Raw genomic sequence first — 72,089 nt, forward strand, 5'->3', positions numbered from 1 at the left:
TCCGATTATATGCTGCCTCTAAGACACTCATCTGAGATCCAAACACATAAACAGGTTGAAAATGAAAGGATGGAAAAAGATACTCCATGCAAATAGCAACCAAAAACGAGTAGAAGTATCTATTCTCATAACAGAAAAATAGACTGTAAATCAAAAAAGTTTATAAGAGATGAAAAGAACACTATATATTAATAAAAGGTTCAATATGGCAAGAATTTTTAACAATTATAAACATTTACACACCCAAAGACAAACCATCAAAATATAAGAAACAAAAACTGACAGAATTGATGAGAGAAATAGTTCTATAATAATCATTGGAGATATCAATACCCCACTTGGAATAATGGATGGAACAACCAAAGAGCAGTTAGGAAAGCAAAGACATAAAGAACATAATAACTCAACTTAATCTAATAGACAAATATAAAACACTCTACCCAAAAACAACAGCATAAACATTCTTCTCAAGTACACATGGGAAATTTTTCAGGATAGAAGATATGTTAGGCCATGAATTAAGTCTCAAAAGATTTTAAAACACAGATAGCACACAACATATCTTCTCTCACCACAATGGAATGAAATTAGAAATCAGTAACATAAAGAAAACTGGAAAATCCACAAAATTGTGAAACTTAAACAACACACTTTTATTATTTTTTTTAAGATTTTATTTACTTGAGAGAGAGCAAGCACAAGCAGGGGGGAGCAGCAGAGGCAGAGGGAGAAGCAGGCTGCCCTCTGAGCAGGGAGCCTGATGCGGAACTCGATCCCAGGACCCTGGGATCATGACCTGAGCCAAAGGCAGACGCTTAACCAACTGAGCCACCCAGCCGTTTGGATCAAAGAATAAATCACAAAGGAAATTAGAAAATACCTAGAGATGAATGAAAACAAAAACACAATATGCCAAAATTCATGGGATGCAGCAAAAGCAGTGCTAAGGGGGAAATTTATAGCCATAAATGTTTACATTAAAAAATAAGATCTCCAATCAACAACCTAACTTTACAACTTAAGGAACTAGAAAAAGATCAACCTAAACCCAAAACTAGGAAAAGGAAGGCAATAAAGATTAGAACAGAGATAAATGAAATAAAGAGATAAAAAGAAAAATAAAACAAAAAGTTGGTTCTTTGAAAAGATCAACAATCTCGACAAACCTTTCACCAGATGAAATAAAAAAAAGACATAAGATTTAAATTACTAAGAGCAGAAATCAAAATGGGGACATTACTACCAATCCCACAGAAATAAAAAGGATTATGAGTATACTATGCACAAGTATATGCCAAAAAATAGGAAAACCTAGTTGAAGTGGACAAATTTCTAAGAACACAAAACCTACCAACACTAAATCATGAAGAAATAAAAAATCTGAATAGACTTATAACTAATAAGATGGAATCAATTGGTACTCAAAAAAATCTCCTGCTGTGGGTGCCTGGGTGGCTCAGTCGGTTGAGCATCTTACTCTTGATTTCAGTCCCAGTCATGATCTTGGGGTGGTGAAATCAAGCCCTGTGTCAGGCTCCCCCACTCAGCCTTCTCTCCCTCACCCTCTCCTTCTGCCCCTTCTCTCACTCTTTCTCTATCTAAAATAAATAAATCTTAAAAAAAAGAAAAAGAGGGGCGCCTGGGTGGCTCAGTCATTAAGCATCTGCCTTCAGCTTGGGTCATGATCCCAGGGTCCTGGCATCGAGCCCCGCGTCGGGCTCCCTGCTCAGCGGGAAGCCTGCTTCTCCCTCTCCCACTCCCCCTGCTTGTGTTCCCTCTCTTGCTGTGTCTCTCTGTCAAATAAATAAAATCTTTACAAAAAAAAAAAGAAAAAGAAAAAGAAAAAAAGAATCTCCTGCCAAAGAAAAGTCCTGGACCTAATGACTTCACTGGTGAGTTCTATGAAACATTTAATGAACTAATTCTTAGAAATTTTTCCAAAAACTTGAAGAGAAGGGAAGACTTCCTAATTCATTCTGTAAGGCCAAAGACACTATGAGAGGAAACTACAGACCAATATCCCTTATGAACATCAATGCAAAAAAAAGCTCCACAAAATACTAACAAACTGAATTTAGCAGCATACTAAAAAGAGTGTAAGCCATAACCAAGTGGGATTATTCCTTGGTTCAGAATGGTTCAACATAGGAAAATCAATCAATACAATACACCCCATTAACAGAATGGAGGGAAAAAAAAACACATGATCATTACAATTGATGCAGACAAGGCATCTGACAAAATTCAACACTCTTTCATGATAAAAACACTCAAACTAGAAACAGAAGGAAACCGTCTCAGCATAATAAAAGTTGCATATGAAAAATCCACAGCTAACATCATACTCAATGGTACAAAACTGAAAGCAATTTCCTCTAAGATCATGAACAAGGGAAGGATGCCCACTTCTGCCACTTCTATTCAACACAGTACTATAAGTTCTATCCAGAGCAATTAGACAAGGAAGAGAAATAAAAAGCATCCAAACTGGAAAGGAGGAAGTAAAACTATCTTTGTTTGCAGGTATGATCTTACATGTAGAAAACCCTAAAGATTTCACACACACAAAACCTTTTACAGCTAATAAATGAATTCAAGAAATTAACAGGATACAAAGTCAACACACAAAATCAGTCGCATTTCTATTCAAGAAAAATGAACATTCTGAAAAAGAAATTACAAAAGCAATTCCATTTATAATAGTATCAAAAAGAATAAAATATTTTAAAATTTAACTTAACCAAGGAGGTGAGAGACTTGTACAATGAAAACCACAAAACATAATTAAAGATATAAATGAATGTAAATATATCCCATGTACACTGATTATAAGACTCAATAAGATGTCCATACTTCTCAAAGCAATCTACAGATTCAATTCAATCCCTATCAAAATCCTGGTGACATTTTTTGCAGAGATTAAAAAAAAAAAAATCCTAAAATTCATACGGAATCTCCAAGGAACTGAATAACCAAAACAATCTTGAAAAAGAACAAAACTGGAGGATTCGTTTCCTGATTTAAAAACTTACTACAAACTATAGTCATCAAGAGAGTAAAGACAAGTAAAGACAGTAAAGACAGATACATAAACCAATGGGATGGCATAAAGATCCCAGAGATAAAACCTCATATATGTGGTCAAATGATCTTTGACAAGGCTGCCAAGACCATTCAATAGTGAAAGGACAGTCTCAAGGACAGTCTCTTCAACAAATGGTGCTAAGAAAGCCAGATAACCAAATGCAAAAGAATGAAGTTGAATCTTCATTTAACACAATATAATAATAACTAAAAATGGATCAAAGACCTAATTATAAGACCTAAAACTGGGGTGCCTAGGCAGCTCAGTCAGTTAAGCATCTGCCTTCAGCTCAGGTCATGATCCCAGGGTCCTGGGATCAAGCCCCACATCAAGCTCCCTGCTCAGTGGGGAGTCTACTTCTCCCTCTCCCTCTGCCTCTCCCCCAAGCTTGTACGCTCTTTCACTCACTCTCTCTCTCAAATAAAGAAATAAAATCTTAAAAACAAAACAAAACAAAACAAAAAAAGACCTGAAACTATAAAATTCCTGGAAGAAAACACAGGGAAAAATTTCACAATATTAGGTTAGGTAATGATATGAACATATTTAAAACCACTGAACTATAGAGTAAAAAATGAAGATGGTAAATCTTTAAATAAATAAATGGTGCTGAGAAAATTGGATATTTGCATGAAAAAGAATGAAACTGGACCCCTATCTTAACCATACACTACTCACAAAAATTAATTTGAAATGGATTAAAGAATTAAATATAAGATCTGAACACAGGAAAAAATCTCCCTGACATAGGTCTTGGCAATGATTTTTCAGATATGACACCTAAACCAAAAGCTAACAAAATCAAAAATAAACAGGGAGGACTACATCAAACTAAACCACAGAAAAAAAAATCAACAAAATGAAAAGACAACCTATGGAATGGGAGAAAATATTTGCAATCATATGATAAAGGGTTAAAAGCCAAAATCTATAAAGAACTCAATAGCAAAACGACAAGTAAACCAATTAAAAATCCGATTAAAAAGTAACCTAATTAAAAATCCAATTAAAGATTTAAAAAATCCAATAAAAAGCCAGCTTCCAAAGATATTCAAATGGCCAACAGGTGCATGAAAAGATGTTCAACATCACTAATCGTTAGGGAAATGCAAATCAAAACCACAATGAGATATCACTGCACATCTATTAAAATGGCTATGATCAAAAAGAAAAGAAATACCAAGTGCCGGCGTGGATGTGGAAAATGGGGAACCTTGTGCACTGTAGATGGGAATGCGAACTCGTGCAGCCACTGCAGAAAACAGTATGGAGTTTCCTCAAAAAACTAAACACGGAATTACCACATGATCCAGGAATTCCACTTCTGAGAATTAAAACCCTAGGAAACAAAAGCCCTGTCAGAGAAGTATCTGCACCCCCATGCCCATTACAGCATTACTTACAACAGCCAACATAGAGAAACAACCTAAGTGTCTATCGATGGGTGAACAGAGAAAGAAAACATGGTATGTAGACACAAGAGAATACTACTCAGCCATAAGAAAGAAAATCATGCCATTTGCAACATGAATGGACCTTGAAGATACCATGCTAAGCAAAACAAGTCAAAGACAAATGCTGTATGTCACATATATATGTGGAATCCAAAAACAAACAAATTCACAGAGATCAGACTTGCAGCTGCCAGAGGCGGGTGTGGGAGGTGAGAGAAGGAAGGCTGTCAGAAGCGACCGCCTTTCAATTGTAAGGACGGAGGATGTGATGTACAGCATGATGACTGCAGTTAACACTGCTGGGTGCTGAGAGAGTAAATCCTGAAAGTTCTTAGCACAAGGGAAAAAAAACATTTTTACTTTTTTTTTTTTTGGTATCTACATGAGATGATGGATGTTAACTAAACTTATTGTGGTAATCATTTTGCTATATATGTTAAGTCAAATCATGATGCTGTACACCTTAACCTTACACAGTTCTGTATGTCAATTAAAGCTCGATAAAACTGAAAAGAAAAAAAACAACTCTGAAGAAAAGCAAGGCAGTGGCGCGATAAAGCCAGGATAGTGGTCACTTCGTGGAGGGACCCAGGGGGTAATAACCATACAGGAACATTCGGGAACCCTGAGATGCTGGCAACGTTCTAGCTCTTGACCTGGGCGGTGGTGATACCATCACTTTGAAATAATTCACTGAGCCATACATTTTTGTGTTTTGTATTTTATTTTTTTGTTTAAAATCAACAAAATTTTGGGCGCCTGAGTGGCTCAGTTGGTTAAGCGACTGCCTTCGGCTCAGGTCATGATCCTGGAGTCCCGGGATCGAGTCCCGCATCGGGCTCCCTGCTCGGAGGGGAGTCTGCTTCTCCCTCTGACCCTCCCCCCTCTCATGCTCTCTCTATCTCAGTCTCTCTCTCAAATAAATAAATAAAATCTTTAAAAAAATAAAAAATAAAAACAATAATAAAATCAACAAAATTTTTAAAAATTAACTGAATGGAAAAGTCAGTTAAATCCACATTCTAATTCACATGTCTCTCTCAATAATTGATAGAAGTATACAAACTCAGTATGGTTAGAACCTGAACAACACCGTCAACCAATTTGGTATTTCTAGAACTTTCCACTCAACTGTTGAATACACATTCTTTTCAAATACACATGGGACATCTACCAAGATAGACTATATGCAGGGCCTAAAACAAGTCCCAATAAATGTTAAAGGATTGAAATCATTTAGAGTATGTTCTCTGAGGGCGTCTGGGTGGCTCAGTCGGTTTACATGTTTGCCTTCGGCTCAGGGTCCTGGGATGGAGGCCAGAGTTAGGGCTCCCTGCTCAGTGGGGAGTCCACTTCTCCCTCTCCCTCTGCCCCACCCCCCCCCAACTCATGCTCTCGCCCTCCCTCCCTAATAAATTCTTTAAAAAATAATAATAATAATATGTTCTCTGACTACAAAAGAATTAAATTATAAACCAGTAATAGGTATCTGGAAAATCCCCAAATGTTTGAAAATTAAACACACATCTAAGTAATCAATGGGTGGAAGAAATCACAAGGAAATCAAGTATTTTGAACTGGGCCATTGGGAGGGGTAGGGGGTGGAGATGGGGTGGGAGGTGTAAGTGGAGGGTGGGGAAAGGCAGGGGAGGAGAGGCAGGGGAGGTGAGGACGTGGTGAAGCCAGAGGCAGGGGGAGGAAGAGGGGAGGGAAGGCAGGGTGGTGAGCTGGGACTGAGCAGGTAGTCCAGAGGTAGATGGTAGTAAACAGGAAAAAGGAAAAAAAGAAAACATTTTGTACTTTATTAAAATGAAAACGTATCAAAATTTGTGAGATGCAACTAAAGCCATGCTCAGAAGGAAATTTGTAGTATTAAATTATATTAGAAAAAAAGATCTAGGGGCACCTGGGTGGCTCAGTTGGTTAAGCGGCTGCCTTCAGCTCAGGTCATGATCCCAGGGTCCGGGATCAAGCCCGACATCAGGCTCCTTCCTCAGTGGGGAGCCTGCTTCTCCCTCTCCCTCTGGCCTGCCACTCCACCTGCTTGTGCTCTCTCTCTATCAAATAGATAAGTAAAATCTTAAAAAAAAAAAAAAAGAAAAGAAAAAAAGATCTAAAATCAATTCTTAAAGCTCCTACCTTAAAAAGCTACAAGAGTTAAGCTAAACCCAAAGTAAGTATAAGGAAAGAAGGAATAAAGGTAAGAAAAGAAACCAATTAAATTAAAAAAAAAAAAAAAAAGACAATAGTGAAAAGCAATGAAACCAAAGCAGGTTTATTATAAAATATAACACATCATAAAAGCACACATACACAAAAAAAACATAGTGCAATGATTGATCAGAGTGAACACCTTGTAAGTACCACTTGATCAAGAAATGGGACAGGGGCGCCTGGGTGGTTCAGTCAGTGAAGCATCCGACTCTTGATTTTGCCTCAGGTCATGATCTCAGGGTCGTGGCATCAAGCCCCATGTCAGGCTCTGCACTGAGCATGGAGCCTGCTTGAGAGTCTCACTCTGTCTCCCTCTGCCCCTCACCATCTGCTCAAGCTCTCTCTCTCTCTCAAAAAAAAAAAAAAAAATAGGACAACCATCCCCCAGAGTCCCCCTCCACAGTGTCCCTTCTCAATCACTAAACCTCTCCATACCTCAAAAAGCCATCACTATCCTAACTTTATGCAAATAACGTCCTACTTTTCAATATAATTTTACCACCTAAGAATGCAGCTTTGGTCTAGAGTTGGGTTTTACCTGTTTTTTTAACTTACAGGATAATACAGTATATATTACACGTGTATGCTAGCCATTCATATACTTCTTTTGTAAAATGTCTGTTCAAATCTTTTCAACTAGTTTGTCTCTGAAATGATCAATAAAATCATAAACCCCAAACCAGACTGACCAAGATAAAGCAAGGAGATACAAATTACCAGTATCAGCAGAGAAAGAATGGCCTGACTCTAAATCTTGGAACATTAAAAGAATATGGAAATCTTATGAACAACTTTATACTAATTTGACAACCCAGTTTATGCAGTGATTAAACCAAGCAGGTGTGTAGGAATATTCCAAAATAAAACATTTGACATTTCTTACCTTCAAAAATCTTCAAAACTTAGACCCTGTTATCCCACGTCACTGGAAAGAGAGGACTACATACCAATTTAGCTCAAAAACAACTTTAAGTGTTTACAACGCATGCTACATACTACGATTGCAAAATAAGGACATGGTCTTTTCTTGTAGTCATACAACCTTCATTTGGTTTAGTGACTCCTGGGAAAACAAATATGAATAAGAGACAATACCAGATTTATTAAAGATCATAATGCTATCATTTATTGAGAAGGAAACAAAAAGCAAAACAAGAAAAATTAAGAACAGTTTTATGATGTCTTGGGGGAAAAAAACAGCTTAATTACCAGCAAAATTCTTTCTCTTTGAAATGCATCAGTAAAAAGAAAACATTTGTTGTATTAAATAGAATCTCAAGGTAGGAAAAGTAGCACACAAGAATATATTTTTGGATATACAAAATTCAGTTATGCAATCACCAGCACTCAAAACTAGTTGAATATCTCTGTACAACTACAAAAACTGATTCATGTTTTAACAAAGTATTTTTTAAAAGCTCATCATATTAGAACAGGCACAATGTTCTGAAGGCATGTAAATTCTCCATGGGCTTTTGAACATCTTTATCCCCAACTTCACAATCAGAATTTACAAAAGCAGCAAAAGAACAGAGTTGAGAGGATTTTAAATTTTTCCTTTCCTTGTTCAAAGCGGCTACATCAAGTAAACAGATTGAAAAAAGCAAAATAAACACTTCTCGTAGCAGAAAGACTGCAAAATTGAATGTAAACCATGCTTCTCCTTTAGGATATTTTACAAATAACAAGGTTTGCTTGTACTTAGAATAAGGCTCATTACCGGCAGTATGGAAGTTCGACAGAGAACTGCCTAGATACCAGTCTTCATTTGGTCGTAAAGGGTAACTCACAAGGCCCAGGCAGCCCACTTATATCAGGGAATGTTTGTCTGTGATGTATGGGGTTTTTTCGTACTATTTATCACATGTAGTAAACACGTGTTTACAGTATGTTGTAAACACGTACCTCAGCATTAGCTGTTTACTACAATGCTGTGGATGGATTTTTCATTTCAAATAGCCAAGTCTGGTCCACGAGAGGACGATACAGCACCTGCCTAGTGAACTCAATCTTCTCTGCCCTCAGCTCATCCCACCCAGAGAAAAATTTTGTGCATTTCTAAGCCCATTATTAGCCTATGGGCTCCTGCTCGAGAGAATGGAATTTTATGTGGTCAATGTACATTAGCCAAGGGTTGCCTCACGGGGCTATGCTCACCAACTCGAGTGCGAGATCTCGGCCCAAGCTTCGCGAGGCCTTTCTGCTCAACAGAAACCTGAGCACCCCACAACAAAGCTTAAGTGTACCGGGGACCTGGGAGTGTCACCTACGCCTTTGGGGTAGACCTGGAAATAGCCCAAAGTGGAACTAAGCAGCCTATCTTTGAGGGAACTGGGATCAAATAAAGTGCACAACAGTTTTCTCTTTACTTGACTGAAAATGCTCAAGATCTCAGAATTTCATAAAATTCATAAACTATGAATGAGAAGGTACTTTAAAGTCACATGATTTAACCTCCCAACTTTTTAAACAAGAATTTCCAAAAAAAACAAAATAAAATTCTAAATCTAAATTTTTTTATATCTTATCAAGAGTTTCAGATATAAATCTGTATTTAACTTCAGTTGTGGGTCTGTTAGCTTTTTAAAAACTGCTATCTGCAAAAAACTACCCCTTAAAACATCCTAAAAAATCTTAAATTTTAAAATAAAAAACTAGCAGGTGGCCGGTTAGCTCAGTTGGTTAGAGCGTGGTGCTAATAAAATAAAAAACTATGCCAAAAATTGAGCAAACATGGGTTTTTTTTTTTTTCATTTATTTGCTGAAAATGAGGGTCAAGGGTGGGTTGTGAATTTTTAACTAGTTTGTAATCCTGCAGCTGACTCCAGTCAGATGTCTTAAGGAAGAGAAGGTAAGGCGGGCCTGGTGCGGGCTGCCCCACAGAAAAGGGAATGCACAGCCACGGGCTGAGCTCAGTTGCCTAATTCACTGCCCCAACCGTCACACCGCCACACTTGTCACTCTCCTGGAGCTGTCAAAAGCAGCAGCAGCTAAACCAGTACCTCCCACACCCTTTTTTCAAGGTATGCCCCACTTCTTAATCATCTTCTTCAATGCAAGTGTCCAAAAGGAATTTATTTAGATGCACTTCATGATTTTATTTCCTGCTCCCTGAGCGTACCCTGATTAGGGTAGGAGGGAGGGGGCAGTCGGGGGATACCCCCCCCGGAAGTCCCCATACAGAATGAAGGAGCACTGAGATCGTCAACCCAGTGGAAATGCCCTACGGGGGATGGTGTCCCACTTTCCCACGGAACCTCCAGCCGGGCCTGGGCAGCAGCGGCCAGGTGCATGGCCACGCACAGGATCTGGCAGCCAGAGTTGCCCGTGAGCACGGTCGGCAGAAGGGGAATCTCCCAGGTAGGGACACGGGCGGCAGGGAGTCACACGGCAGGCTCCGGGGCCCGGGAGACAGCTGTCTGGGCCTGGGGAGCGGCGCAGCGCCCAACACAGCACCCACAGAGGGAGCCTCACACGCAGCTGGAGGCACCACCTCACCTCCAGGGAGTACGCAACGCTGCGGGAGTCGCCTGAATGATTCCTTTCACTGCAAGAACGCAACGACCTCTCCCTCTCCTTCCCCCAGCAGTGGGGCGGGGGGGGGGGTGTTGCAGGAGCAAGACGGGACTGCCAGCCTGCCAGCCGCAGGGTCTGAACCCTAATTCCCCACTCTCTCGCCCACCACGGTGCTTGCAAACTAGCGCTGTTGCCTGGTAACAGCTTTCAGCGGCTTTAACATGGATTTCTTCTTTCTCCCACCGTGCAGGAGGCAAAAACAAGCAGGGAAAACCAAAGGGTGAGGTGGCAGAAGGGAAATGCAGGAGTCTGGAAGATCCCGAATGGCAGGATCATCCAAAAGCTGCCCACAGTGTCCTGGCTGGAGCGGTCTGTGCAAACTGGCCACAGGCCCCGCATTAGGGCAAAGCAGGCACTTTAACGCAAGAACCACCGCCCTCTACTGGTGAGATCTGGAGGGACACCTACCCTCCCGGAGGCGGCTCGTCTCTTCAGCAAGGCAAACAGGACCACCAGCCTGCAAAGCCACTGTGACTATTAAATGAGACCAGGCGTGGCAACAGTACTGTGCTGGACGCATAATGCTCGATACATATTTTGTAGGTAAGTTAATGGTCAGAGACATTCACCTGTCACCTTCAAAGGTCATCGGTTACTTCTGGGACGTAGTAATAACACCTTCCTTTTCATGAGATACCGTCTCCGTCCCCTGGGCTCCAGGCGAAGCACCTGACGCACAGCTCACTGATGGAGAGTGATCCAGCAGGGGCTGTTACCTCTGTTGTCTTTAAAGGGAGCCAGAGCTTAAGTAACTTGCTCAACCTGACACCGGTATGTGACCGAACCACAACTCACGCCCAAACCTGTGTGCCGTCAGAGCCCACATGCACTACCACTATGCTACACAGCCCCGGTGACATCGCAAAAGGCACCTCGACCTCATGTCCCACAATGTCAAGTCCAGACATTGCAAAGGGCCAGAGGGTTCAGCCTTCTAGTTACTCCAGGCTGGTTGGAGCTCGTAGAGACAGGCTAGCCCCACACCTGCTCTTACGAGAGGGCACGATGGACACGCCGGATCTCTTTTGGGCCCCCTTCTAGAGCGCCTCCAAGATCTGAGCTATCTCCGAGGGACGCCTCAGATGTAAAAGAACTCCACAAAAGCCAGAGGGTAGCACATAATTTCCCTTCCTGGCTGAAGGCAGGTTAGGAACCTCAGGATAAGCCAGGGTGCCCTCCATAGCCTAGAGAGGACCCGGTGAGACTGCCTCCTCACTCTGGCCCTCTCAGACCTGCTCACAGCTCCTCAGCTCAGAGGAAAAGGCTAGCCTGTCTGAGGTCTCAGCTGCAACAGGAGAAAGAACTTAGCAACTGGCCACAAGCAAGGAGACGACACGTGGACCACAGCCTTTGGTGTGGAGGTTCCAGAGCAAGAACCCGAGCGGGCCAGCTAGACCTGGGTAAGAACAGAAAGGCAACCCCAAAGAGGTTTCACTTGTGGGCTTGCTTCAGAGGCCCCGCAATGCCAAGAACTCTGGCAATCAAGATGGGGCATTTATGCTGGTCAGGCAGCAAGGAGCTACAAGGGCACACAATCGAACAACGGAGAGCCCACAGAACCAGGAGGAAGCATCCCAAAAGGGAAACTGGGCAGGAGACAGTGCAGTGACGTAAAGGGACTGGGAGCAGAAAAGGCACAGGCTTGGTTGATGAGAACAGGCAGAACAGTCAGAGGAGGCGCCTCCAGAGCCAGCCCGGGGAACACGGGGGCACGGAGGGGACTGAAGCTGGGGCGCCCAGACTCCGGGCCCAGTTCTGCCACCAACCGTGGCTTTGAGGCAATCTGCTGACCTCTCTGAGTCTGATCTCCTTGACTGCCCAGTGAGATAACCATCGCCACTTCGTCACCAGGCTCTTGTGGGACCAGACAGAATCCCGGGCACAAAGCACCATGCGTGGTGAGGCAGGGGCTGCAATGCGCGCCCCCTGCCACCCACGGTGTCCCACCCCCAGTGCTGTGGCGCAGGCTCCGGTGGAAACCCTGGCACCGCTGAAAGGTCACTAGCCAGGCGTGCCTCCTTCCCATGGGCCCCACAATGGGGCTCTGCCTTCCCACCGCTCTACCCTGGCCCCGTTCCAGGGGAGAACAGAAAACAGAATCAGTTTAAAAGCAACATTAATAAATAATGGGGAAGAAAAAAAAGAGTGGAAAGCAGCAAGACTTTTCCCTCCCGTCAGCTCTTGTGCAAAAGCAAACAGTGTCTGTTCTGTCCATGCTTCGTCCCCAGTCCAGTTCCAGGAGGCCATGAGAAAAGCTACGTGGAGGGGGAGAAAGAAAGAAAACCCCGAGAGAAAAAGAGTGCACGGAATGTCAGAAGATACATTCCATCCTCAGGTGTGGAATCAGAAGAACAAAGCCAACGTGCAGATTTAAAAACAACACATATCCCCAAAAAGTGCTCCTTTCCCAGGTCACTCTATGAGCAGGCTCTCCACGGGCTTGTGTGCAGCTGTCGGGGGGGCAGACCCCAGAGCAGAAGCACGTCCACGCTGGGTGAGGCGGGGGGGGGGGGGGGGGGCGGTTCTCCATGCTGAGGGCAAGTCCACAAAGTCCCCGTAGACCCCCAAACCCTGTCCCTTATGACCGTACCCCTGCCAGCTCTGATGGGGCTGCCTGTCACCCCCAGAAGAGCCCTGGCTCCCAAGCTGACCTGCCGCTGCTTAACAAGGTTTTTATTTAGGAAATTTCAGTGGAACACTTCATCTAAAGAGGGAACAGGTGCATGAGGAATAATCTACCCCATGAGATAACAGAACCCACCTCTCATACCATGCTACAGACATTTGGGTTTGAGACCACAACAATGCCTCCAAAAGCTACCCTCAAATGTTCAGATCACAAGCAACACACTGCTGCAAGAGAAAAGGCACGTGTCTGTAAGACAGAGGTTTAGAAGGTATTTACAAAACTGTCCACCAGCTTCCGTCCACGGCACCTTCCAAAGCCTTGCACAACTGACCATGTGCTATGCAAGACAGACAGCAAAACACTTCTTCACAGCATCCCTAGGAGGAAAACACACAAACATCAGTGGGAGATCATCACCCCAAAGGCCCCTGTAAGTGGTAAAGACCCTCCTGTAGATATCCTGGGCACCCAGAGTAGCATCCTGCGGGGCAGAGAGCACCTAGATTGTGGGGCCGAGCTCCCTGGCATCAAACATCAGCTTCAACATTAGCGGTATTACTATGGGCAAGTGATTTGTCTTACTGAGTTCTAAACTCCACATCTGTAAAAGGGGATGTCCCACTTACCCTAAAGACAAACTGCAGGAATTAATACAGTGAACAGAGTAGGTATCAAATAACAGACAGCTATTCATGATAACCAAAGGAAAAGACCAGAAGAAAGTAGAGGTTATCAGAAACCAAGAACACAGGACTGTGCACTTTAATGTCAACCGGAATCACCAGATGCACTGAAAACATCAGATCGGGTAGTCACTCGGGCCTTTCTTCCAAACAGTAGGAACTTGCTAAGGGACAGCTTGCAGGAGTTCCCAAGCACAGGGGACTCTCTGTAGTGACGGAGTACTTATTAACCTGCTGTTAGGTCTGTCCCAGAAGTCACTGCACAGCATGCAAGAGTGGGTGCTCGATCAATTACTGTCCTATTCAAGCAAGCACAGCCATCTGAGGCACCCCGTGTGGCTAGTACGAGGGCTCCCCACCCCGACTCTGTCCCTCTGCTCCCAGCTGCACTTGCGCCAAGGATCCTGGTAGTCACGGAGGGAGGGAGAAGTAAATGAATGCATTTGCATGGGTGGCCATGGTGCTTTAACAGTAAGATAATTCTAGAGCAGCACTTCTTAAGATAAGCTCTACACTGTAGTCTCAGGAGATGCTTTGCACAAGAAAGAGTTTTACAACCAAATAAGATTCCTCATGGCGGGGACGCCTGGGTGGCTCAGTTGGTTAAGCATCTGCCTTCGGCTCAGGTCATGAACCCAGGGTCCTGGGATCAAGCCCTGAATCGGGCTCCCTGCTCAGCGGGGAGCCTGCTTCTCCCTCTCCCACTCCCCCTGCTTGTGTTCCCTTTCTCACTATGTCTCTCTCTGTCAAATAAATAAATAAAATCTTTAAAAAAAAAAAAAAAAGATTCCTCATGGCAGCTAACAACACACATTATCAAAGGACCTGGAAAGCTGCATAACAAGGAACCCATCTAATTTTGCTTAACCCCTTCCCAAACTTATTTGACCATGGAACCCTTTTCTACCATGTAACCACTATTCCTGTGGAACACTGTGGGAAAGGCCTAAGTTCTATAAATGCCAATCCAGGTCAAGTCTGCAGCTCTGAAGAATGGCACCAAGCAGGCCCAGCTTCATGGGTCAGAGACGTGTGCAGTTTCACGGGGCCCCATACTTCAAGGGTTCTGCCTCTGGTTTAATGCTCTGAGGCTGCCATCTTGAAATCCTCTATCATTTTTTAACAAGGAGCCCACGTTTACGTTTTGCACTGGACCCTGAAAATTATGGAACTGGTACCGGCATGAGGATACATTCAAATTGTTGGCAAACTGATAAATAGGTCACTGGATGCTCAGGGATGATAGGTTCTGGCTTATTTCACATAAAAACCTAGTTGCCCAAGACAGCTCTACCCATACTCTTCTCAGACAAGCCACCATCCCCCCAAACTGGCTGGTCAGCAGAGTACTTCCTGTTATCCCCCTAGAACTTATTCCCAAGCCACGCAGCTTGTGATGAGCTTGCGAACTTCTCATCTGACACTCCCCAGCATCTTCAAATCACTGTCAGCAGCTCAACTGGAGTTGAGCACGTAAGATGCAAGCCTGCTCTTCTTCCTCCCCAGCTCCCATGCAATTTTTCATCTTCTCAACACAGCTAAAGAAAAGCTGCTTTTTAGTTACAGGTAATGACAGGGATGTATGGAAATTAAACCACTGCCTGAGAGCAGAGTCAGCAAAGATTACATGGCCAGTTTTGAGAGGCCCATCCCTGAAAGGGCCAATTAAAAGAGGTGTGGCAGGGGCGCCTGGGTGGCTCAGTTGTTAAGTGTCTGCCTTTGGCTCAGGTCATGATCCCAGGATCCTGGGATCGAGCCCCGCATCGGGCTCCCTGCTCCGCGGGAAGCCTGCTTCTCCCTCTCCCACTCCCCCTGCTTGTGTTCCCTCTCTCACTGTGTCTCTCTCTGTCAAATAAATAAATAAAATCTTAAAAATAAATAAATAAATAAAGGAGGTGTGGCGGCTGGAAGGGGCCTCTGGGGATGACCTGGCCCAGCCCACTCTGCTTATCCCTGAGACTCAGGCCACAGGGGTCCAGTGAGCTGCCCAAGGTCACACTGCTAATTAGGAAACCTTGGTCCTCCGAGTCCTGGCCCTGTTGACTTTCCCTTCATAAACTCTTCTGGAACATTCTCATCGATGGGACACTGCAAGAAAACAAGCATGAGCTTGGATCCCTCCACCTCCTCCTCAGGGATACTAGAGTGATATTCACCTTTAAGAAGATCTCCGCAGGGGCACCTGGGTGGCTCAGTTGGTTAAGCGACTGCCTTCGGCTCAGGTCATGATCCTGGAGTCCCGGGATCGAGTCCCGCATCGGGCTCCCTGCTCGGCAGGGAGTCTGCTTCTCCCTCTGACCCTCCCCCCTCTCATGTGCTTGCTCTCTCTCATTCTCTCTCTCTCAAATAAATAAATAAAATCTTTAAAAAAAAAAAAAAGAAGATCTCCGCAAAGCTACAAGTTCAAAGAGTGATTGGGTGCACATACGCACTACATATCACAGGAGAATGTTCATGCCACTGGAACTGGTGGTCCTGGGCCAATGCCTATCACCCTGTACTGCAGGGAGGGGAGGGGGTGGAGAGGACCCTCAGCTTACTAATCTATAAAATAGGTATAGGACACTTAACCTCTTTATCTAAAAGAACTTCAGTGAAGATAGAATATGTGTTCTCTGAAAGCACTCAAAACAAAGGCCCTTTGCAAACACACCATCATCCCCAAGTGACAGAAGTCACAGTAGTAAACACAGTCTTACCTTGCATAGGGTATGAAGGAAAGGCTATACCTGCAATGAAAACAAACAAGAGACGAAATCAGATGGAGGGAATCACTGGAAGGAATGGGCCCCGAGCCGTGAGGCACCTGCCATGATGGGCCCAGACCCTCTCCTTCCTCAGCGTGGGGGGTACACGCATACCCATGCACACTCACATACACACGTGAACACACACGCCACGCCACACGTACAGGTTGGGGGGGGGGGGGTGTCATCAGTGGCCAGAGAAGAAGGGCAAAAGGCCCATGTGGAGGTAACCATCACCTCAGCCTCACAGGGTCAGCAGATCCCACATATCGGGATGGCACAGAGCGCTATTCTAAAAACAACACTAAATAAAACCCAGATCAGCTATCCTCTAATATTTTACAAATCCTCAACAGAATGAACTTCTATCCGAATGGGATAATTTTCTGCTCTGCTCCTATTAATTTTAAAAGAAGAGAAAAGAGAACAGAAAGAAAAAAAAAACCCATTACCAACTATACTATGGATGAAAATATAAGCAAGCTATGTATTCTTTGAGAACCCAAGCCCAAAGATAACTTGATCCCAGTTGGCTCAGGCCCCTCACCCAAGGGAGGCCCATGCAGGGAGGAGGCCACAACACTAAAGGACCAGCCCTGAGAAAAACACAACATAGTCAGTGTTGGAGCGAATACTGCCATTTGCTTGAGCCCATGTGAACGCTAAACCTCTGAAAACTGGCTTCAAATTCAGTCTATAAGCAAAAAAAAAAAAAAAAAAAAGGCATGTACATTTGAGTACCAATTTCATCCCCTGAGAAAAAAAACCAAAATAGAAATATAAGCCATCAAACCAGGTCTTTTGGTACCTATTTCCAAAACATGTGTGTCATTAAAATCAGGCCATCATTCTTCTTACGTTCCCCATGTACAAAACTCACTTACTTGTGAACACAGTAAATTCCAAAAAGCATTTGAGAAGTGTATTTATTCAAAAGTCCCAAATGACTAAAGGGAGGGATGGGTGCTCAGCTTGCAGCCTCAAGCCCCATTTCTACCACATAGGAGTGCAGTTGATCCTTAGAGGCTTTAAAACTTTCAGTCCTGTCTCCTTTGCACTAGAGAAAACATTTTTTTTTTTCAGACGCAGATGAGCACATCTCTATGGAAACTGTTCAGGCAGGCCTCATCCCTTCATAAACTCTGGAAGGAATATAGCAACATCTCAGAAGCCATCAATTTCATGCCTGCCAGAACCGCTCTCACTCTGATGTTGGACCGGAAACTACAGCCCCATCCGCGGCCCCCAGTAACGACATCTCCAGCGCCCCTTTCCCTATGCGTGGCTCTTGAGCTACAACCCCCTGGTCTTGCCAACAGCCTGCAGGGCACCTGTCAATCGCGCTGCCCACAGCCACGTGGTTTTCCGTTTCATCACTCACTGTCCCTCATCTCCTGCTGACAATTCCCTCTTTGTGCTTCAGCTAAATCATCCATCCCATCACAAATGCAGCTCATCACTTCTCACCACTCGCCTTCCTTCAACATCTATCTGACTCACAAGCCTCTTTCTACCAGCCCCCATAATACTTCACTGTCCTTGCTCCTACCAGACAGAAGTGACTGAATAACATTTATGACATCTCAAAATCAACCAAGAGCACCGCAAAAAAAAAAAAAAAAAACACTGCAGCAGGCAAACAGCCTCCGCCAACCTTACCCAAGACCACTGATGCCATCTACTGGACACGGGGCTGAGTCCACAGACTTTTCGCTCTGGAGTCTGATTTCACTTGCATAATTGAGAATTCTTAACTTGAAAAGTTTCTATGTTTTTCTATCCTCCCCCCGCACCCCGTGGGATTTTATCTCCTTCCGCTGCATTAGTCAGACAGCGACGTGGGAGGAGACTAAAACATCACTTACCACGTCAGGGCCAAGGACTGCAAAATGCAGAAGATGAGCGCGAGCCCCTTGTTATGCCACTGAAAGAAAAATGGACGGTTACCGCACAGTGTGAGACAAGAGGCACAAGCCAAAAAGGTTCAAGAAAATGAAAATCCACGCTTACCCAAAAGGCAGAACACAGAGTAAGTGCAAAACACAACTAGAGAGAGAGGAAAAACATTAATTAATACAGTGACAACACGGAGAAAAATACTGTTAAGACTTCGCCATTCTTGGCAAACTTACAAGACTTATCCCCACACAGTAACCAGATTCTGTGATGATCACAGCGACCAAAGCTGTCCTCCCTCTCAAAGCGCTGGACCCACATGAGCACCCATGTTTAGCAGAAGAGTTAAAATCCCGATGAAATGAAACCAGCCAATAAGATCGGATGTAGATTAAAAAGAAATGGATCCTCTTCAACTTTCAAATTTTCCCAAATTCTCTGCCCAGAAAATAAAACCTGGTCCACCCCTCATCCATCCATCTTTTCATTCAAACGCACTAACATTGGTCGAACACACAGCTCTGTATTTGAACCCCTGCCAAAAACACTTGCGTCTGGAGCAGAGAAGGCAAGCAAGGACGAAGAGTAACACGAGACATCAGGCAGTCGGTTATTTGTTTACATGTCACCTAACACGTTCCCTGAGTCCTTTCTTAGAAAGTTGTTTCTAAAAGAGACCTGTCCGGACCATCTACATCCCAGGGCTGGCCAAGAACAATGGCACTCGAGCTGCAGGTCATGCCCGTCCTCTCTGTCCATCTATAGAGTAACTACTCAATAAACACGCCCCAAGTATTTCTTCTGTGGCCAGCACTGGGCCAGTGCATATGCAATCAACAGCAAACGTGGTCACGGCTTTAGAGAACTCACAACAGAACTCTGAACAAACAACATGGACAGAATTGAAACTAAAACTAAAAGCGCACTGATCAAGTCCCAAATGTTGCAATAAAGGTAATTTTAACCAAAGGCCAGAGAATGTGGTCTGGAAGGCAGCAGTCCAGAGGAGGAAGGGGCATTTGAACCAACAGGACAGGAGGGTGGGACAAGCTGAAGGCACTGCTGTCCAAGCAGGGAACAGAGAGATGGGGCCACGAGGAGCGCAGACCCGCATCAGAAATATGGATGGAAACAAACATGAGTCAGATAATGCGGAGGGAACAGCAAGCCCGCTCCAGGAGACCAGACACCCACTCCAGGGGGCGAAGCCTGTGTTTCTGAGTCACTCCCTCTAAGCTCTGCCTGTGTGTGGCTTCCCCAGTGTCCAGGACGACCTCATCCACATCAGTGTGGCTACTCTGAGCAGCCCACTGCGGGGGGGCAGGCGCTGGCAGAACCCGAACACCAACTGAAACACCAAGGGCGTAATGATCAGACGCAGAATTCTCCCTATGTCTCCTCTGTGGTTACGGGCATCGGAGTAAGTCGAGACGAAAGGAAAAAGAAAAGAGGTTTTTAGGTTAAAGACGAAAAAAACTCCATGCCGCAGAAATAAAAAGTCCCATTTCACAAGTGCGGCTAAAAGGGAGGCCTTACCAGCACCACGATAGTTGCAATCAAACGCGTCGGCTCAAACATTCGCTTCAGCTGCTTCATCGGCCCCATGAGAAAGACAGTGCTGAGAGGCAAACACACACAAGCCATTCATCCATATGACAGGTTTAGGTTGCTGATATTAAAAAGTAGAGCGCTTCACTCTCTTTCATAGTCTCCAGAGAATAATTCTACCAATCATATCATCTATGATTTGTTCAGTGTTTGCTAAATGCCAGATAGGACATACTTGACCTCATTCCATCCCTCAGCAACTCTGTAAGTTAGATGTTATTACACTTACTTATTTCAGAGATGAGAAAATGAAGCTCAGAAAGGCTCATTTACTTATCCACAATCACACAGCTAGGAACTTGAAGAGCCAGCATTCAAACCCCCATCTACTGGATCCAAAGCTCCGAAAGGCATCCCTCATGCACTTTCAGTGTGAACGGAACTTGAGAGGGGGCTGTGTGGGACAGTAACTCAGGCAGATCCTCACACCGAACCCGAGGGTTAGGTCTGTCATGTCTCTAGATTCCTGACAGAAATGTCCCAGGTGGCTCACCCCTAAAGCCCTGTAACAGCCAGGGTTTTAGCATTAGCTACCGGGTATTTGGTAAAAACAGAAATTTTAAAAATTAGTCTACCTCTCTTTGAAGTACCATTAAGTTTCAACCAGAACTCACAGCTGCGCTCTTAGCCAACACTGAACAAGAAGCAAGAGCCAAGACTGGCCTTAAAAATTAAATGCAGCATATATACAAAAACATAACAGATTATAGGGGCACCTGGGTGGCTCAGTGGGTTAAGCATCTGCCTTAGGCTCAGGTCATGATCTCAGGGTCCTGGGATGCAGCCCCACGTCATCGGGCTCCCTGCTTCTCCCTCTGCCTGCCACTCCCCCTGCTTGTGCTCTCTCCCTCCCTCCCACCCTCTCTCCCTCTGTCAAATAAGTAAATAAAATCTTTAAAAAAAAAAGTAACAGATTATAGGTAAAGCCATAAACTCCTAGACACACCCTGGAAATAATCATTTGCTCCCTTTAGTACTTCTGTAGGCAGTGCTATCAAGAGTCGACCCTATCAGGGTTTGCTAAATAGTTCTTCTAGACTAACCAACACACGCCTCTACTTATGCTCTATTTATAGACTCAACATTAAACCTACACTGTCTGCCCAAAACAAAACCCTCCAAAAGTTAGTATTTGAGAGGGCTTTAGAGGCGAGATGAGACATCTTTGAGAGCCAGCATTCACTATCATAAGCATTCATAAATTAAGTTTTTAGAAGGTAGCCAGAGTCGTGTACTCAATCATTTGGTTAACATTTCCAGCCAAAAACAGAGCTAGGTTTGGGGATAATTAGGGACAGGTAAGGCAGACGTATAGCCCTTGTCAAGTGGCTCAGAGACTTGTAACAAGTCAATGTAATAAAATGCTATCTGTGCTGTCACAAAAATATATTTGGGACATACAGAGTCCCATATGAAAGAAGAGGTCATTGTTCTGGGTGGGGGTAGGGAGAGGTAACGAGGAGAAGATTCATAGGAGTGGTGATTTCTGAGCCAAGTCCTCACAAATGAGCAAGAATTCACCAAAATGAGGGGGGTAGGGCACAAAGAGGGAGATTCAGATGGGGCAGCATTCTAGGCAGAGAAATTAGCCCCAGAATAGGCACAAAGACGTCTGGGGAAATGCAGGTCGGCCTGGCTGGGGAGTGGAACTGGGTAAAGCCACATCTCGAAGGGCCTCTCCTGCATGCACGCACCTGTGGCGGAAATGAGGTACCGCTAAAGAAAGTGAACCAGGACTGTAACCGAATGCTGAAAATGGCCCGGAGGGACACAAAAGGACACAGAGAAGCCAGCAGAGGAATCCTGTGGTAGTTCAGATGGGAAGTGATACGAGCCAGAGCTAAGAGCAGCTCAGGTATCACCATCTCTAGAAAGCCCTCCCTGGCTCCCCGGGTCAGATCTCAGCAGCTGCCCCTCCCTGAGCACTTCTTTCTCCATGCCCTATATTATCAGTTCACGTGTCTGTCTGTCTGGCCGACTGGTGGGCTCCACCTCAGCAGCAATGTCTGTGCGCGCTCAGAGCCCAGCCCAGGGTGTGATCAAGGCTTAGTCACTGAGCACGTGAGTCCCCTGGTCAGGGACAAGAGCCACGGAGACAAAGAGGAAGGAGCCAGGAAGGGGTCGGCACCAAGCCATGGTGAGTAATAACAGGGGCCGCCGGGGCTTGGACACCCAGGACTCTGAGGCCATTGACTGAGATACAAGAGAAGGCGGCAGGAGAGGAAAGGTCACAGAGTTCAGGTTCCAGGCGGCCATGTAGGCCGAAGTCAGGCCAGCACTCCCAGCTGGGAGCAGGACTGTTGCTGTCTGCACACAGTGTGGTTGAAGCATGAACTGCACTTGACCTGGGCTATCTGTGTACCTGCAGCATGCAAAACGGGCCGCCACGGTTCCCTCATATATAAAACCTCAACAGTAACTTTATCCCAGGAGATTTCAAAAATAAACTAAGATAGGGCGCCTGGGTGGCTCAGTTGGTTAAGCGACTGCCTTCAGCTCAGGTCATGATCCTGGAGTCCCTGGATCGAGTCCCGCATCGGGCTCCCTGCTCGGCGGGGAGCCTGCTTCTCCCTCTGACCCTCCCCCCTCTCATGTGCTCTCTCTCTCATTCTCTCTGTCTCAAATAAATTAAAATCTTTGTAAAAAAAATAAAAAATAAAAAATAAATAAACTAAGATAAGGGCGCCTGGGTGGCTCAGTTGGTTAAGCATCTGCCTTCGGCTCAGGTCATGATCTCAGGGTCCTGAGATGGAGCCCACAGGCGGGGCTCCCTGCTCAGCGGGGAGTCTGCTTCTCCCTCTCCCTCTGCCCCTCCCCCCCATGCTCTGTCTCTGTCTCTCGCTCTCTCAAAAAAATAAATAAAATCTTTAAAAAAATAAAAATTAAAAAAAATAAACTAAGATACAAAATACTGGGATGCGCAGGTGACTCAGTCAGTTAAATGTCCAACTCTTGATTTTGGTCATGATCTCAAAGTTGTGGGATCAAGCCCTATGTCAGGCTTTGCACTCACCCCGCAGTCTGCTTGTCCCTCTTCTGCTCCTCCCCACCTACCCCTCATTCACCCAATCTCTCTCTCAAATAAATTATTTATTATTTACTTAGAGAGAGAGAATACACAAGCAGGGGGAGGGGCAGAGGGAGAGAGAGAAGCAGACTCCCCTGCTGAATGGGGAGCCTGACATGGGGCTCGATCCCAGGACCCCAAGATCATGACCTGAGCCAAAGTCAGACACTTAATTGACTAAGCCACCCAGGCACCCAATAAAATCTTAAAAAAAAAAAAAGATACTAAAACATTTTTTTTTAAGATTTTATTATTTATTTGACAGAGAGAGACACAAGAAGAGAGGGAACACAAGCAGGGGGAGTGGGAGAGGGAGAAGCAGGCTTTCCACCGAGCAGGGAGCCTGATGCGGGACTCAATCCCAGGTCCCTGGGATCATGACCTGAGCCAAAGGCAGACGCTTAACAACTGAGCCATCCAGGCACCCCTTTTCAGTAATTTTTTAAAAGGAAATTTAGCATAGGGTTCTTAGCATTTACTATTAATTAACTTTATGTGATAAAGTTGGATATGATGTATTTTAACTACATTTGGTGAGAAACCAAATCCTTAAAACTATTAAAGCATCCTCCTTCACCTCCCTCAAGCACAATCCACACCCAGTTTCCCATCTAGTGATTGGCTATGGTTAAATTTAAAAAAAAAGAAACACCTGTTACCTCCCAATTGATGCGATGTTACCAAAGGTATAAAACACTGCAAAGAGGTATAGTCCCTTCCTGGGCACCCAGAGCAGAAGAGTTCCCTGGAAGATAAAGCACAGGGTGTTTGCACAGAGGACCCCTCCTACGACAGTCTACAGCCAAGAGTGCACAGAGACACCCAGTCCCCTCCCCACCCTCCTCAGCACCTCCCTCTCTCTCTCATCCAGGCATCTCATGAAGAGAAAGAGAAAAGGAGGTGGACAAAAGGGGAAAGACAGAGGGAAGGAGGGACAGGGTGGGGAAAAGACCAGGGGAGGGGAGGGACATCTTACCAGCAGTGAGCAGACAATTCCTGCAGCAAAACATGCAATGAAGCCTTTTATTCTGGTACCCCAGCTTAATGAAGATGCCTCAACAACCTGAAATTTTTAAAAAACGGATTACATACACGTATATGCATGTTTAAGCACCAGAAACAAGGGAAGCACATAATTAGATTGAGCGTGTGAGTTTGACCTGCGGAAGGCAGGAACAAAGAATCCGACTCACTCATGGCTACAAGAGCCCTCCTGAGTCCTGGAAGCCGGCTCCTTATCCAGCCACAAATCTCCTCTCTGGCAGCAGATAAGAGGTTACCGAGCCTCTAGGTGAACATCCCCAGAGCTGGAAACTCTACACCTGAAGCACAAACCATTTCACACACAGCATGGCAAGGCAGTAGACCCTAGAGTAGCCCAAGCCCTTATACAGCCCGGGCCGGACAAGGACAACCAGAAAGCCATGAGCTCCGCCAGGCAGGGACCCAGGAAACGGGGGCCGGTCGGGGGCCGGCACTCGGGGCTGGATCCACCGGGCATGGTCACCTACATCAACCAGCCCAACTTGGGCAGTAGCTACTCCTACCGGCATCTCTGAGACGCCGAAGGACTAAGGCTCTCATCTGTGTCAGGGCCCTGAGCTGAATCGATTCATGCCGAGCTTTGGGGTGCTGGCATCAGCCAAGTCACGCAAGCATGATACAAATCCTAGGTAATTCATTACGGCCCTACTCATCTGACTCTCCGCTACCATAACTAACCCCTCCCAAGAGTAAAGCTCCGAGGATGCCAACTTTTCCCAAGACAACTCTGCTAGAACAGGGGAGCCTGCAAGTAGCTCCCAAGGGTTTTCCCCCCGTGTCAAAGAGGACAGCCCGGAACTTACGCCAGAGACCTTCCTAGTCTGTCCACATCATGAAAGTGGCCACAGCTGCTCCAGGCTGGGGACAGACAGCTGCCACTGAGACCAAAGGTCCTGCCTCCTGCCCAGGCAACCCAGTGTATTCACACCAGGCTCACCTCGTGTGGCCAGCACAGTCTCCCTCCGGCAGTGGGGGAAAGCTGCCAGTAACATTTCCACTCCCTGATGAACGAAGACGGTGGCAGAAGCTGCAAGGGACACCGGACTGGCAACTCCTTCGGCCTTGACTGCTCCCAGCTCAGGGACCTGTCTTCAGCCCTGTCTCCAAACTTCCTGTCAAACCAGACGCCTGGAAAGAAGGAAGGGCGGCTCTCCCGGGTGTGGCCAGCATTGCTACAGACGGCTTAATTTCCATTCAGGAGAAAGGCAGTCTTAAGGGCAGGTTATCAAAAGGGGTTTTCCTCCTACCACATTTATTCACACTTTTTATCTTCTCTAGAGAGGGAGAGGGAGAGAATCCCAAGCAGGCTCCACACCCAGCATGGAGCCCGACGCTGGGCTTGAGCTCACGACCCTGAGACCACGACCTGAGCCGAAATCAAGAGTCAGACACTTAACCGACTGAGCCGCCCAGGCAACCCTGTTCACACATATTTAAAGTGGGCTCGTGACACTGCAATCCCCCACCACACACACAGCACTTGCGGAAACACGGGGCACCACAGGACACTGCACAGAAAGGCGCCATTGGGGATGGTAACCACGCCGTGGGAACAGGGTGTCAGGACCTGACAGACGGGCCACCTGGTTCCGTGCTCAGGCACAGCCCACCTCCCAAATGAGCCATGTGACGCTCTGTTAGCAGGCTGCACTGGCAGCCCCCACAATCAGGTCAGCCGTCTGACTAACATGGTCAACCTCCCACCAAGAAGAAAATAAAATCAGAAGCCACCACTCCTACTCATGCAAGAAACAAAGAACTTACTTTGCCAGGTAGAAAAAAAGAAGTGAGCTGCATGCGGGGAGAAAAGCGTCGTAGCAGAACTGGACTGGATTCATGGCTTGAGCACCACTTGGCACCAACAGGGATATTTTAAGAGATTCGACCTTTATTATTTTTTTGTGTGAAGAGGATAACCCATAAGGTTAAGTGTCAAGTGTGAGCTGGCCTTGGCATTTAGAGAGAACTAAATATGGTCTCCACGTTCCAGTCCTCGTAAAAATCAAACTCGTGGACGAGAGGACACAGTTCTGGTTTCTTCCTTCAGAAAGGAGGAAGTGTTGGCTCCACAAGTCCCTCAAGCTGAATTTCCACCCAGATGTCACCCTAGTTGGCAAAATGGGGGGAGGGGGCGCAGATAACCTTTCATCACCGTGTCTTCCCACTCTGTGTCATCGCACTTCTTTCACCGGCTGGACTCAGTGAAGGCTAAGCCCTTCTTTTTGCCAATTTATAAAAACAAACTCAGTTGTTATAAAACGCCTCTCTAAATCCATGGCTGCTGGGGCACCTTCTGGAAATCGGAGTAGCTAAAATAGTCCCTGGCTAGAATTTACAGGCGATCTGCACCCAAGCTGTCTGACTGGCAGTTAGGAACAAAGGTCCCTTTGACTTGGGGATGTGGAGAGAAGAAAGGTGCTCGCCAAAATGAAGTAAAGCTAAAAGCTGTTTGAGGAAACAGGGCTGGTAACCAGAAGACGGTGAGAAATGAATACTGCTTCATACCTGTGCTTTCAAACCAGGTACCACTCATTCCCTCCTCATCCCTGGAATCCTCTATGAAAAAAATAAAACCTATACTTTAAGAAATACGCCCACTAGGGGCGCCTGGGTGGCTCAGTTGGTTAAGCGGCTGCCTTCGGCTCAGGTCATGATCCTGGAGTCCCGGGATTGAGTCCCGCATCGGGCTCCCTGCTCGGCGGGGAGTCTGCTTCGCCCTCTGACCCTATCCCCTCTCATGTGTTCTTTCTCTCTCATTCTCTCGCTCTCAAATAAATAAAATCTTTAAAAAAAAAAAAAAAAAAAGAAAGAAATACGCCCACTAAAACTAAAGGTTGAAGGCGGATTTATGAAGGTGAGGTATCAATTAAAAACCTCGTCAGGAGGGTATTGGTGATGAGGCACTGCCAAGTCGTTTTTATACCCAGTTTCATATGTAGGAGAAACAGAACTAGCCGTGCTTTTATTGTTTACATTAAAAGGATAAAAATTTGAAAAGCACTCACTTACGGGACCTCTGACAATTTAATCTGAAGAGCCCATAAGGCCACGTAGTCCAACCTACCACACAAAACAGAAATTTCAGCACACAACTCTCTTTGCCAGCTTCAAAGCCATGGGAAATGTGAAACAATCAAGTCAATAGCAACATTTTAAAGGAGGCCCGAATTAGTAAAAATTAAGCCAAAAACAATCCTGAAAATGAATTCAGCCAGCTACAAGATGTTTCCCAGGAGTCTGGGACTCAGGAAATGGCACACAATGATGTATGAAAACAGGAATCTCACACTTAGAGGAAACGGACAACACTACTTCACAAGAGAGCAGCACCTACTCTTTTTTAAACAGATTTAAGACGTGGTTGAGCCTACAACACTTTAAAGCCCTTCACTGCATCCAACACAGGCATGCACCATTGTAGGTAAAAACAAACTCAGCATTTACATCTTCAATCTGCACTAATCATTCACTCTTACGCGTCTGCTTCATGGTTTTTTTCTAAATATATAATATCTGCATCATCTCGCTGTCAACACTCCCCCCCAAGAGCCTTCAGGATGATAAAGTGTCTCTCTCTTGAACCCTAGCTGCTCCTAAAAGCGTGATGACAGTCCACAGGGCATAATGCTTTTAGAACCACATGACTGTCAACTACCCGGGTATTCTCAGGCCTGGTCTGGGGTTTGACTTGGCAGTTCATAACAGAAGCCAGAAATGAAAAACAAAAAAAATGCATGAAATTACTCCTGAGCTTTGACCAACTAATAAAGGCAACCAATTAAAAGGAACCCACAGAGCTGTTTTGAAATGTCAAAAAAATAAGACCCCAATTCCTATGATACTCAATTCCAATTCCTATAGTGTTGCTTCTTCAAAGTGAGGATTAAGAGAGTAAGCTTTACAAGTTCTGAGATCTCACAGAGGGGGTACCAGTATCATACAAAATGCAGAAAAAAATCAGCAACCACCAAAGTGGGTGAAAGAAGATGCTGAGAACAAACCACGAGAGACACTGATTAAAGTTAGAAGGAAAACGTGGGTTTCGAGTTGAAAGAAGCCGTAGTCTCTTGTTCAACACCCTCACTTTACAGCTGGGGAAACTGAGGCCCGTGGAATACACACCAAAAAGTAAAATGTTATTCTGTCATCCAAAAAGGAAAACAAAAACAAGAGCGAAAAAAAGCACTCGAAACAGGAAATGATCATTCTGTGTGGCTCTAGAAGACACGGCCCGAGCGCCCAGATTCCCGCTCGACCCAGCCTCGCTAGCGAAACAGTCACACAAACACGCGCCGGCAGTCCCACAAGGTGCTGGGCGTCTGCCGCGTCTACGGACGGACTGGGGGCGCAGAGAAACAAGAGTGAGCCCTGCCCTCCGGGAGTTCACGGGTCCGCGGTGGAGACGCGTCACAACAACGACAGGTGCCCAAGGTCGGGTGGGAGTGTCACACCGACAACTAAGCCCCGCCGTACCCGGGCAGCGAGCAGGGGAAGCTGCGGGCCCGTCGCCAGGCCCAGGCGACCTACCCGGACGCGGGTTCCCTCCGCCAGGCTCTCGGGGCCCGCCCGCCCTGCCCGTCTCGGCCCCGGAGCTCGGGGAGGCCGGCGGGGCTGGAGGGACCGGCCGGGACGGCGCCCGCCCCCGCGGGCGTTCCCGGGGTTCTGCTCCGGCGCCGCCCTCTCGAGTGGGCCGCTGGGGCGGGGAGGGCTGAGGGGGCGCCGGGCAACAGAGCACGCACAGGCCGACCGCCTGGAGCGGAGGGCCCGGCGCGGCACCTGCAGGGGCGCGGGGAACGCGGGGCCCGCCGCCGGGAGGACGCACGGGCGCGGCGCGGCTTTCCAGGAAAGCCTGGAAGTCCCGCCCGGTTCCCGGGCGCGCTCACCTCGGCCAGGCCGCCCCGGTCCTCGGTGTCCTGGCCGCTCAGCACCTTCTTCAGCTTGTCCATCCCGGGCCGGGTCCACACGACGCAGCCCCGCTCAGCGCCCTCTTGCACTCGCGGAGTCGGCGGCTCTTCCGGGTGCCGGGCCCGCCGCCCCCGGCCGCCAACCACGGCGCGCCCCGCCCAGGTACCTGCCCACCTGGCGGCCGCCCGCGCAGGCGCCCGGCCGCTTTCACGGGCCGGCCGCGGGGGCGGGAGGCGGGACGCCCTGGGGGCGCGGGGGTTAAGTTCCGCCCAGACTCGCTCGGCGGCCTGGCCTCCTTCCCCCGCCCGGGTGGAAGCCGGACCCGCCCCCCTCGCGGCCCTCCTGAGTTCAGTCAACAAACGCTGCGTGCCTACCGGGCACAGGAGTGTTTTTCTTGTTAATGTTGCCACAGCGCTTGTTCTAGATGGAACTTATTCCAGGTGGTCTCAAGTGAAACGATTTTTTTAAAAAGTCTAGACCAAGCTACTGTGATCCCAACTGAAAATGCTTCTAGAGGTATGATTTGGGCAGAAACTCGAGGAAAGGGTAGAACTTGGATAAGGGAGTGGAGAAAGGCATAGTAGCTTGTTGGGCCGCCCTCGAAGCGGATTCCAGCACTAATGATTTCCGGTTGGAGAATCCGTGTCGCCCGTGCAACCCCCAGGACAGGGCCGGAGACACATAGGCTCGCATGTCGGACTGCTGCCTGGGGAATGTCTGGAAAGCAAACTTCAAGATTAGATCGGCTCGGGCGCCTGGGTGGCTCAGTTGGTTAAGCGACTGCCTTCGGCTCAGGTCATGATCCTGGAGTCCCGGGATCGAGTCCCGCATCGGGCTCCCTGCTCAGCGGGGAGTCTGCTTCTCCCTCTGACCCTCACCCCTCTCATGTGCTCTCTCTCTCTCTCTCTCTCTCATTCTCTTTCTCAAATAAATAAAATCTTAAAAAAAAAAAAAAAGATTAGATCGGCTCAGAAAAGCAAATCCACAGTGAGGTTGTGGGGAGCACACACTGGAGAATCTCCCCGCTGTCTCCCTCACCGCCCCCCACTCCAAGAACACTTATGAAAGAGTAGGAATGTGTGTCTGGGCGGAGAGAATTTAGATGTTACCTAGAACTTGGGCCTCTTGGGAATTATAAATCAACCAGACAAAAGGGATTTGCACAGGACCCTAGTCAAGTCAGTCAGATGGCTGTAATCATGTGACCTCATCTTTATAGATACTCAAACATGCTCTGCCACAATTTTCGTTTACATCTCAGATCTCCAATAACAAATGCTGTTGTTTTTCCCCTGTTGCTCTTATGCCCTTGTTCCACTCAGGTAAATTCCTACACATCCTTCAAGACTCCTCAAATACCAAGACACGGTGGAAAGTTCATCCATTGTGAAGTTAGGAAGATCTGGGAGGTGCAACTATAGAACCATCAGTTACCAGCTATGTGGCACTGAACAAGTTACCTAAGCTTTCTGGTCCTCAATTTTCTCATCTGTAAAATGGACATAAACGGGTACCTCTGAGAGATTTTGTGGGAAGTACACGTGACAGTATGCGAGGAGACCCTGGAACATGACAGGCATTCTGTGGCATCTATGGAAGCTAGTATTACTCCACCATCTCCTCTGAAGCCTCCTCTAGCCCAGTCCACACTGACGTGGCAGTTGCTCCTTCCTCTGTCCTCCCATAGCATTTTAAACCCCGCGCTATTGCCATTATTCATGTTCAAGTCTGTCCCCTATACCTTGTAAGTCCTCACAGTTCCAGTCATTTTTTTACTCTGCCAACCCAGAAAGGCACCTAGAAGATGTGCTCAGTTAATACCATTAAGTGAATGAATGAATGAGTGAATGAGAGACTTTGTGTCTGCTTTTGCGATTGTGTGGATTGTAACAGACAAATGGGCAGATGGGCAACACTTAAAATGGCCATGCTGTGCAAGTCAGCAGATGTAGATAGGTTTGTTTTTGTCCACCGGGTAAGACAATTGGTCTGCCCTCCTCCTCCACCTCCACTCCCTGCATTCATCAGAATGAAAGAGGCTGTTTGTTTGTTTTAAGATTTTATTTTTAAGTAATCTCTATACCCAGCGTGGGACTCGAACTCACAACCCAGAAATCAAAAGTCTCACGCTCCACGGACTGAGCCAGCCAGGCACCACCCCTCATCACAGTAAAAGAGGTTTTGTTCAGAAAGGCCTTATCTGTAATCTCAGCTCAAGCGTAAGAGCCACATTTCTTTCAGAACTGGGCAGGATGGCCTCTCCTCTCGGCCCATGCTTGTAGGGGAGCCTGCAAATCACACACACACACACACACACACACACACACACACAAATGTGTGAAAGAACACGTGGCTCTTCTCTTACTTGAGATGTGGCACTAGCACCAGGATGCCCCCTCTCACAAGTAACACCGTTTAGACCCCAGGGCACTGCTTCTCCGTGTGTCCTGCCTTCTGCCCTTGAAACAAAAGGCATGTGAACGTGCGGGGCTTGTGGGTTGTACCACCACCAGTGCGGACACGCTGCTTCAGAGGGCCAGTGGGATAGGAACCGTGGAGGTGATTCGGTAAAAGACAAATCCAGGGTGCCTGGGTGGCTCAGTCGTTAATCGTCTGCCTTTGGCTCAGGTCCCGGCTCCTTGCTCCATGTTGGAAGCCTTCTTCTCCCTCTCCCACTCCCCCTGCTTGTGTTCCCCCTCTCCTGCCTCTCTCTCTGTCAAATAAATAAATAAAATCTTCTTAAAAATAAAATAAAAGTAAAAGACAAATCCACCTGTCACATCCCTCCACTGAGACACCTTGACTGCAGTAGATCCTCAGGTAACAACATGCCATTTCCCGCCAGTGCCAAGTCTCCATCTTCCTGTTTCTCTAACATAAAATTCCAGAGGGACTCCCAAAAATTAGTGCAGTAAATGCAACAGTTTACGTGGAGGCTAAGGAATATTTTTCATTACGAAACAATTCATATTACTCTCTCGTGTACAGATGTAGGTCTAGGCATAACATACATGAAACATGCTACTAAGTCAAAGACATGGAACACCAGAATCACAAATAGCTTCTTCATAATCATATTTAATAAGATTTCATTACATTCTCAAAAAGTCAAGTAAAAATTTTAACTGTAAATACTTGAAATTTAATTTTTCACAGGTTAATTATCAATTATATTTCTTTCCTTTAACTTTTGTAGATAATTTTGAATATTTTAGAAAAATAGCTCTTGAAAGCATAAAAAATATTTTGAAATTGAATTTATTCAATTCATTTTGAAATTGCAGTTATTCAATTCATTTTGAAAATGAATCTATTATTACCATAATATATTCTAATTTTGTAATAATTGAATTTAGTCATGGTCATCTTTGATATTTTGCCAATTTTTAGTCGTATAGAAGCCATAACTTTACATCTATTTGTCAATGTAGGAGGATCAAACATAATTTATTCAACAATTGTTTGGCTTGATTTACAGCCTTTAAATATTTAGGCATCTGACTTAGGGGCTCCCATTTTTTGTTTCCCAGGCCCTGCAAATTTTGGGGTACACCTGCCTGTAACTGCCCTGGTCAAAGGACTTGGGTTGCCTAAGTGGAAATGCTAGATTGATTGAAGATGTAAAAACACAGGGATTTTCTGCAATAAAAAGGAATGGAATAATGACAACATGGATGAACCTTGAAAACATTATGCTAAGTGAAAGAAGCCATACGTAAAAGGCCACATAGCGTATGATTTCATCTGTATGAGATGCCCATAATGGGCAAATCCAGAGACAAAAAATAGATGAGTGGTTTCCACGGGTTGGGGGCAGAGGAGCATGGGAAGTGACGGCTAATGGGTACGGGGTTTCTTCCGGGGTGATGAAATGTTCTAAAATCGATTGTGGTGGTGATTGCACAACTCTGTGAAAATACTAAAAAATATTGAATTGTATGCTTTATATGAGTGAATTCTATGATATATAAATTATATTGCAATAAAGCTGCTTAAAAATGCTTAGCACAGTGTCTAATGCATATTTCCCAATCCATGAATGTTATTTATTATATAATGTAACAGGAGTCCACTCTTATCTTGCCTAAATGTGTCTAAGTTTGAACCCAGAATTTCGGACTCCTAATTTATCTACAGATACATTGGCCAATGTACAAAGTGACTCATTGTGACATTGTTTATAATACCAAAAGATTGGAAACAACCTAAAAGTCCATTGGTGGGAGGAATGGTTACATAAATTTTGATACATCCATTCATAAGAATATAAAACAATCATTAGAAAGAGAAGAAGGAAGCTCTTTACATATTGATATGAAACTATCTCCAAGATATGTTAGGAGAAAAAAAATCAGATCCAAACAGGTAGATGACAGATACATGATAGATAGAACATGTGTGTAGACATATCTATATTTACCTATATCTGCATAAAACATGTCTGGGAGGATAGAAAAACAAAAATAAACAAAAACTGCTGAGGTTACACTTTACCTCAGCGAGGGAAACTAGGTGACTCTGCAGCAGAGAACTTTTCACTATGTATCTACTGACTTTTCAGTTATGAACCTTGTGAATGTACCTGCTCTTCAAAATAAATAGACACACAAAAGGTTACATATCATGTGATTCTATTTATATGAAATATCTAGAACAAATAAATCCATGGAAACAGAAAGCAGATTGATGGTTGCTAGGGGGAGGGAGGACTGGGGAGGAACTGGTCAAGGAGATGAAAATAGTTTGGAACAAGATAGAGGTGGTGGTTGCACAATATTGTGAATGTATTGTTCACTTTGAAATGGTTAATTTTGTGTTGTGTAATTTTCACCTCAATAAATTATTTTTTGAAAGAAAATGAGGGTGAGGAAAAGGAAAAGAGGAAGAAGGAGACAGGAAAGGAAGGAAAGGGAGGGAGGGGCGGGGAGGATGCAGAAGTTCCATCCCAGAGCTGCAGCTGGCCTGGAGGGTTTTGAACAAACAGCTTTGTCTGCAGAGGCCTGTGCTAAGTAAGGAATTGAGAGAGGAGACAGTTGTCACAGTGATCAAGAAGTAGGAGTGAGAAGACCAGGCACTGCCTTGGGCACCAGAGCAGATGGGTGCCGCTTCCTTCTGTCTCCTGGGAGCTCCCCTCTGATGTCCAGACCCTTTGTTTCAACTAGGGCCTCATCACTCGGAAAGTATGAAAGTACTTCGGCCTCCCTCCACCTGCCACCGCCATCCCCATGCCAGGGACATCGAAGGACCCTTCCCACCCCCGCCCCTCCTCGGAGCCACCCTTCAGGGGCTGAACCCTCACTCACCCCCAACCCCTCCGGCACTTGCGGCCACTCCCGTGGGGCTGCCTACAGCCCCGTCCTGGCCAGGCAGCCACTTGTAACAGCTAACGCACAAGGCTGATTATTCCCCCAGGACCGTAGGGGTGGAGCCCGATCTTCTGCCGGGACCCCCAGAACTTCCAGTCCCCACAAACATTCCGTGACTCACTCTTCCCAAGGCCGGCAGGGCGGCTGACACCCCCACCACCAGGGCAAGAAAAACCCTCAGTGACCCTGCCTGCTGATCTCTCCCAAGTTGTGTTGTTACAACTCTGTCACCTGCCCTGTGAGCCTACCCTGTCCCACACTAGCTCTCTGAAGGCAGATTCCCTGCAAGTCCTCTGCCCTCCATTCCCCCTGCTTCCATCCGGCCACCTCACAGACGGAAAGCTGCACTAGCTTCCAAGATGGCCTCCCTGCCTCCACCACGCTTCCCCCTCAAACCCAACGGTCCCCTGCCACAGCTGGGATCACCTTCATGCACCCTGTTCATCGGGCCCCCACCGGCTTCTCACTGCCCTCACCCTCGAGTCTGAAGGCCTCACCCTTCGCTGGAGGCCTCTTTAAATGGGGCCAAACAGACTTTCCAGCCTGGTCTCCTGACACAATCACTCAAGCACCGCCATCTGCACATAATTGCTTAACTAATCTGTACTGATTGACTGGAAACACTACGCTTTTTAAATAAAAAATGCAGGGGCGCCCGGGTGGCTCATTAAGCATCTGCCTTTGGCTCAGGTCACGATCCCAGGGTCCTGGGATCCAGCCCCATGAGGAGTCAGGCTCTCTGCTCAGCGGGGAGGCTGCTTCTCCCTCTCCCTCTGCCTGCTGATCCCCCTGCTCAGGGGCTCACTCTCTCTCTCTCTCTTTCTGTCAAATAAATAAATAAAATCTTTTAAAAATTATTTTTAAAAGATTAAAATAAAATGAAAAATGTATTATTCCTGCTAAATATGTATGAAGTTTAGAGTCTAACGTCACTGGCAGGCTCTGGAAGTCCAGGAGAACAGTACTGGTAGGTGATTTCTGCCTTGGAATGCAGCTAAAACATCCCACGAAGAACCTGGAATTCTGTCAGGGCCACACCCCATGCCTGTCTTTTAGTTGACTGGTTCACCAAGCCGGGTCAGAGGCCAGTGGATGAAATGTGCCCCATCTCACCGTTTTCGAATCATCTGTGCTCAGGAGCCTGATTCCAGAATGCAAGTCAGAATCTGTGTGCTTTGTGGAGGGCTGCTCATGCACCAGTCACCTGGCATGTGTCACATTTTGCTCACTCCTTCCGGCAGGCCCAAAAAGTAGGCACAGCTGTGATAATCCAGCTTTCACAGATGAGGAAACTGAGGCTTGGCATCACGCAGTCAGACTCCTGAGTCCCTCCCTGAGCCCACCCCCCAGGCTGCCACCCTGGCTAGACATGGTCGCTTCGAGCCGCCGGTCCACCGAGCTGTGTCCACCGAGCTGTGTCCACTGAGCTGTTTCGCCGGCTTCAGGAAATGTTCCTTTAGATACACCCCACCACCCCCTGAAGGATCTTTGTGAACTACAGTCTACTGAGTTGTTGCCTTGCTTAAAGTCTCCCGCTAGGGGCGCCTGGGTGGCTCAGTCGCTTGAGCAACTGCCTTCGGCTCGGGTCGTGATCTCAGGGTCCTGGGATCGAGCCCCGCATCGGGCTCCCTGCTCCGCGGGAAGCCTGCTTCTCACTCTCCCACTCCCCTGCTTGTGTTCCCTCTCTCTCTGTCAAATAAATTAATAAAATCTTTAAAGGAAAAAAAAAAAGTCTCCCGCTATGTGGAAAACTGAAAAATGACCCCACAAAACATCCGTGTGTAATCTCTGGAATACAAGAATGTTATCCTATATGGCAGAGGAAGAAAAGGGCGTTTGCGGATGCGATTAAGAATCTTCAGACGGAGAGATTATCCTGGTGTATCCAGGCTTCTTCTGCTTCTTTCAGCAGAAGAAGCTGAGAAAGAATTCTCCCATGGAGCTCCCACAGGAGCGCAGCCCTGCCAACACCTCGATTTCGGGCTTTGTGGCCTCCAGAACTGTGAGACTGCATTTCTGGTGTTTCAAGCCACCAAGTTTGTTGTAATTTGTACAACAGCCCCAGGAAGCTAACGTGTGTGGGTCCACACCACCTACAAATGAATTGTGACAGACTTCTCGACGACATGTACCTTCTTTTTTGGACTCATCTCTCTCCTTTTGCTCACAAACACCAGCCTCCAAGCGTAAGAAAACGTAGTTCTTTTTTTTTTCTTCATCAGTCTTTTTTATTGTTATGTTAATCACCATACATTACATCATTAGTTTTAGATGAAGTGTTCCATGATTCATTGTTTGTGCATAACACCCAGTGCTCCACGTAGAACGTGCCCTCTTTAATACCCACCACCAGGCTAACCCATCCTCCCACGCCCCTCCCCTCTAGAACCCTCAGTTTGTTTCTCAGAGTCCATCGTCTTTCATGGTTCATCTCCCCCTCCGATTCCCCCCTTCATTTTTCCCTTCCTACAATCTTTTTTTTTTAACATATATTATTTGTTTCAGAGGTACAGGTCTGTGATTCAACAGTCTTGTACAATTCACAGCGCTCACCATAGCACATACCCCCCCAGTGTCCCTCACCCAGCCACCTCATCCCTCCCATCCCCCACCACCCCAGCAACCCTCAGTTTGTTTCCTGAGATTAAGAATTCCTCGTATCAGTGAGGTCATATGATACATGTCTTTCTCTGATTGACTTAAGGAAAACGTAGTTCTTAAACTCATTCCCCACCTTGTCCTCCTAGAAAACACCTATTCTCTTCTCATCCTTGTCCTCTTCCCCCGACACACGATCACCTTACTCTTACCTCTATCCTAACAGGACAATACGCTCTGGTTGTTCATCCGCTGTTTCTCCCATTCACACAAAGGTCCCTGCAGGGCACAGACCCTGTCTTATTTCTCTTTGCATCTCCAGCACCAAGCACAGTGCCTGGGACGCATAGCAGGTGCTAAATAACCTACTCTAGTCGCTGCCCAGAATGCTTGCTGTTAGCCATTCTCCTCGCTCCCCACTGTGCTGTGCAGAAGCAAATGGGTCCTCCAGGGTGAGCCACGCACCCCTGCACAGCTTTTCTGCACATGTGTCTTGCCAAGATGGACAAGCAGGCGGCTTTTGATGAAACGTTATGCTTGCGTTGTTAAATCACATCCTCCTCTCAGCAAGAACTAAAAATGGTTTTTGGAATCTCTAAGGAGTCTTTAATCAGAGAGCAGGAAACAGGGTGGTCCTGTGAGCATTAATGCATGAAATTAACATAGACACAACTCAATGCATAGATATGCATTCTTGGTGATTTTAAAGAAAAAGACCTTAAGATATCAAGATTGAATGTCTTAAGAGGGAGGGAGGGCAGGAAAGGGAAGTTCTCAGACTGGTTAATCCTAGAGGCTGGAAAAAGGAGAGTCTAAGGCACTGTTGGCAAACCCCAGTTACACACAGAGCAGGTAAGATGGGATTCGGGTGCCCAGGTTCCACCTGAGGCAGGTACATCCCCATCACAATTGTGAGAGCCTAGGGCTGTGGACTGTACAAATCCTGAACTTTATTCCGATGTTCTGATCTCTTGTTTCCCAAGCAGCCTCCTGCACTATATAGCCTGCTTCCAGGAAGATACCAGTCCTCTGCGTTGTCTCAAGTTAAACCTTGGACCTGTGGCTGGACTATCGCGGACTCCTCAGGGTTGTGCCACCCGGTGGGATTTGTCTGGGCAGCCAGACTTCCTCTCTCTTTCCAATGAGTAGTCTTGCCTTGTCTCGAATCTTCCACGTGAAGTTAATAAATACAGTAGAAAAGGGGCCCTTGTTTAACCAACCAGGATAGTGATTCTTACTCTATTTTGGTGTCACAGACCTTTTTGAGAATATGATTGCCATAGAGCCTCTCTCCACGTGCCCTCATGCAGAAAACTTACCTAAAATTCAAGGGGGGTTATGAAGACCAGAAGTTCAGCCATTGACTGTGGATTCCCAATTGAGAACCCCAGGCTTAAGGAAAAACAGACACCTACCACCTGTCTTTTCTCTAAGCGCTAGATTGCTTTGTGTGTTCACTTGATTTTAGGGGTGGTGTGAGAGTTTAGATAATTTTTCCAAAAGCCCTCTGGGGAGAGGCATGATCACTGAAAGGTAGGAAAGGCTCCTGAAGAGTAATGGCTTGATGTCTAATTATCAGTCTTCAGGTCTTCTCCCTACCCTGTAGGCCCTTCAGCAATTACAATCCAGCTTGCTGATCAAGGGAGTTATGTGGACAGAAACCAAAGAAACCATTAGCGTTCAGGAGTACACCGAATTGAGTCTTCTGGTCATCATTGCAGGGGAATACCTTTTGCAATACATCAATTTGGAGGTTATAACATGGGCTGTGTCATGATGCCCCACCTCATACTCCCTTACCTACCTGAGTCCACCTGCATCTGTGGTAGACATCCTCAAGCACCTTCTTGTGTGTGTGCATGTGTGTGTGAGTATTGGGTGGGGTATTATAAGGGAGCTACCATCCTGGAGCCCGGATGGGGGTATACATGGCCCAGCCTCCCCTTCTCCGGCAGGAGAATCAGAGGCACGGTCCACACAGTATCTCAGAAGTCTCCAGCAATATTAAGCCCGGGTGATCACAGCAGGACCCCCGCATGCGATACCCCACCTTTTTGCCTTTTCTCCTTTATCTCTTCCCCACTTTCTGACACGTTCCTCCCGGGATTACCTTCCAAACTACCTGCCTCCTGGAGCTTGTCTCGGGACAAGCTGTGCCTTGGAGGGCATCCAAATCCAGCCGGGGAAGGGGGGGCACTTGCTATAATGGGCTTGTATTTCTACCGGTGCCAGATTCAGGTCTCACACCCGTACGGAGGCCTGTCACTGCAACACGAGGTCCAGTCTTCAAGTCCAAGTACGTGTTTCCTCTGCCAGTGCCCCAAATACATCATTACTAGGAAAACCCACACACCTGAAGATGTTTACTGGCAACAATACCAGGACAGGCAGGTTTTCCACGAGCACCTCCTGACCCTGCAGTTAGAATGCAACTCAGTAAAGCCCGAAAACAAGAACAGGCCTGGCGTTTACATGAGGATGAATCCCAGCAACGGCCAAGTGTGCACTCATGGGAAAGACTGGAGAAAGCATTTGGTGTTCTGTGAATCCCTGAGCGAAGCTAGGTGGACAGGAATGTAAGGAAAGAAAGATTATTTCTGGTCTGCGGAACCTTGTTTGGATAGACTTAGAAACAATTCTTCACAAAGTTACTGTGAGAAATGGCTGACAATCATGAAATATGAGGCTTTTAATTCCCTTAGTTACAGTAGCACTGCTCACTTCACTGGTTATCCCCTGTCTTGAAGCAGCCCTCTGCTCCCTGGACGGTCCCCACAACACCCCAGCTGCCAGCCCGGTCCTATTGACAGCTTCTGCTGTCACCGCACATGCTGCCCAGAGAAACTCTGTCATCTTACCTGAAAGCACTCAACCCAGATGATGTCTCCTTTTTTACATATTTTTTAAAAATGTATTTATTTGAGGGCGCCTGGGTGGCTCAGATGGTTAAGCGTCTGCCTTCGGCTCAGGTCATGATTCCAGGGTCCTGGATCGAGTCCCGCATCGGGCTCCCTGCTGGGTGGGGAGCCTGCGTCTCCCTCTGCCTCTGCCTCTCTCTCTCTGACTCTCATGAATAAATAAATAAAACATTAAAAAATAAATAAATAAATAAATAAATAAAAAATAAAAATGTATTTATTTGAGAGAGAGAGAGGTGGGGAGGGAGAGGGAGAGAAAGTCTCAAGCAGACTCCCCCCTGAGCATGGAGCCCGACGCAGGGCTCGAACACATGACCTGAGGTCACGACTGGAGCCGAAACCAAGAGTTGGGCGCCGCACCGACCGTGCCACCGAGACACCCCACAACTCCTTTTGTAATCTTCACTTGGCTTCCATGACACCACATTCTTCTGGTTCCCACCTACCCACTGGCAAGTCTTTCTTTCCTCTCTGCTCAGGGCTCCTGCCAACCAACGCCTTCTTCATTTCCTTAAAAAAATTCTCAAGGTGCTCCCATTCACTGCTGTGACTTTCAGTGTGACCTCTGACCAGCTTCTTTCTTCGGGTCAGACGTCTCCTGAACCGCACGCTCCATTACCCAGTAAAGTACACATGAGACATTTCCATGTGGATGGCTCATAGCCATTCCAGACCCAATGTGTTCACACAGAACTTTCATTCCCCCCAACCCATCTCTCCTGTCTGTCTCCACCCACACCTCCCAACTTGGGGAGGCAAAAACCTAAACATCCTCCTCTTTCCCTCCCTTTCCTTCATTCCCCACGCTGAATATATCAGGAAATCCAATAAATTCAGCCTTCAAAATATATTTTGAGTCTAGTTTTCTTCATAGGCACTGCTGCAACCCTGGTTCAAAAGGCACCACCTGGCTGTCTGCCCACCTCCTCCCTTGATGACCTGCTTCTCCTCCTAACACCTTCCATCCATCCTCATGTTGCAGCTAAAGTGAATTTAAAATATAAGTCAAATCAATTGCCCCCATGCTTACCTTCTCCTTGTTCCTCATTGCATCAAACTCTGTCTTTTTTTTTTTTTTTTTTTTTTTTAAAGATTTTATTCATTTATTTGAGAGAGAGAATGAGAGAGAGCACATGAGAGGGGGGAGGGGCAGAGGGAGAAGCAGACTCCCTGCCGAGCAGGGAGCCCGATGCGGGACTCGATCCCGGGACTCCAGGATCATGACCTGAGCCGAAGGCAGTCGCCTACCAACTGAGCCACCCAGGCGCCCCAAAAACTCTGTCTTCCTTAAAAGAGGACCAGAAGCCCCTCAGTGGGTCTCAACTGGCCTCGGCTGGTTCCTTTGGTCTCATCTTGTGCTCCATCCACTTCTGTGAAAATGGCCATCTGTCCTGCCTTGAGGGCTTTGCTCATACTGCTCCTCTCTTTGAAAGCCCTTCCCACCCTGAACTAATCCCATGGTTAGATTATTTTCATCCTTCAGGTTGCAACTTCACTGACATGTTCTGACAAATATATATGGTTGTATAACCATCACCAGATAAAAATATAGCATATTCCATCACCTTTCCCAAATTTCCCTCCTATCCCTTAGTGCTCAGTAACCTCCCCTCCTCTTGCCAGCAGTGATCTGAATTCTGCCCAATAGTGCTGCCTTCTCCAGAAGGCTGTTGTGATGGTTAATTTTTTGTCAGCTTGACTGGGATGCAGGTTGCCCAGGCACGTGGTCAGACATTATCCTGGGTGTGTCTGTGGGGGTGTTTCTGAAAGAGATTAACATTTGAACCTGTCAGCCCAGTAAAGCAGATTGCCCTCCCTCCCGTGGGTGGGTCTCACCCAGCCAATTGAAGACCTACATAGAACAAAAAGTCTGAGCGGGAGTCAACTCTTCTTGCTTGTTGAGCTGCAACAAGGGTCTTTTCCTACCTCTGTCCTTAAACTGAAACACTCGCTCTTCTTGGATCTCGAGCCTGTCAGCTTTCCGACTGGAAGTCACATCATTGGCTCTTCTGGGTCTCCAGCTTGCTGACTGCAGATTGGGACATATACATACATATACATACGTCTAGGGAGGAGATACATACATTGGTTCTGTTCCTCTGAAGAAGCCTAACACAACTGTATAAATGAAATCATACAGTATGTATTCTTTCATGTCTCACCTTTCACTTAGCGTAATGGTTTTGAGATTCATCCACTATTAGCAGTTAGTTCCATTTTATGGCTGAGTGATAAAAATGTACCACAGTTTATTTCTCTGGACATTTACATTGTTTCCAGTTTTCAGCAATTATGAATCACTATAGTTGTTATAAACATTTGTATACAGGCCTTTGTGTGGACATATGTTTTACCTAGGAGTAGGATTGCTGAGTTGAAAGGTAAGTGAAAGTTTACCTTTATAAGAACTGCCAAACTGGGGCACCTGGGTGGCTCAGTCAGCTAAGTGTCTGCCTTTGGCTGGGGTCATGATCCGGGAACCCTGGGATCGAGTCCCACAACAGGCTCCCTGCTCAGCAGGGAGTCTGGTTCTCCCTCTCTTTCTACCCCTCCCCCTGCTCGTGCTCTCTTGTGTGTGTGCGCTCTCTCAAATAAATCAATAAAATCTTTAAAAAATAAACTGTCAAACTGTTTTCCAAAGTGGTTGAATGATTTCACATTCTCACTAGCAATGTATGAGATTTCAGTTGTTTTACACCCTGACATTGATCTTGTCCAGTTTTAAATTTTAGCTATTATAATGGGTGTAGGGGTATCTCATTGCTGTTTTCATCTGCATTTGCCTAATAGCTGATGATTTTGAGCACCTTTTCATATGTTTATTTACCATTCACAACTTCTACCCATTTTTAAATTGGGTTATGTTTTAGTATTGTGTATAAGAGTTCTTTATGTATTCTAGATACAAGTATTGTCACATACGTGTCTTGGAAATACTTTCTCCCAGTTTGTAGCTTATCTGTTGATACTCTTTAAGAGTGTCTTTCAAAAAGTAGTTTTTTAATTTTATTTTATTTTATTAAAGATTTTATTTATTTGACAGAGAGAGACACAGCGAGAGAGGGAACACAAGCAGGGGGAGTGGGAGAGGGAGAAGCAGGCTTCCTGCAGAGCAGGGAGCCCGAAGTGGGGCTCGATCCCAGGACCCTGGGATCATGACCCGAGCCGAAGGCAGACGCTTAACGACTGAGCCACCCAGGCGCCCCGAGTTTTTTTATTTTAATGAAGGCCATTTTATCGATTTTTTCTTATGCTTAGGGCTTTTTGTGTTTTATTGAAGAAATCTTTGCCTTCCCCAAGTGCCTAGGATTTTCTGGTTTACTTCCACAACCTTTTTAATTTTAAGTTTTACACTGAGGTCTCTGATTCATTTTGAGGTAATTTTTGTACATGGTGTGAGGTAAGGTTCAAGATTCACTTTTTTGCATGTGAATGTCTAAATGTTTCAGTACTATTTGTTGAAAAGACTGTCCTTTCTCCATTGAATTATCTTTGTGTCTTGTTCAAAATCAAACATATATGTGTAAATCAATTTTTTTAAGTTTATTTATTTATTTGTAATAATCTCTATACCCAACATGGGACTTGAATTCACAACCCCAAGATCAAGAGCTACATGCTCTTCAGACTGAGTCAGCCAGGAGTCCCAGTGTAGGTCAATTTGATTCACTATTCTGTTCAAGTGATCCTTATGTCAATCCTAACAGTTGCCACAGTCTTGATTACTGTAGCTCTAGACTGTCTTGAAATCAGGTAATTTGAATCCTCTAACTTTTCTTTTACAAAATTGTTTTGGCTATCTAGATTCTTTGGATTTCCATATACATTTTAGAATCATCTTATATGTTTCTAATGAAAAGCCTGCTAGGATTTCGAATGGGATTACACTGACTATAGATCAATCCAGGGAGAATTGGCATATTAACATCTTGAGTCTTTCTTCTACAAACATGCTATTTGTCTCCATTTACTCATTTACTTCCTTAATTTCTCTCATGGTAAGTTATTTGGGATTTCCCAGATATTTTTGTTACTGGGTTTTACTAGCTTAATTGTTAGGGTCAGAGGACAAACTTCATATGACTTCAAGTGTTTTATGCCTAGAATATTCTCTCCCTTGGTGAATGTTCTGTATTCACTTGAAGACAGTGTGCATTATACTGTTGTGTGAATTTCATGCCCATCCCACCATGGGAGCAGATCTTTTTGTTATCCATGTAGGATCCTGGGCCCAGGTTTTTCTGTCCCTCCTCCAAGGTTGGAGGCTATTTGTACTTCTTCTCCAACAGTAATGGTTCTTTGCCTGTGTCCAAAGGCAGAACATTTCCTACTCCCCAGAGGCAAATGGATTTTGTCTTTATTCCTCCCCTAGAAATAATAGATTTGGGCGCCTGGGTGGCTCAGTTGTTAAGCAACTGCCTTCGGCTCAGGTCATGGTCCCAGGGTCCTGGGATCGAGTCCCATATCGGGCTCTCTCCTCTGCGGGAAGCCTGCTTCTCCCTCTCCCACTCCCCCTTGCTTGTGTTCCCTCTCTCACCGTGTCTCTGTCAAATAAATAAATAAAATCTTTAAAAAAAAAATTATAAAAAAAAAAGAAATAATAGATTTTTGCCTGTGCCCTGGTAGGGGTGATATGATTTGGTGCACCTCCCTCAGCAGCCTAAAGTTTTTACATCCTTCAAGAAAAGGGTCTGGGGAAGTGGGCAGGGTTTCCTATCTACCTATACCTCAGCAGAACCCAATTACCTCCTGCATGCCTGAACCACTGACAGGAACTTTCTGGTCCCCTGCCCTGCCCCCAGGGTTTCTTATGAGCACTTGGTGTAGGCCATTGGGAGAGACCAGGGTGCGCGGCGTGCGTGTGTGGGGGAGGGGTCCCCTTATTTGAAACTCTCGGTTATTCCAAATTCTTAAAGGGGTGTGTGTGTGTTATGTCCCCTTATTTGAAACTCTCAGCTGCGTGTGTTAAGTCCCCTTATTTGAAACTCTCAGCTATTCCAAATTCTTAAATTCCTTTAGGAATTCCACATTCTAGATTATGTTTAGTTGCTTGTATAGTGGCCACTTGTGACTTAAGTGTTCTTTCTAAAATGTAACGTGTCTTTACACCACCTCCTGTTGGAGGACTTATCACCCTTTGGGATTCCGTTTGCTTTGTCCCCCAACCTCAGTTCTCTGACATGTTCAACAAAAGCTGTAACTTTATAGATTCTCCAGCTTTTTTCCTTGTGAAATTAGGAGTGACAGTCTCTTGCAGCTTTCTACACCCTGTTCAGAAGCAGAACTCTGACTACCTCTACTAACGGTGATTTTGTTATTTTCTGAAATCGCTATTATTGCCATCAATTATACTTATTAAAATTTGTAATTATTTTTACTTTGTCTCCTCCATTAAACTTTAACTCTGTGAAGACCTATACTATGGCTCTTCGCTATTGTAATCCCTTCTGCCTAGTGCCATATTGGACACATAGCACTTAAAACTAAATGGAATGATATTAATGGCAGGTATCTCTATTTTCAAAAACATTAACTCATCATACAGCAAACACTGGCTGATTAAAACATCCACAGAAGTAGTGGGAGGGGAGGGGTGAGAAAGAAGAGGAACAAGAGCCCAAAAGCCAAACTGGGGGATTATGTTCTGGACTATCTTTAGATTTTCATGATAATCTGCCAGCAGAATCTGGCTATAATGCTGACCAAGTTCAAAACAGAGCACAAATGAAAAAAGTATACCAAACCATTTTTTAAATTAAGCTTCAGGAAAAACGGAAATAAATGAAACAGCAAAACATAGATCAGTAATTCCTTATTGTTTATTCTTTTCTTACAAAAAGACACTTGGAACAAATAAATATAAAATGGCATATGTCTTATTTAGCAATGGGCAAATACAGGTTTTCTGGGTATTCTCCACAGGAATAAACTAAAGGAGCTTCCGGAAGTACACTCATCCTATCAACTTCCCACCCTCTATAAAAAAAAGGTCAATTCTTTTAATTTCCCACAATTTTTAGCAATAGATTCTGAAAATAAGTCATCTAAACCTGACTCAGAGACTAAGACAACTGATTCAAGTTAAGAATATAATGATGAAATATAATGATGTTGCCCAGAAACTTCAACTAATGAATATTCTTACAAGTTTTTCATTTCTTATATCTTGTATGAATAAAGAGTCTATTCTGTTCAAATCCGCATGGCAAATAAAATACAACAGAAGGCCAAGCACAATATATACACTTTTCTGTCCTAAGAGAAAACATTAAATACAGGTATATTTAATATACAGTGAACATGCCATGTATTTTCTTAAAGCCAACAAAATCCTGATTTCCTATACCTTGCAGGTGATGTAGCAGAAGGCAAACAAATACCAAAATCACTTGTGACAAAATTTAGCTAATAAAATTAGCTGGACAACAACACAAATTCAATATTCAATGGATTTATTCATTCCAAGGTTGCATGGAAAATGAAGTAAAAAACAGCAGTACAAGTAGAACCACACATAAGAAAAAGCACCTCAAGATGGAGGAAGGACAGCTCTGACATCCTACCTGTGGCTGGCAAACCATGTTCAGGTGTGTCCACGGATAGAACACCTTCAGTTTCCCAAAACCCTAGGTTATTCGGCTCTGTGTCTGAAATTTTCTCAAAGCCTTCAAAAGCCAATTTAAATTTAGAGGGGAAATATATATTTTTTTAATTTGTGGGTAAAGATCATTAAAGTACGACACCAATTTCCTAAAAGGCAACTCATGACTCTCCAGAAGTACGAATAAACATCAAAAAGCCCAAAGTAAAGAGCTAGTACATCAACATGCACAATCAGGAATCCCGTGAAAGTCACAAGGTGCTGTGATTCCGTGATTTACATTAGCCTCCTCATGGTAGAAGACAGTGTTTCATGATGGATACAGATTATGCCCACTGCTCATGAGACATACACACATCACTACTAGTGAGATCCCACTTTGTAACAATTTAGAAATCCAAATTTAACTCCAGAAAATATAAATCTGGAATATGAATTTGAAGATAGACAGTACAAACAGCAGCTGAGTGGAACCTGCCTGCAACAATCCTTTATTTTTTTTCCTTTAAGGCTACAGAAAATCTGCACATAAACAAGGCAATTAATTCTCATAATAAAAATACCCCCTCCAAATAGCTAAGGTCTCCAGTCAGATTCCATGGTCAGTATATGTTGTATCACATTCTATTCCACAGGTGTACTTTCTTGTGAGTCTGCAGGGTTAAGATCAATTCTTTCTGGAAATAGTAGCTTCTCGCAAACTGCCTCCTTTATCGGTAAATACTGTGATATTTCATTAGGTTCCGTGAAGAGGGAAGGTGAAACATGCTGGGAAACACATAAATCATATTAGCACATATTCACTTATCTCATTGGTACCTTTTCAAAATGCTTTAGTTCAAGTATTCATACAGCACACCAATTTTATTCTATTTTTTTTAAAGAATTATTTATTTATTTCTGGGGGGGGAGGGGCAGAGAGGGAGAATCTCAAGCAGACTCCGTGCCAAGCACAGAGCCCGACGTGGGGCTTGACCTCAGGATCTGAGATCATGACCTGAGCCGAATCCAAGAGTCAGACGCTTAACCAACTGTGTCATCCAGGCGTCCCAAAACACCAATTTTAAAATAAGCTGTAATACATGTATGTGAGGAGCATCATAAGGTGTTTCTAATGGTAACATCTCGTTACCAAATTATGCAGCCCTCTTATTGAATGATTTCCTCAAAGCTCACAGGGATATGTTATTTATAATGCTACCACAGATGTATTAAGAATTTAATACATCTTGGGGCGCCTGGGTGGTTCAGTCGGTTAAGCATCCAACTCTTGATCTCAGCTCAGGTCTTGATCTCAAGGTCATGAGTTCAAACCCCGTGTTGGGCTCCATACTTAAAAAAAAAAAATTACTGCATCTTAATCTAATCGACTTTCCCTGATGTTTTTGTACCTTGAAAGCACTAGCCTTCAGATAGAGCCAGGCTGTGGTCTACAATGGACTCTAAGTAATGTTTCTAACCCACGTATACTCTACACCCACATAGAAATAAGCACTAGGGGTGCCAATCACTCTAAATCACAGTGATATTTGCAAAAAGGTATCACTTTTGAAGCAACCTATTATAGAATCCTACAGATTTGCAGAAGCCCTTTACAAGTCCCAGGGGAGCAAAAAAGAAAGAAAATTAAGCCAAAACAAGGTATGGTACAAAATTACCACATTTTAAGTAGAAAAAAGTAGACTGGGTAGAAAGAAATCACAGGGTGACTAGGTGCTAAGTGAAAAGAACAGTTGCAGACCCACCACCAAACAGCTGTGTAATACACACCTCTGGGTCTGGTTTTCCAGAATAAAAAGTAGAAATTAGATTAGATGATGGCTCTGGTACCTACAACAACTTTAACTGGTTTTGTATTTGAGGTGAGCTCAGAAAAGTTACGCTCCTGTAGGATTTATCTTTTAGAGGCTTATTAGGTGAATCGATAGATTTAGGGATGCGGATTTGGGTGGAAACATACCAAATGAACATTAAAAGTCAACTTCTAAAAACTGATATTAAAATACTGTACCATTAAATTAGCAATTTTGCTCTCTCGTGATGTATATTCTCGTAACATGTAGGTCTTGTCGGCCTATGTTGAAAAATAAAAAAAGGTTGCAATAAATCTGTTTCTATTGTTACAAAATCCTTTCTGTTAAACAGCACTGCCTACTACAACAGAACAGGTTACAAAAGTAGCATGAAGTCTGACAAGAATATCTTATTCTGCAATGAGGTAATGAATTCTCACCAAGAATTCTTAATTATTAATGCCAATCTCTATAAATCACAGTGATATCACATGTAAACAGATTTAATAATTACCATGTAAGAGAAATACAAGCAAAAGTTTTACTTTGAAAAAAAAATATGTATATCTGCAAATGATATGTGCAAGAGATTTTAATATTACTTCATGTTTGGAACTACATCTTTTCCTTAAGCTATATTATCATCTACCTACATAACCATGGCTACTCTCATGTTTAAAAAAAAAAAAGCTTAAATTTTATTCTCTCCCATTTCCATAAAATTCTTGTCAAATTGCTTATCTAATAAATCACACTTTTAGTACTTTAACTTCTCCCATTTCCAACTTTTTAAAGTTAGGTTTTAGAAAACAATTTATTACAATTTGGTTTTTGGTGAAACATTATTCAATAAAAGAAAAATCACACAAGATTAAACTCCCTTAAGAAGTTTAATCTTTTCTATTAATAAATACAAATTTTAATCTTAAATCAATAAAAACAGATTAATGCTCACTGAAAAAAAATCAGGTAATATAGAAGTACAGAGCAACCACCGCTTCTATAGATATCACTATCCTTAACATTTAGAAATCTCTATACAGGAGCGCCTGGGTGGCTCAGTCGTCAAGCATCTGCCTTCGGCTCAGGTCATGATCCCAGGGCCCTGGGATCGAGCCCCACATCAGGCTCCCTGCTCAGCAGGAAGCCTGCTTCTCCCTCTCCCACTCCCCCTGCTTGTGTTCCCTCTCTCGCTGTGTCCCTGTCAAATGAATAAACAAAATCTTTAAAAAAAAAAAAAATCTCTATACAAAATCTTATATAGGTTCATACTCGCTTTTTAAAATTCAACACTGAGATGCATATCTTTACACATCAGTTAAACGTAACTCTCTGCCACTCATTTTAATTTTAATGGATGTATACTTTTCTACTATATGGATGTAAATTAAATAATTCAAATCAGTGCCCTTGCAGTGAGCATTAAGCTCCTTCCTTCTCTTTTTGCTATTATAAACAAGAGCATTGCCACAAACATCCATATATATACATAAATATATATATATAAAAATAACTCTGTACAACTGCCTGATTAATATTTGTGGATTACTGTATATGAGAATGTTTTTAGGATAAATTCCTAAGAAATATTGCTGATTTAAAGCATAAGCATTTTTATTTTTTATTTTTTTTATTTTTTTAAAGATTTTATTTATTTATTTGAGAGAGAGAGAATGAGAGAGAACACATGAGAGGGGATAGGGTCAGAGGGCAAAGCAGACTCCCTGCTGAGCAGGGAGCCCGATGCGGGACTCGATCCAGGGACTCCAGGATCATGACCTGAGCCTAAGGCAGTCGCTTAACCAACTGAGCCACCCAGGCGCCCAAGCATAAGCATTTTTAAAATTTAGATTTTAACTTTTCTGAGGCAGAAAAATGCAGTCTATCTTTAGTACTTTTGCTACCACTTTTAAAAAGAAAAAAATCATAGTTTTTCCAGGAAAAAAACCCACCCATCCCTAAGTGCAGGATTTGGGAACCAACTCCATCTTACTGGGTTCAAATCCCACTTCCACCACTATTCACTGTAGAACTTGGGCAAGTGACCTGATCTCTTTGCTGTAATTGCCTCAGCTATAAACAGAGATTATACAGCACTTATTTCACAGGGTGGTTGTGAGAGTTCAGTTATTACCACTGCCCTACTGATTACTGGTGGTCTCTTCTCTAATTCACCATTCTACACAATCACAAATCAGAGGTTAAAAATCCATTCCAAAAGGATAGGCTGCTATAAGCTAGTAGAGGAATTTCCATGATTCAACTTAAGTCTCCCCCTTTTCCAAACACTTTTTTGAAAACCTTGTATGTCAACAGTTCCTTCAGATGGAGTACAGAGCTTTCAAACTTTAGAACAACTGTCAAAATGATTATGTAATACAAACTTCAGGAGCCCATGTGATGGGCATGTTTAATATTAAGACATTATATAAACAATACATATGATAAACAAAGCTAAGAGTTAAGGGACAGTTTTCTTAAACACAGATTAAGTACACATGAGGTTTTTTTAGAAGCATCAGACATCCCCTACTGGGGAGTATCTTTTAGAAAACATTTTTAGCTACCAGAACTTTCAGAAAAGATGTCCTGTTTCATTAACTGTGCAGTCAACAGTGAATGTAGAACACCGAAACTAAGGCTAGAAGGACTGCCATAAAATATAAAGCATTATTTCATTTCAAATTCTCAGACAATAAAACAACATGAACAAGCCCAACATCAACTAGTATATTCATTAAATAAGAATAGATACCTCGTGGTAAAGTCTTGTGTCATTCATTCTGATAAGCACCCCATCGATTCTCAAGAAAAACCGCAACAGCAGGAAAAAGCTAGAAGGCATTACTCTCTGAAAAAAATAGTAAGGCAATATTTTAATGAAAATTAAATATATTACTTTGCTAAAAGAAAGTAATTTTTTTTGAAAATAAATTTTTTTAAAGGCATCAGAGGAAGGCTGAATTAGCAGTATACTGAAATCTCTAAACTAGAAGTTCTTTGTCATAGCTTCAACTAAGGCACAATATATTATATTATAATATAAACATCCTGGCTTCGGGTTTCCTACAATAGAAAAATATTTTTTAGGTCAAAAGATATTGAGGTTAAAAAGACTTAAAAAATACTTAAGTAATGTGAAAATTACAATGTTCACTTTAAAAACTGACAGTACTTACAGTAGATATCAACATCAGTAATACCAAAATGAAAGAATAACCTATTTCTTTGTTGTTACTTGTCTCTTATTCACGTTCCCTTAAATAAAGAGAAGAGACCTTAAATGGAATGGTCTAATTCAGTGCAACGAATTAAGTACTATCTCATACTGCCAAAGACCGGTTTATCAGATCATTATAACATGTTCTTAACATCTTTCATCTGTGTCTTATCTACACATTCTCCCTCGGCAGGGAGCCTACTGCTCCCTCTCCAACTCCCCCTGCTTGTGTTCCCTCTCTCGTTATCTCTGTCAAATAGATGAATAAAATCTTAAAAAAAAAAAAAAAAAGACACAATCCCAATGGTCAGGAAGTTCATCAAAGAGGGAAACAGAGAAACATGATGTGGTAGCTATAGTAACAGGGGGATGCACAGGCTCACTAAGCACTCAGAGAAAGAAGTCTACGTCTGCTGAAGAAAGAGAAGGCAGTGGAAAGCTGACCATGCAAAGAAGAGCTGAGGGTGGGGAAGGAGAATTCCAAAAAGAGGAAAGAGCATGTATAAAAAGTTCTGAGACATGAAATAGCAAGATATATTCAGGGAACTGCCTGCAATTCCATACAAGCACAGAGCAACATTAATGAAGAGCGAAGAAATAACAAGATAACCCATTAATAACAGTGCTTTACTGCCTAGATGGTCACCAGCCACGGGCCAAGCTCTCCTTCCTTAGGACCATTTTTTTTTTTTTTTTTTTAAAGATTTTATTTATTTATTTGAGAGAGAGAGTGAGAGAGAGAGAGAGAGCACAAGAGGGGGGAGCGGGAGAGGGAGAAGCAGGCTCCCCGCCGAGCAGGGAGCCCGATGCGGGACTCGATCCAGGGACTCCAGGATCATGACCTGAGCCGAAGGCAGTCGCTTAACCAACTGAGCCACCCAGGCGCCCAGGACCATTTTTTTTTTTTTAAGATTTACTTATTTATTTGAGGGGGGGAGGGAGAATCTCAAGCAGACTCCCCACTGAGTGCAGAGTTCGATTTGGGGCTCGATCCCAGGACCCTGAGATCGTGACCTGAGCCAAAATCAAGAGTCAGACGCTTAACTGGCTGAGCCACCCATGTGCCCCCTGCCTTAGGACCTTTACACACCCCATTGCCAGACCTAATGCTTACTTGTCTTTGGATCTCAGTGTAAATGTTACTTCTACAGAGAAGCCTTTCCTACCATTCCATAATCACAGTAGATTTCTCCTGTTACCTTCTCTCCACTCCCTTTATAAATTAACAGATCTATAACTACATCCATTTATGTGTTTACTTGCTTAAAGCCCATGTCCCTCCACTTGACTGTAGGCTCCATAAGAGTGAGAATGAACAGTGAACAGTGTTTTGTTCATCACTGTGTCCCTACTGCCTAGAAAAGTAGCTGGCACACAGTGGGTGCTCACTGAAAGAGAGGCTAGAGCTCTCTTTGCTGGAGAAAAGGCTCTCAGTCACACTGCAAACTGATGGGATTATCAGCCACAGACTTCAAAGCAAGACTTAGAATAAAGAAGAGCTTGGAGGAAGAACCTGACCTCGGACAACTTGCTGTGTCACAACAAACTGACTGGGAAGCACATCATTACTTGACAGAGTGCTACTTGTAATTACTGAAAAGATTGATTGGCAACATTTTTTCAAATTTCCAAATTAATTATTAACACACTGGGCCCAACGCAGGCAGCAATCATTTCAGCATGGCAGAGGGGAGACTAGGAATTAGAAGACCCAAGTTCTAGTCCCAATTGCATAATTCAACTGTGTGGGGATGTTTGGAAATTTCTGAAGGTGTTTTTCTCACAATGATGAGCAACTGCAATATTTAGCAGTTGAAGACCAGAGATGTTAGATGTTCTGTAATGCACAAGACAATCCTACACAACAAAGTCCAATCCTGCATCCCAGAAAACTTCCAAATATCTTACTTGGCAATCACATGGCTTAAAACAAAACAAAACAAAACAACAATTTATACTTCTCTGACCTTAGAACTGAATTCCATTTTACATATAAATGCAAAATTCACTCAATTTCCAGGAACACAATTACCTTGTAAATGAAGGAAAGATTATACTTTGCTTCACTTGGAACTTAAGGGCTGTTCACCATTTTTGAAAAATTACATCACCAATGGCAGTCCTGATCATGTTATCTGAGTTCTTCCCTGACACCCGGCACCTCCGCCAGCCCACGTCTAGATCTAGCTGTGGCTTCACAGTGAGTCAGTATGCAAATGTATGTACCTGACTACTTCATTATGTCTTGTAGTGCGGTCATATCATGCACTGACATACTGAAATACCTATTTTATCCTAAATCAATGTCCTTTTCTCTTTTATTTTATAATTAGGACATTATGTTGGTTTATTGGAAAGAATATAGGTTATATGATCTATGAATTACATTTCAGGGTAGTAAAAGGGAGGGGATGCTTAAAGTATTTGGTAAAACAAAACAAAACAAAACAAAAAACAATGGTGCAATGTGTGTAATTAGGTTGAGAACCACTAATTTAGAGCAAGTTACTAAACCACCCGAGGTCTCCTTCTTCATCTATAAAAATAGGGGACGTGAAGAAACAATTTTTTAGGCTCTGTCTCTGTAAAATACGGCATTTCAATAGGACTACATTTCAACGAAAGCTTCCTCTGCACAGGTATTGTGGGACTTTTTGTCCCCAGAGATGAAAGATATGTTCCTACCTGGTATACCTGGACTCTTAAGTAAAACATGGAAGTAGAAGGTAGACAACATTCACTCCTGACTACTCAGAATGGAACTAATCATTAGCTGTAAAAACCATTACAGAACATAACAGCATTGTCAGTATTTGGGAGATAGGGAATTTATTTCCTTTGAAAGCTAAAAACTTACATATTAGCATGAAAATAGCTTTCCTTTAGATCTTTGTCAGAGGAGTCCTATCAGCTGTAAACCCTACCAAGGACAGTATATTAGAACACAAAATCCTAACCTAAAAACAAACATTGCTGAAAGAACCTAATTTAGAAAACAAATCAGGGACCCCTGGGTGGCTCAGTCAGTTAAGTGGTTGGCTCAGGTCATGATCCCAGAGTCCAGGAATCAAGTCCCTCAACGGGCTCCTTGCTCAGCAGGGAGCCTGCTTCTGCCTCTCCCTCTGCAGCTCCCCCTGCTTGTACTCTCTCTCTCTCTCTCTGACAAATAAATAAAATCTTAAAAAACAAAACAAAACAAAAATTAATTCCTGAAATATCCTGTAATTAGATATAGGTAATGCTACTCACACAAAATTATCAAAACTCCAAAGAAACTCACTGAAGCAAATCCAAAAACAACCCAGACCACATGGTGCACAGAGCTCTAAATCTCTTTCTCCCTGGGGTTCTGTGCCATAGGAAATTTTCTTTTTTTAATTAAAACTGTCTAGGTTTAGAATTAAAAATTAAGATGGTAAAAACACTTCAAAACCTGAAACAAATAAATTAAAAGCAACCTAAAAGGCTCTATCTAACAGTATCAGGAATCTAAAGTAAGTTACTTTGTTTATATAAGCAGCTTCCACATTGCAGTATCATTTCTTTTGAGTGTTTTATAATTATTATGGAAACCAAAAAACCAAACATTCATAAGCAACTAGATTTACAATTCTAAAACAAGACCTTTTTAGCACTTTTCTGGCCAAGATTAAAATACCAAGTAAAGGCAATGAACATTACTACCATTATCCCAGATAACTCCAAGAACGTTTTGAAAGTGAAAGAAATCTATACAGCTGTCCCTTGAACAACACGGGTTTGAACTGTGCGAGTCCACATATGCTGATTTTTTCCGATAAATTTTCTCTTCTTTATTTTCTCTTCCCTATGATGTTCTTTTTTTTTTTAAAGATTTTATTTATTTATTTGAGAGAGAGAATGAGAGAGAGCATGAGAGGGAGGAGGGTCAGAGGGAGAAGCAGACTCCCTGCCGAGCAGGGAGCCCGATGCGGGACTCGATCCTGGGACTCCAGGATCATGACCTGAGCCGAAGGCAGTCGCTTAACCAACTGAGCCACCCAGGCGCCCCCCCTATGATGTTCTTAATAACATTTTCTTTTCTCTAGCTTACTTTATTCTAAGAATACAGTATATAAAACATATAAAATGCAAAATATGTGTAATCAACTGTTTGTTATCAGTTAGACTTCTGGTCAACAGTAGGCTATTAGTAGTTAAGTTCTGGGGGAGTCAAAAGTTATACAAGGATTTTCAACTTTTTTTTTTAAGATTTTATTTATTTGAGAGAGAGAGTATGTGTGCACACAAGTAGGGGGAGTGGCAGAGGGAGAGGGAGAAGCAGTTTCCCCGCCGAGCAGGGATCCCAAAGTGGGGCTCGATCCCAGGACCCTGGGATCATGACCTGAGCTGAAGGCAGATATTAACCGACTGAGCACCCCCCGCAAGGTGCCCCAAGGATTTTCAACTTCTGAGGGAGGGTTATTGGTACCCTTAATTCCTACACTGTTCAAGAGTCAGCTGTTTATTCCATACCCCCAATCAAAGTCCTAGCCATGGGGAAAGATATAAGGCAGTCCTTAAAATTTTATACTTCTTTTTAGAAGTTCCTCAGAGGGCTCCGTTAAACTAAAAATAATCTGAGACGGTTCACATTTTATCTGAAAGCAATTGGGAAAAATGTAAAGTCAGAAAATGCTCTAAGTTAAATGGCCTCAAGTGAGCTTAAGTGGAAAGGACCCAGCAGGGGCTCCGGGAGAGTGGTGGTCCTTCACGCTCGGGCGCAGGCTGGTGACGAGACAGCCTGTACTACTGGCACAGACGTCACGAAGAGCCCGCTCAGAAAATACCTCCCTGTCACTGTGTTCTACCACCAGCCCTCTCTCTGGCCTGGCTGGACAAACTTAGACACCTAGAACTCAGATCAGGACCGCCTCCTCTAAAAAGCCTTTCCTGCCCTATTCTCTCCATTCCCACGTGTCTACCCAACCTTCCAGTCAACACACACACAGCAAGTGTACTATGGATAGTCAAACAAGGAATATTCTTTGTCCCATTGTGTTAAGAGATAACTAAATCTCTAATCTGCCTAGGTAATTCTGCTCAAACTCCAGGTTTGGGCATCACTGGACTAGCGGTAGGCTTACCTACATCCTGTGCCCCTTTCCTCCTATCACCATGGAAGAAGCATCTCTCCTGTCTAAGGCTAATCCTTCTACCATGAGCTAGATCCTAGAAGATGATGAGCAAAGGCAGAGTCAGACTGATCCACTGTGTGACTGATCTCGGGCAAGTGACTTAGTATCGCTGACCCTCCATTTCCTCTCACTGTGTAGAATTTCCCCAAGGATAAGAAGATAATATAGACAAGTATCTAACACGGTGTCTGTGAAATAATAGAAAATATATATATATTGGTCTCTGTTTCTGGTTCCTGACAGAGGGCTTCTGAAACCCTTGTAAATTCCTAAGTGATAAGAGCACTTAGGAACATCTTTTGTTCTAGTGAAGCAAATCTGGGTGGGCACCTGGGTGGGGATGGTCCCCAGAAAGACGAGGCCATGATTAGAAGCTTGGATTTTCAGTTCCAACCCTCACTTTCCAGAGAGAAGAGAGGAGCTGGAAATGGAGTTAATAACTGACCACGCCCATATGAGGAAGCCTCCATAAAATCCTAAGAGTATGGGGTTCAGAGAGTTTCCAGGTTGGTGAACACCAGGAGGGAAAAGTACCCCAACACCAAGAGGGTAAATCCCCAAGAGGGATCATCTATATCTCTGTTACCAAACCCTTTAATAAACTGGTAAACATAAGTCAGTGTTACCCTGTGAGCTGTTCTAGCAAATAATCAAATCCAAGGGGAAGAGGTCATAGGAACCTCCAATTTGTAGCCCAGTTGGACAGAAGCTGTGGGTAATCTGGGCACCTACCACTTGTGGGCTGGCACTGAAGAGGTAGGGTTGGGGGGTTGGCAGTCTTGTGGGGGGTGGGCAGTCCCCTTAACCTGTGGGATCTGACAGTATCACCAAGTAGATAGTGAGTTAAATTGCAGGACATCCAGCTAATGTCACAGAATTCTTGGTGCGGGGAAAAAAACCTACACATCTGATGTCAGAAGCATTCTGAGTGTGAGAGTAAAGGAGAAACCCAGGAGGAGAAGACTGGAGTTCTTCCAACCCAGTGTCTCACAGACAGTAAAGGCTCAAAGCCTTCCTCTCCCTCCCCTCCTCCTCATCCCCGTGAGCACCTGAACCTGCTAGTCTTCCCCATATTTTTTTTAAAGATTTTATTTATTCATTAGAGAGAGAGGGAGGGGAAGGGCAGAGGGAATAGCAGACTCCCTGCCAAGCAGGGAGCCCAATCCCCAGGACCCCGAGATCACGAACCAAGCCGAAATCAAGAGTTGGATGCTTAACCGACTGAGCCACCCAGGTGCCCCTAGTTTTCCCCATATTTAGAAAAACAAAAAACACACACACTTCTGTTAACCTCATGTCGTCTCGTAGGCACATCTCTGTTTCTTCTCATCCAGGAAGCTTTTTGGAAGTTTGGTCTACTCCTTGTCTCCAACTCCACATCTTTCACTTACCCCCTCACCATGTAACTTAAACTGCGCTTGCCAAGGTGAATAACAACATCTTACTTGCTAAAACCAAAAACAAGGTTTTTAGTCTAGTGTACACCATCCCATTCTAAGATTCCACTCTATGATCTCCCTACAGCATGATACTTTCATGTCCTTCTTGAAAAGTTCTGCTTCCTTAGCTTCTCAGGCACCACATTCCTGGTTTTTCACCTACATTTATATATACCAGGCTAATCTTTGCTTCTATAGAAGGAACTTCATTTGGGGGCACCTTGGTGGCTTACTGGTTGGGCATCAGACTCTTGATTTCCGCTAAGGTCGTGATCTCCAGGTCGTCTGATGGAGCCCTGCGTGGAGCTCCACCTCTGGCTCCTCGCTCAGCATGGAGCCCGCTTCTCCTTCTCCCTCTGCCCCCCCCCCACTTGTGTGTGCCCTCTCTCTCTCAAATAAATAAATAAAATCTTTAAAATAAAAAGTTAAACAAGGTAAGGGGTGCCTGGGTGGTGAAGTCAGTTCAGCGTGCAGACTCTTGGTTTTGGCTCGGGGAGTGATCTCAGGGTGGTGAGCTCAACCCCCGCATGGGGCTGTGAGAGCTCAGCGTGGAGTCTTCTTGAGATTCGCTCTCCCTCTGCCCCTCCCCCACCCGTGCATGTGCTCTCTCTCAAATCTTTTTAAAAAAATAAAAATAGGAACGCCTGGGTGGCTCAGTCGGTTAAACGTCTGTCTTCAGCTCAGGTCATGATTCCAGGGTCCTGGGATCGAGCCCCGCATTGGGCTCCCTGCTCAGTGGGGAGCCTGCTTCTCCCTCTGCTTGCCATTCCCCCTGCTTGTGTTCTGTCCTTCTGTCTCTCACTCTCTCTCTCTGACAAATACATAAAATCTTTAAAAAAATAAAAAATAAATAAATAAAAATAAAAAATAAAGTTACACAAGGTAAAATGAAAGAACATGTTAGGATGATGTTGTTCCTCACTGAGACTTAGCTACTATTTACACTGGTACACACATAATACATTTATGCCCATCCTCTCCAACTCCTTCGCTCACAAAAACACATGTGCTCCCCATATAGCCACCTGTTTGGATACAAATGCATACTCAGATATGCAAACCCACAAGGAACATTTCACACAGTCAGTTAGTCATAGTAAGTGGGTGGGCAAGTAGAAAGGTGCATGACTGGATGAGTTGGAAAGTGAACAAATCTAAATGACAAAAGCTGAATTGGGGGAGGGTTATAGGTGAACAAGGGAGTAAGGTGCTAATAAAACAATTATCTAATGGCAGAATAATGACAGATATTAGATGGTACAAAGAAAGCTGTCATTAATTAGTTTCATGACCTTAGATAAACCAAACTTTTGGGCCTTGTCTATAAAACACAGAAGCTAGACTACGGGATTCTCTACACATTCATTATAATTCCAAAATTCTGTGATTGTATAGAAAAACTTAACTTTAAAACATATTGCTGTTTTGATCTATTGTTTTCATTCCTTATCATTTCAATCACAACACCCACAGCCATTATGCTCCAACCACAATTTCTGATGCTGGGACCCTGCCTTTGACAGACCTTATGATAAGTGCTATAATCAAGGGTTTTAAAAAAAAAAGTACTGATAGGGGTCTGGCAGAGGAATATTTAACTCTGCCTAGGGGAGCTGTTGTGTGCCTTACAGAGGAGATGACATTTTAGCTGGGTCTTAAGGGATAAGGCATGTAATACAAAGTTTCAGTTGAAATTTTTCTATAAAGTGTTAGAAACCCAATTATGACCTAACAGTAAACACATATGAGTAACTGCTAATGAGCTATGTATTATTCTTTTTAAAGATGTCCCACCAATAACATTGTAAATGGAAGTAGTCCTCCAGACAGAAAAGAATACAAAAGGAGAAGGGAATTCACACGTGTCATTTCTGTTTTCCATTTCTGTGCTCAAGATGGAAGTGCAGTTTCTGAGACACCGAAATTCTAACATCCATGCTGCTATCTGCAGATCCTTTCAACAGAATCTTTAATTCAAAAGTGAAAATTAAGCCATAATTTTCATTCAAATTAAATAGTAAGCAGACAAACTATAAAGTAGCCAGGCAGCTCTTAAAAGAAAATGTTTGGCTAAACTAAAGTTTAGGAATATACTAAGGTTTTGTGAACTTTATAATGGATATGAAGATGTACTCTAGACCCAAGTGATACTTTACATGATACCATGTTAAGACAGTGTGATTCTAAGTGAGTCTTATATTTCTGACCAATGGTAAGAATGGAAGAAGGAAGTTAATTTTAAACAAAAATCATAGTACTCACAATTTTCACACTCAGGCTTGAAACTCCATGATCATGAAGTTCATCCTCAAACAGGAGAACTTCTTCAAAAAATTTAATCTGTTCTCTGGCTTTCAATTTCTCGGTATCTATATGATCTGTTGTAGGTACAACCTGAAAGAAAAAATTCAAGAAGGAACACATATGAATTTAAAGAGCTAGAGTCACAGGAAAATAGTTTTCCTACCAGCCTTGTCTTCATAGCCAGAGCACACAGTTCTACTTTTGGGTGTCGTCAGTAGACATTAAAGATGAGATATGCAAAAAAAGAAAGGGAGGCACCTGGGTGGCTCAGTCGTTAAGCGTCTGCCTTCAGCTTGGGTCATGGTCCCAGGGTCCTGGGATCGAGCCCCGCGTCGGGCTCCCTGCTCAGCGGGAAGCCTGCTTCTCCCTCTCCCACTCCCCTCTGCTTGTGTTCCTTCTCTCTCTCTCTCTGTCAAATAAATAAATAAAAATTAAAAAAAAAAAAAAAAAAAAGAGAGGAGACATGCTCCTTGTCCCTGAAAAACTTAAGGTACTACAGCTGGCTGATATTGTAGCTTCACAAAACACAGAGTCAAAAATTCATCATCTTTCATAAAAGTCAAATTCAAATCATGTGTTCTGTTGTGATTATGAGAAAATTAATCATCTGAAAATTAGTGTGATGAACTATTATCATAGATGTCCCAAGCAGTTTTGTGCTGTGAAAGTCCACCTTTAAGACACTGGTTTGGAACTTAAAAAATTCCCATTAGAATCTTGTTATATATTTTAGATTCCCAGCCTCGCTTCCCCAAACCTACAAACAAAATAGTGGTTTTTTTTGTTTTTTGTTTTTTTTTTTTAAAGATTTTTATTTATTTGACATAGAGAGACAGAGTGAGAGAGGGAACACAAGCAGGGGGAGGGGAGAGGGAGAAGCAGGCTTCCTGCAGAGCAGGGAGCCCGATGCGGGGCTCGATCCCAGGACCCTAGGATCATGACCTGAGCCGAAGGCAGACGCTTAGCGACTGAGCCACCCAGGCGCCCCCAAAATAGTGATTTAAATGAGGAGGTAAATAAGAACTTTCAGAGAAATTCTGAGGGAAAAACTCCTAGCATTCCAAAGGGCTTTAGAAGATGCTGGCTATTTCTTCACTGTATTATTTTGTAGCTCACGGACACACATATTCACAACCCAACAAGAGCATCAACAATGTTAACAAGGCAAATCATATCAGTAGCTCACTAAGTCCAAGCATCTCCTAACAGCTATAGAGTAGGATCTGAGATAGCATTCTTTGCTCCACACAATTTCACTAAAAGATATTCAGCTTTTCTATTCTTTGACATAGTTGTATCATAAATACACACAACAATGCTTGTCAAACCACAGGTGTTCAGTAAATGGCAGCTCTTATTTTACTTTCCTCAGTAGCCACGATGAGGTAATTTGACTCATGGACAGAATTACAAAACGGAGAGTAGTTTGAGAAAACTGGACAAGAATTAGAAGAATATGATAAAGGATGTTCAAGAGACTACATGAATTGGGGCGGGGGAATAGTTTAAAGGAGCATTATGTGATGTAGGGGGAAGAGATTATGATGACAAGTAGCAGTGTGCACAGGAGTCCCAAGAGGTGAAAAAAAATGTCCAGAGTTCTTCCATGTTCGCTCACAGATAACGCTTTAGCCCTCTGCAATTTTTTTCCAAAATGTGTCTGGAGCAGACCTGAGACCACATACAAAGGTGAAAACTGGGAGTGGGAAGGGAGGTGAGGGGCGGCGAAAGGGCAACATACCCAGCGCCCTGTGTCACCTGCATGTCTGTATTCTATTTAAGACAAAAGCCAGTGCTTCTAGGACTGCCAAGAGCATAAAACTTCAGTCAGTATAGACACAACTTCTAAGTTCCCTACTTTTTACTTAGCTTTAGTTCAAAGGAACACATTTGTAAGATCCTCCTTATAAAAACATCTGACTTCAAAAAGTTAACCAATCATTATATCCATTTTCTCATTAGTAAATGGCTACTTCACTAATGTTTCATATATACCTTCACAAGGGACTGATAAAAATGAATCTGTTTGCCATTTACTCGTTCTTACAAAATACTTGAAAGAGAAAGACAGAAAATAATTAGATAAAACATGGGTTAGGGATGTTCATTATATTTAATTTATCTATACTATCTTCTTCATTTGCAAGGACAAATATGTTTAAAACATATTTTCTCTTCCTCAACTCTATTTATGTCCTCCCTAAACTCAGGCATCTGAAAAGAAAGGGGGGAAAAAAAACAAAACCAACAGCTCAACTGAAAACAGATCAAACACTTCTGGCTTCTAGTATTGTCAGAATAAGTAACCCAGACAAATCCTCTTGCTGAAGACAACTTAAAAGCTGAATGAAAAAACAAAAACTTCTTAAAAACATCAAATGGTCAAGATGCAGAAGAATTACTGGACTGAGACCTGAAAAAGGAGTGGAGCCCAGAAAAAGTGCAAGTGAGCCCGTAGTTGGCTGGTTGGGGCCTGGAGGCATCTGGAATGGCTGATCCAGGGGAGAGGCTGGGCTCTGCTGTTTTTTGGCTCCATCACTGCTCAGTGCTCACGAAGGACAGGGACCTTGGAGAATTCCCTGTGCCCCTCCCAATTTGGGGATGATACCCTATAATACTACACTGGTTTCACAACTTCTTATATTACAGGCCTAGAAACCTCAAACTCTGGTCCCAAACCAGAGGTTAGCAAACTAAGACCTGTAGGCCAGATGTGGCCAAATGTGGTCCATCACCTATTTTTGCATGAATTGTAAGCTAAGAATCATTTTTACATTTTTTAAATGATTGGAAAAAGCAGTTAAGTTTAAAAAAGAGTATTTTATGACACATGAAATTCAAATTCATTATATGAACACATATATGAATTCATATATATTTCAATATATGAAACTCAAATTTCCATGTCCCTAAGTAAAATTTTACTGAAACAAAGCCATGACCATTCATTTACTTGTCGTCTATGGCTGCTTTCAACTATAATAGCGCAGCTGAGCAGCCGCAACGTAGACTCTATAACCCTCAAAGCCTAAATAAAACATTAGCTATCTTAGGGCGCCTGGGTGGCTCAGTCGTTAAGCGTCTGCCTTCGGCTCAGGTCATGATCTCAGGGTCCTGGGATCGAGCCCCGCATCGGGCTCCCTGCTCCGTGGGAAGCCTGCTTCTCCCTCTCCCACTCCCCCTGCTTGTTGTGTTCCCTCTCTCGCTGTGTCTTTCTCTGTCAAATGAATAAATAAAATCTTTAAAAAAAAAAAAATTTGCTATCTTTCCAGAACGTTTGTAGAACTATGTCCTTGACTATGAATACCCTCAGGTACCTGTCAGAAATAACAAAAATCCTCTCTGGAGAAAAATATCATCATCCTGGGATTTTAACAAAAATAAGGAGACATATTAGGAGCCTAGACACTATAAACCAGAACCAACAGAAATAACAAGATAATAAAAGACCCTAGGGACTCCAGATTTTGAAAATGAGGCCCAAGCTGTAAAACAACAATGCACACTAGTTTTAAGGAACTAAAAGCTAAGGTCAAAACTTTCAAATTATACTAGAAAATATTTTAAAAAAAGAATTATGATCAGGAAGAGTCCTGCTGGAGGGTGCTCGCAACGTCTTCTTTCTTTTCCTTGGTGGCTACCTTTCACAATTCATTAAACTGTACCTTCATGTTTTCAGAGTTATTTCACAATCTTTAAAAGGCTTAAAAAACATATGAACACTATAAACATTCTTAATACCTTACAAGAAAAGTGAGTCCCATTCACATCTTTCAAATAAGACCTCCTTCACATCAGATTGAGGTTTACGATAAGGAAATTATTTGACTTATAAATATTTATTAATTTATTATATAAAGTTAATTAATGGTAAATGCTAAGAACCCTATGCTAAATTTCCTTTTAAAAAATTTCCTCTTTAGGTGCGCCTGGGTGGCTCAGTCAGTTGGGCAGCTGCCTTCGGCCCAGGTCATGATTCCGGGGTCCTGGGATCGAGCCCTTTGTCGGGCTCCCTGCTGAGCGGGGAGCCTGCTTCTCCCTCTCCCTCTGCCTGCCGCAACCCCTGCTTGTACTCTCTTTCTCTAATAAAAAAAAAAAAATTTTCCTCTTTAAAAATTACTGAAAAGGGGCGCCTGGGTGGCTCAGTCGTTAAGCGTCTGCCTTCGGCTCAGGTCATCATCCCAGGGTCCTGGGATCAAGCCCCACGTCGGGCTCCCTGCTCTGCTGGGAGTCAGCTTCTCCCTCTCCCACTCCCCTGCTTGTGTTCCCTCTCTCGCTGTGTCTCTCTCTGTCAAATCCATAAATAAAATCTTTAAAAAAAAATAAAAATTATTGAAAGTAGTGCATGTGTGTGTGTATATACACACATAAGATACATATTTATCTTCACATATATATAATATATATAAGAAAAATTTTTTCTTTTTGTTTCTATGGTACATACCATTAGTGAAATTACTGTTATATGGTGATTTTTTTTAAGTGAAGATAGAACTTCCATACTATACAATTCACCCTTTGAAAGTGTACAATTCAGTGGTTTTTAGTATTTTCACAGGATTGTGCAGTCCTCACCACTAACTCTAGAACACTGCATCACCCCAAAGAGAAACCCCCATACCTATTAGCAGTAACTCTCCATTCCCCCCTTCCCCTAGCCCCTGGAAACCACTACTCTCATTTCTGTTTCTATAGATTTGTCTCTTTTGCAAATTATTCTGGAATCACACACGCGTGTTTTGTGTCTGACTTCTTTCACTTAGCATGTTTCCGAGGCTCGTCCGTGTTGCAGCATGTAGCAGCACTTCACTCCTTTTTGAAGGCCAAATAATATTCCACTGTCTAGATACACCAGTTCTACTTATCCACAGATGATTATTTGAGTGTTTTCCACATTTTAGCTACTATGAATAATGCTGCCCTCAACAGCTGGGTACAGGTTTTTGCATGGGTATAGGTTTTTCAATTCTCCTGAGTGTATGCCGGGGAGCGGGGGGGGAGGCTGAATTGCTGGCTTATATGGTAACTCTATGTTTAACTTTTTCTTTTAATTGCAGCCAAGAATATGTAACATGAAATCTACCATCTTAACCATTTTAAGCATACAATTCAGCATACAATTCAGTAGCTATATTCACATTGTTGTCAAACAGATCTCTAGAACTTCTTCATCTTGCAAAACTGAAATATTATTAGAATTGTTAACCCATACCCCTGTGAAAAATAACTTTATCAACTAGGGTACAATACTTATGTGCAGTTCCTTCTGCCTTTAGACTCAACAAAGCCCATTTGTTTCCAATGTTTAAGTTTGCACATTTCTCCCTAAAAATGTACTTTGAAAAGCTTAAGATACTGAAGATGATATAAAAATGGCCAATAAGCATATGAAAAGATGCTCAACATCACTAATCATTAGAGAAATGCAAATTAAAACCCCTCATATGTTGCTGATGGGAATGTAAAATGGGCAGCTACTGTAGAAAACAGTATGGAGGTTCTTTAAAAGATTAAAAATAGAATTGCTGTGTGATCTAGCAATTCCACTCCTGGGTATATATCCAAAAAACTATAAGCAGAATCTCAAAGAGGTATTTGCACACCTCTGTTCATAGCAGCACTGTTCACAATAGCCAAGGATAAGCAACCCAAATGCTCACTGACAAATGAGTGGGTAAACAAAATATGGCATATACATATACAGAAATATTATTCAGCCTTAAAAAGCATGGAAAGTCTGACACACGCTATATTGATGAACCTTGAGGACAATATGCTAAGTGAAATAAGCCAGTCACAAAAAGACAAATATTGTATGATTCCACTTATCTGAAGTATCTAGAGTGGTCAAATTCATAGAAACAGAAAATAGAATGGTGGTTGCCAGGGACTGGGGGAGGAGGAAATGGGGAGTTATTGTTTAACAGGGACAGAGTTTCAGTTTTCCAAGATGAGAAAGTCCTGGAAATTGGTTGCACAACAACATGAATATACTTAACACTAACTTTATACAGAAATTGTTAAGATGGTAAATATTGTTATATTTTTTTTTACCAAAGTAAAAAAAAAAAAAAAAAAAAGAGAGAGAGAGAAAGCTCAAAATATTAAATCACACTGAATAAGTTGGCAAATGTTCCAACATGCTTTAAAAAAGAATGCTTTTTTTAGGGGCGCCTGGGTGGCTCAGTCAGTTAAGCATCTGACTCTTGGTTTCAGCTCAGGTCATGATCTCAGGGTCCTGTGTCAGGCTCCAGACTCAGCGAGGGGTCTGCTTAAGGATTCTCTCTCTCCCTCTCCCCCTTCCCCTCCTCCGGCTCACACTCTCTCTTTCTCTCACTCTCTCTCAAATAAATAAATACATCTTTTAAAAAAATGCTTTTTTAAATGCATGGACATTATACACGTTTTATTCCTAAAAGGCAATACAACTTGAAGAGGCAGTCTTCCACTTCTATTCTCCTGCGAAGTCATTTATTTAACAAGAATGAAGAAAATGACCACATGTTGCCAGGTACATATTAGGCACCTGACCTCATAACATTCTTTTTTTTTTTTTTAAAGATTTTATTTATTTATTTGACAGAGACACAGTGAAAGAGGGAACACAAGCAGGGGTGTGGGAGAGGGAGAAGTAGGCTCCCCGCAGAGCAGGGAGCCCGATGCGGGGCTCGATCCCAGGACCCCGGGATCATGACCTGAGCCGAAGGCAGACGCTTCACAACTGAGCCACCCGGGAACCCCTGACCTCATAACATTCTTACACCATAATCTCGGAGGTGTTCTGAGGGTGGCCCAGCTAATAAACAGCAAAGCTGGATTTGAATCCAGCCAGTACAACTCTATGACTGGCTCTCTTCTCTTGCACTACGCTACAACTCACAGAGTAATAGGTAAAACAACACAAAAAGAGTGAGAAAACACTAGACACACACCAGCAGCAGCCCCCGGCAATTAAAAGGCAAGAATTTAAGGGCAAAAAAAAAGGCTTCATTCTAATGCCTCATTCTCTGACATTTTTACATTTATATAAAATATATTCTCCTCCACAGGCATATACTTCCTAAACACACCAGGGCTTTTGTTTTCAGAAAGGGTGGAAGAATTGAATAACTTAAAGTCCCAAGTAATATTATAGGGCAAAAAAAATCCTTAGGTATCAAGAAAGCCAAATGCAAAAAATGTTCCAATGGAGTGATCTTCCACATACGACAAACATCCTTAACAATAAGCTACAGCATTGGTATTATGCTACTAAGAGAAACCTACTTTAAGATCTTGAACCCATTTCTTCATCCACAAAATGAGGATAAGAATGCCTATGACACAAGGTTATTTTGAGGATTAAGCAACAAAGTTCTAACAATTTTGCCTAGAAAATGGTTACTCAATTTTTTAAGGCAATAAAGGAACATATTCATCAACTCTGTTTAGACCGTAAGGCAAAAATAAATATTTAGACAATATATCTAGTCTTGGTATTTCAATAATACTTAATATATATTTTTCTATAATATCTTGGTATATATCTAGTCTAATATTTTAGTCTTGTTATTTCAATAATATTAACTTAGTTTTCCTGACATTTGAAATATGATATTATCATAATAATAATAATAGCAGTTACCATTTATGGAGATCGTGCTGTGGAACAGACACCTTGCTAAACACTTCACATATGTATTCTTTTTTTTTTTTTAAAGATTTTTATTTATTTATTTGACAGAGAGAGAGAGAGCGAGAGCAGGAACACAAGCAGGGGGAGTGGGAGAGGGAGAAGCAGGCTTCCTGCCGAGCAGGGAGCCCGATGTGGGACTCGATCCCAGGACCCTGGGATCATGACCTGAGCTGAAGGCAGACGCTTAACGACTGAGCCACCCAGGCACCCTCACATATGTATTCTTAATACCTTACAACTGCTATTATCCAGTTTACCAAAGTGAGAAACAATGTTTAGCAAGATTAAATTGCTTTTCCAAGTTAAGTGATGGTGCTGGGATTTGAACCCAGGCCTGCCAAAGCCTGAGCTCATTACCGCCAGTGAGGGGTGATCACACTGACATTTGTCAACAACACCTCAGAACAAATTACATTACAGGTTAAAGTGTCAGTAAGAGTACTGAACACACGCTTTTCACCTCCTACAACTCTCAAACGCCCTGTTTCTACTGCTGCGTTTCTTGCTCATTGGTAACAGCTAATGCTACTTCATAACCCATAGGAGGCTTTTTGTAAGTCATCATTCCTACAAAGGGTTAAAACGAGTTCCCATTTCCTCACTCCCAGCAATGAAATATCAAATGAACTATGTTCTTTATAAAGTTTTTCACTCAGGAGAAGAAAGGAGAACATTAATCTATGAAGTATTAAGGGATTGAAAAACCTTGCTCCCCATTAGACTGTAACAGAGGGATTTTTGTCTGTTCTCTGCTGTATCCACAGCTCCTAGAATTAGTGCCTAGCTCAGAGGAAGAGTTCAAGAATGAATGAGTGTGTGAGTGAGTAGAGTGAATGAATGAATGAATGAATGCATACCTGTTCTCTCAAAAAATGTGTATTTGTCTTGGAAGCAGCGGAGAAAAATAGTTAAAGCGTGGATTATAGGAGTGGAAGAAAATGAAGAGAATGGAGTTCCTGCTATGAACTTCTGTCTTCCCAAGACTCTAAAAATCTCTGCAGAGACAAGGAGTCCATACACAGCTCTATCTCCTTAACATTTCTGCCTAGGCACCAACATATGAAAGAGGGTCTCCAATAATTACTTTATTTACACTAAAATAATTTTTTCTCTGTAATTGAATGTGATAGAGACATGCAGCCTAAGCCAAATTTTCTTCATTTCAAACTGTAGGGTGTCAAAATGCAGCTAAGTTCCCAATATGACACCTACCAATTCCACTTTCCCAGCATCATTCACCACGAAGTGAATCTCTTCTTAAGCATGGTTTACACAGATGCATTATTAACATGGAGCTTTAGAATTTATCGAAAGCCTTCCCACAAATTAGCTCATATCAAACCTCTGATGTTGAGGTCACTATTTCTGTTTCCCCAGTTTACTAATAAAATTGAGACTCAGAATAAGTAACTTGCCTAGAGTCATACCAGGTTCACAGACAGAGCAGGCGGGACAAAAACCTAAGCTGTCTGACTGAAAGTCCTATCTGCCCACCTGCCTGTTCACCTGTAAAACTGTAAGCTACTAACTGGCAGGTTCTGTCTAAATCACCTAATTCATTACACCAAGGGCAGATACACATTTTAATGCTTCTTGAGAGTGATAATGATAACATTAAGGCAGTTTGCTATTGCTACTAAACATACTTTTGAGAATAAAAATTGTTCCCTTATGGCCTTCTTATTTTCTATTTATAATCAAGAAGGAAAATCACTTCACATTAGGTTCTGAAGGTTCCCTCAATAGAAAGTAAGTGGGATGAAAGTAGTAGCAAAAATAAGCCATTATTAGAAAGTTCTAATGCTGAGACTGTCCAAGACCATTAATGACTTTATCATAAAAGCAAAAAATAAGATTTACCTTTAACTTAAGTGATTCTCCAAGTAATGTTCCCTTATAATCTGTTGTATAGGTCCAATCGTATGGTTTAATAACTTCTTTGGAGTGTTCACCCTCCGTCCTCAAATATCAAAATGAGAAGGATCAGATTTAATGATGCAGAATATAGATCATCTGTATTCATATATCACACCAAATTACATTCTACAAATAATACAAATATCCTAATAAATACATATACTTGTCGTAATTCACTAATATAAGATCTTTCTTGGTTTTTCTGCATATTTATTGTTATTAAACTTGTCATATGCTGATAGAGTCTTTCCAATTAGTCTGTATACTGCCTAAGGACATGGTTTAAAGGCTTGTACTTCTTTCTTTCCTCCAAGGTACCTAGTACATAATAGGCACAAAGTAAATAATTGCTGATTTGATTATCAAAGAAAATACATTTTTCTCTATTTCAATGCTCCTCACATTTACAATGCAAATTACAAGTAACCATTTTTCTTCAAAAACAGGAACAATAAAAGTACAGAGTATACTCCCTCTTCACTAAAGAACACTGAAAGCTCAAAAATGTAAACCTTACATAGCTCAGCTCAACTGTAATTCAACTGAATTCAATTCAAGAGGTGGAGTAACTAATCTCCATTTTACGGATGAGAAAAATGAATCCGAGAATGATCCAACTATCAAGTGTAATAATACTTGCCTTTCACTCGAATAAAATACACATATCATGACTGAAGATTTCTTTCAACTCTTCTTTTTCATTTAACCTGTAACTGCCCAGATTCTCACCTGCTTTCCTGCCACTCTTCAGCACAGGCTACTTTAAGCATTCCTTGATAGTTGTTAACACATCTTAATGCATCTGTAGCATTGAACTCAATCCCAAAGCCAGAGCCATGCTGGATTCTTAAAACGTTGTCTCCAAACATCATTTCAGGGAGAGATGGCATATGTAATTCATCAGCTAACCTATGCATAACCAAAAGTCAGGTAATAGTTCCAATAGGGTTATAATTATAAAGTGGGCAATAGAGGCAAAAGTTTAAATGTGCTCTGAGTGAAGTTCTAAGGGACCACAAGGAAAGCACAGGACTTTAGTGCAGGTGCTCTACGATAGCTACTTTAGCAGATCAGAAGGCTTTCTTTTCGATTTTCTTTCTTAAGACTTCTGGATTTTTTGAACAACTACACAGCTATTATTGTTAGGTAAGGGAAAATAATACTATATTAAAAAATATATTGTTACATAAAGTCAACATAGGATCTATGCATATCCTAAGACCACAATTACCTTCTTTCCTATTGCTTTAGATCTATTTCTAATCAGACATAGCAATCAAATCTTGCATATATATTAAAAGCAAATAAGCGAAAAAACCCTGCATGAACAAACTAAACAATGGAAAAAATACTGATTCTTATTAGAAACATCTATTTCAGGGGTGCCTGGGTGGCTCAGTCGTTAAGCGTCTGCCTTCGGCTCAGGTCATGATCTCAGGGTCCTGGGATCGAGCCCCGCATCAGGCTCCCCACTCGGCGGGAAGCCTGCTTCTCCCTCTCCCACTCCCCCTGCTTGTGTTCCCTCTCTCGCTGTGCCTCTCTCTGTCAAATAAATAAATAAAATCTTAAAAAAAAAAAAAAAAGAAACATCTATTTCATTCCTGGATCACAAAAGGCCCACCACCATCAAGAATAAATATGGGTGGGGCGCCTGGGTGGCTCAGTCGTTGAGCGTCTGCCTTCGGCTCAGGTCATGGTCCCAGGGTCCTGGGATCGAGCCCCATGTTGCGCTCCCTGCTCGGTGGGGAGTCTGCTTCTCCCTCTCCCTCTGTCTCCCCATCCCCTGCTCATGCTCTCTCTCGCTATCTCACTCTCAAATAAATAAATTAAATCTTTGAAAAAAAAAAAAGAATAAATATGGGTTCTAATCCTAGGAGAAGACCTAATGTACCATAGTCTCATGTTTCCATAAACTTCATGTTTCTGGTAGACTTTTTGTTCTTACACAATTATATTAATTATAGTTATGAAGAAAAGACAGCACTTAAGGAGTCTGTTTCTTGTAGGAAAACAACCTTTCCAATATATTTCTCAACTTGTCACAAGTTTTAAAAGGTGGTAATAAAGAAAGCAAAAGCACCAACACTGATGAGGGAAACCAGCACTTGCTTACATGGATTTCTGGAAGGACTGTGTTAATTTACATCGTATCCCCTGGGGCACCAATTAAGCAAAAAGTACAAGGAATTTAATC

General features: G+C 43.3%; 2 protein-coding genes across 2 annotated transcripts in view; both read right to left on the reverse strand.

The window, feature by feature from the left end:
• Positions 1-12,987: 12,987 nt before the first annotated feature.
• On the reverse strand, positions 12,988-29,073 carry SFT2D2 (SFT2 domain containing 2). Its single transcript, XM_021682829.1, has 8 exons — positions 28,887-29,073; positions 23,936-24,022; positions 23,619-23,704; positions 19,821-19,902; positions 18,399-18,434; positions 18,254-18,312; positions 16,341-16,370; positions 12,988-13,335 (listed from the first exon to the last, which is right to left on the reverse strand). Exons 1-8 carry the CDS (start codon positions 28,947-28,949, stop codon positions 13,296-13,298), a joined length of 483 nt encoding a protein of 160 aa, XP_021538504.1. The 5' UTR covers positions 28,950-29,073; the 3' UTR covers positions 12,988-13,295.
• A 16,526-nt stretch (positions 29,074-45,599) lies between these two features.
• The window catches only part of TIPRL (TOR signaling pathway regulator), a 31,595-nt gene continuing 5,105 nt past the window's right edge, over positions 45,600-72,089 (reverse strand). The window contains exons 2-7 of the mRNA XM_021682658.1: positions 70,625-70,804; positions 69,839-69,938; positions 60,262-60,393; positions 50,940-51,035; positions 48,403-48,465; positions 45,600-47,159 (exon numbers count right to left, since the gene is read on the reverse strand). Of these exons, the coding sequence (XP_021538333.1) occupies positions 47,016-47,159; positions 48,403-48,465; positions 50,940-51,035; positions 60,262-60,393; positions 69,839-69,938; positions 70,625-70,804 (715 nt within the window). The 3' untranslated portion in view covers positions 45,600-47,015. The remainder of the gene's footprint in view (positions 47,160-48,402; positions 48,466-50,939; positions 51,036-60,261; positions 60,394-69,838; positions 69,939-70,624; positions 70,805-72,089) is intronic.

The sequence above is a fragment of the Neomonachus schauinslandi genome, chromosome 6 (genome assembly GCF_002201575.2).
Source record: "Neomonachus schauinslandi chromosome 6, ASM220157v2, whole genome shotgun sequence".
Taxonomy (NCBI): Eukaryota; Metazoa; Chordata; class Mammalia; order Carnivora; family Phocidae; genus Neomonachus; species Neomonachus schauinslandi.

Coding starts and splice junctions, on each gene's coding strand:
- SFT2D2 (XM_021682829.1), bottom strand. CDS start 28,949: ATGGACAAGCTGAAGAAGGTGCTGAGCGGCCAGGACACCGAGGACCGG. Junction 24,023..28,886: donor ACCGGGGCGGCCTGGCCGAG/GTGAGCGCGCCC, acceptor TAAAAATTTCAG/GTTGTTGAGGCATCTTCATT. Junction 19,903..23,618: donor AACATCGCATCAATTGGGAG/GTAACAGGTGTT, acceptor TTTGCCTCTCAG/CACTGTCTTTCTCATGGGGC.